Source organism: Bufo gargarizans, chromosome 6 (assembly GCF_014858855.1).
Source record: "Bufo gargarizans isolate SCDJY-AF-19 chromosome 6, ASM1485885v1, whole genome shotgun sequence".
In the NCBI taxonomy this organism is placed as follows: Eukaryota; Metazoa; Chordata; class Amphibia; order Anura; family Bufonidae; genus Bufo; species Bufo gargarizans.
Genome location: NC_058085.1, coordinates 314,664,383 through 314,736,471, shown reverse-complemented (window position 1 = coordinate 314,736,471; position 72,089 = coordinate 314,664,383). Strand labels below are relative to the sequence as shown.

General features: G+C 46.9%; 2 long non-coding RNA genes across 2 annotated transcripts; one reads left to right on the top strand and one right to left on the bottom strand.

The window, feature by feature from the left end:
- Positions 1-23,367: 23,367 nt before the first annotated feature.
- LOC122941754 lies at positions 23,368-55,121 on the bottom strand. The gene is made up of 2 exons (XR_006390516.1): positions 54,940-55,121; positions 23,368-23,617 (listed from the first exon to the last, which is right to left on the bottom strand). It is a non-coding gene; the product is annotated as an uncharacterized LOC122941754 (long non-coding RNA).
- A 70-nt stretch (positions 55,122-55,191) lies between these two features.
- On the top strand, positions 55,192-71,876 carry LOC122941755. Its single transcript, XR_006390517.1, has 4 exons — positions 55,192-55,226; positions 69,904-70,094; positions 70,371-70,533; positions 71,690-71,876. It is a non-coding gene; the product is annotated as an uncharacterized LOC122941755 (long non-coding RNA).
- Positions 71,877-72,089: the final 213 nt, after the last annotated feature.

Here is a 72,089-nt window from a genome sequence, read left to right as displayed (position 1 = left end):
GGTATGTAGAAGAGAATAAAGGGCTAGCGGACTGCCTTAATGAATACTTCAGTTCAGTTTTTACAAAAGAAAAAGGAGAAGGACCTCCACTAGAAAGGATGACTAATAAATCGTTTGATGCATGTGTCTTTACAGAGGAAGATGTTCTAAGTTTGCTGTCTAAAGTGAAGACAAATAAGTCACAGGGGCCTGATGAGATACACCCAAAATTATTAAAAGAGCTTAGTGGTGAGCTGGCAAAACCGTTAACAGATTTATTTAACCAATCATTAGTAACAGGAGTCGTCCCGGAAGATTGGAAATTGGCAAATGTCGTGCCCATTCACAAGAAAGGTAGTAGGGAGGAATCGAGCAACTATAGGCCAGTGGGTCTGACATCAATAGTAGGCAAATTAATGGAAACCCTATTAAAGGATAGGATTGTGGAACATCTAAAATCCCATGGATTGCAAGATGAAAAACAACATGGGTTTACTTCAGGGAGATCATGTCAAACAAATCTTATAGATTTTTTTGACTGGGTGACTAAAATAATAGACGGTGGAGGTGCAGTAGACATCGCATATCTAGATTTTAGTAAGGCTTTTGACACTGTCCCACATAGAAGACTTATCAATAAACTGCAGTCATTGAGCATGGACTCCCATATTGTTGAGTGGATTAGGCAGTGGCTGAGTGACAGACAACAGAGGGTTGTAGTCAATGGAGAACATTCAAAACAAGGTCATGTTACCAGTGGGGTTCCACAGGGATCTGTACTGGGACCAATTTTGTTTAATATCTTCATAAGTGATATTGCAAAAGGCCTCGATGGTAAGGTTTGTCTTTTTGCTGATGACACAAAGATATGTAACAGGGTTGATGTTCCTGGAGGGAAACGCCAAATGGAAAAGGATTTAGGAAAACTAGAAGAATGGTCAGAACTCTGGCAACTGAAATTTAATGTGGATAAGTGCAAGATAATGCACCTGGGGCGTAAAAACCCAAGGGCAGAATATAGAATATTTGACACAGTCCTGACCTCAGTATCTGAGGAAAGGGATTTAGGAGTAATTATTTCAGAAGACTTAAAGGTGGGAAGACAATGTAATAGAGCAGCACGAAATGCCAGCAGAATGCTTGGATGTATAGGGAGAGGTATAAGCAGTAGAAAGAGTGAAGTGCTTATACCGCAAGAGGACACCGTTTTTAATTAGAGGGGCAAAGGTTTAAAAGTAATATAAGGAAGTATTACTTTACTGAGAGAGTAGTGGATGCATGGAATAGCCTTCCTGCAGAAGTGGTAGCTGCAAATACAGTGGAGGAGTTTAAGCATGCATGGGATAGGCATAAGGCTATCCTTCATATAAGATAGGGCCAGGGACTATTCATAGGATTCAGACATATTGGGCAGACTAGATGGGCCAAATGGTTCTTATCTGCCGACACATTCTATGTTTCTATGTAGAAGCAGGGGAGTTATCTATATCTGTTAGTGCCCCTTCCCTAAAGACTACATTGGCAAGACTATGGTAAGGGAATTGAGGAGGAGGATTTGCGAGCATGTTAGTGACGTCTGCAAAAAGAATGTTATCCCAGTGGCGAGTCTTGTAATTGAAGTACATGGGGGTAACCCCAAGGTTCTAAAATTCAATGTTCTCGAATTAACGTATTTACGCTTTATAAGTTGCACTCCCCCCCAAAAGTGGGACAAAAAAAACATGCGTCTTATAAAACGAGTACTAGTGAGCGCTTCTATTATGGAAGCACTCACTAGTATGTATTAGTAGCAGGGAGCTAAGTGCCGCAAGCGCAGGTAATACTTAGCATCCCTGGTCTGCAGGTTCAGGAAAAAAAATAAAAAACACAGGGAGGGAGGGTGGGAAAACCTTTGCCAGCCGAGCGCACGCCAAGAGGAAGTGGAGGAGGAGTTAACCCTATATATATCCTCCCCTTGAGGCGCGCTCGGCCCAGCGAGACCTCCCCTATAATTAACCCTTCCCTGCACCCACCTGGCCTTCAGTCAATGGCCCCCACGCTTACACAGCATGGGAGCCACACGGATAGGTATGAGGACAGAGAGTCTCCACCTTTAGGGGACATCTCTGGGCTAAGGGACACTTTAGGGTTATCACAGTCAATGGCCCCCACACTTACACATCATGGGAGCCACACGACTGAAGAGACATTCAACATCCCACTTACACAAGGGGTTCTCTATCTGTCAAATAAATCAACAGAACCTTATATTTGTTGTAAAAAGAGGCCACAGCTTTATTACAAAGACAGGAGGACCTTGTCTACCCATAAATCCCAAGCTGCTGCACTTTTTTCGTCAGCTCATATGCCTGGCCACCGTGACTACGGTGAGCATGTCTTTGTGAAATCTTCAGGTGACTTCCACTTCTCCATCTTCTTCTTAGACAAGGTCCTCCCTCTGCCGGAGTCGGGTGTAAGCCTACACCGAGCTCCGACCCCTCCCCCCAACAAAATGAAGAGGGCTCTGTCAATGGCATCCTGCAACCCCGAAAAAAATATGTCCAGACCTATGTCGTTAAGGTGCACTCCATCCCATAGCATTAAGTTGCGGTTGTCTCCCTCCAACTGACGGTGGCGAACCACTGTCCCACCTTTCGACCTAACGAGTCTAGACTCCGGCATATTCAGCAAGCGGCGTGTCCTCTCAATGCAACTGTTGTTCCTCGCTCCGCTCCACAATACACGGGGAACTACCTTGGACCAAACCACAACCAAATCATTAAAGAAGGCCGGGAAGTCTGACCGCATAACAGAAATCAACTCCAAAATCCGAACTGCACATAAATCGTTGCCACCGGCGTGGATAACCAGCACCGTGGGAACACAGGATTCCAAACTAATAGTCACCACTTACAGTAGCACCTGCAGCCTTAAGACCTCGAACACCTTTCCAGGACACGTCCTCTTACAAGAAACCCAATTGCAAGCCTCCCGGGTAGTATGATGCCTTTTGCGTGGCCCAGTTAATGTAAGAGTGACCAAGCAACCACACCGCCGGCCTCCTAAAACCTAAAGGAAAAAACAAACAACTGTTTGCCGGTTAATAAATCAGGCCTTATATATCTGCGAAAACAATCAGATTTCCATCTCCCAAGTCTCTTAACTTGCGCCTCCGTCATACCCGCCTCATCCGCGACCGTAGCTGCCCCAATGCGAAACGAAGGTGTACCAAATTCTGACGGAGACAAACCTGACTTAGCAATACAGTGTTTGAAGATAGTTAATTGATATTTGGCAAGAGGAGAACCGTCGGCATGAACTAAGAAACTATTGCCTTTGGAGGGAAGTCGGAAAACGAACTAACCGCACGCACTGGGCAAAATACGCCATCAATACCAGAGATAGACTGCCAAACACCTTGCCCATAAATATCCGTTTTCGAACGTCAAATGCGTACCTTTACTGCATCCTGAAAAAAGCACACGTCCTCCTCAAGTAGCGAAGACTCGGTGGTACGTGGCGGGGCAACTAATTCTCTGAGATGCATTGCGCAGAAGAAACATAGCACAAAAGCGCATGAAAACAGCTGCGATTTGAATTTGAAAGAACAAACAAAAGGAAAGACGTTGCAAAGTCTCCATAGTAAAGCAAATGACACGGGACGCCGTTTGTCAACTGGACGAGATTCCTTCCTCCACCCTTTTATAATCAACGAAATGGCAAAATAATTAGTGACGTCATGGATATCCAACAGACGAAATGCGAAGGAGATGACCGTTTTTGAACCACGCCCAATGAACACCCCTTATCACGAAGATGACACAAATATAAATATGTGACCCTAGGGCAATAGTCAGATGTAAGCAACGCGTCCGCCTCAGCCAATTCCAACCATTCAAACCATGCCTTACCATGACTGGACCAGGTGGAAGGAGCCACTGCATTCTGAATCAGCGGCCTTAACCTGTCTGCGGAAGGTCCCATAGAAAAGGAGGGCATTGGAAGCCCACTGGGTCCGCAGTTGGATGCAACGTCCTGAAACGATGAAACTGCAAACCAGAGAGAGGGCCAGCCATCACATTACACTTACCCGACACATGACACGCCTTTAAAAACCACATTATGCAATAAATAAGTTAGAACAAGCTGACGCAACAGCGCCAGTACAGGCAGAGAATGAGAGGTTAAACTATTAATCGCTATAACTGCCCCTTCATTGTCCGACCAAAACTGAATACGCTTGTTCCTAATCTGAGGACCCCATACTTCCATCGCCACCACAATAGGGAACAGTTCCAAAAAGGTAAGATTTTTTGTCAAACTGCGATCCGACCATTCTGAAGGCCAAGGCGCTGCCGACCAGTGATCTTCAAATATCGCAGCGTAGCCTAAAGAACCCACCGCGTCAGTAGAAAGGTGAAGTGCATAGCTGTCGATTTCCGGTTCTGGAAAACACAAAGCACCGTCGTAGTAATTCACGCAACTAAACTCGAATGTCATCCTTCAAAGGTTTTGGGAATCTGATAAAATGGTGGGGCTGCCAGACGCCCATCATCGCCAGCGCCAAGCGCCATAAAAAAAACGCCCCATCGGAAAAATCTGGCATGCAAAGGCTATTTGACCTAGTAGAAACTGCAATTCCCTAAGCGTAATCTTTTGTTCATCCAGACAGCAACAAAATCATTTGTTCATCCAGACAGCAACACGCAAGCGCATCTGCTTAGCCGAATAAATAGAGTCAACATAAGTAAACAATTCCCACGCTTTGTCTGGGTGACGCTGACTATATATCTCAGCCAATATAGAAAAAGCCTGTAACCAGTTGCCAAACGTCTTGGTGTCTTGGGCTTCCTATCATCAGATTTCACTACACGTTTTTTCTTATCGACAGTCAATTGATCAACTGCCAACAAGGACCAAATATCCACGTACTCACAGTTAGCTATTTCTTCCTTAACCTCCTGAGTGACTTGACCACCTAACGGGGCCACTCCAAAAAAATAACCATCTCGAAACAAAAGGCCGGCAGTGCAGCGGCAGCCGAAACGGGAATCGGAGGGGAAGGTAGCACAGGAGCGTCAGGATCCATAACCACAGGCGCAGATCTAGCCACCTGAGAAGGGCTGTGAGAACGCCTCCCACGACTTTGTCTCCATCTGCGACGATCCCTCCTGGAAGAACGACCACGATATTCCACACTGGAACGCGAGGAAACCGACCGATCTCTGTGACTCCTGAAGCCACGGGACCTGTGGTGTCGGCGACCAAGACGTGACTGCCCACTGTGGTCCGACCTCCGGCTGTGAGACCTATGGATTGTGCTCGCTCCGTCTGCGAGATACGCTACTGACCGAGTCCAATGAGGATGCGGAGCACCCCCGACGACTTCGGCCACTCACTACGCTAAATCCACGCACCAACATGCAGCCATCTATAGGTATTGACGATATCCTATCTTGTGGTGTGCCAGGGACAGTATAAAATTCAAAGAATTCCTCACTGCTGTCATTAACAGTCAACAAGAGTAATTGCAGACCCAGACTCAGAACGAGCGGGAGCAGCAACAGGAGCTGGTAAGTCACCCTGTGGGACTGTTGCTGAGGGGGCCGGGGGGGTTAGAAAAGGCAGGTGTAGGGGGCACTGGCTGGCATCCAAACCATCTGGCCAGCCTGCCTGGTGGGTTATCAGGCTGCACGGCCCCAGGAGGAAAAATAGGCTGTGCAACCTGCAAGACAGCCGGGGGTACCACAGCCAAGCGGTCTGCTGGGGGACATGTAATCGGGGCTGTACATTGCCGGGCGGCAGGCCTGCAGCACGTAGGTGTACTGGCACATCCATGCCTGCAACGCCTCACTGGGGAAGGGGATAGGGGGGCACGAGGATTACACACGCGGGGGGAAGGCCACGCGGCAGGAGGGGCAGCAGCCGCCTGAGGGGACACAGAGCTCCCCTGCACACTGGCTGAGAGCAGGGGGCTAACCATGCGGAACCTTCGGTGGCAACCTTCTCCTGTAGGAGAGCCAGGAGGTCCACATCATTTAAATCTGCCATTAATGCGGTTTCACCTGGTGCAGAAAACCTTCGCCGGCCGAGCGCACACCAAGAGGAAGTGGAGGAGGAGTTAACCCTATATATATCCCCCCCCCTTGAGGCGCACTCGGCCCGGCGAGACCTCCCTTATAATTAACCCTTCCCTGCACCCCCCTGGCCTTCAGTCAATGGCCCCCAGGCTTACACAGCATGGGAGTCACATGGATAGGTACGAGGACAGAGAGTCTCCACCTTTAGGTGACATCTCTGGGCTAAGGCAATAACAAAAAATAATAATGGAATCGCACTCACCAGATCTTGAGGTCATCCGGTATGCAGCAGCCTACCTGGAGTCCAAGATTCATCAGGGCTCCTACATGATAAGTCAAAGAAAAGAAGATGGAGGCAGCATGACCAGTATAAAATGTCCCTTTAATGGGAACCGCCAAGTGAACAAGCGTGCAACAGTTGTGACGTTTCGGCTGCTTCACAGCCTTTATCAAACACAATGTGAAATCTAAAAGTACCTGTTTAAATACATTAAAACACACCCACTCACACAGGAGTGGCCAATAACATAGTGAATAAGGTGCTGATGTCATCAAGGATGCGTCCTCTGGTGCTCCTAATAAGTGTCTCAATCTACATCAATCATAGGTATCAGATCCCTTACCACACATATCTTCAGGGCACACGTGTGCCTCGGTGTTCCCAGGCTACCGGTGCGCATGTCAGGAAAGAAAGGGCTACGTCACTACCTCACTCACCCGAGATCAGCTGATCGCGAGCGGCTCCGCCCAGACAATCTCGCGTCATCATACCTCTCCTGTCATGTGCACCGTTGCCAAGGACGCCTATGAGCCGGTCCACCCCCGAGTGATGCATGCGATCGTCTCACATCACCACGTCCACAGCGTTAGCGGTCAGATCCTGGATCGAGCTGTGCGGTAGTCAAGACTCACCGACCCACTCTTCACATCCTCTGGCACAATTGGGGGACGTCCGCTGAGGAGCAGGCGGAGGCTCCCAACTTCCATGACTCCAGCCGAAGCCCGGCCTAGGTGACGTCATAGCCCCGCCTCTCTAACGTTCGACCAACCCTATGTTGCCAGAGACGCAACCAAGATCTAGCCCCGCCCCCCGCAGTGACGTGCGGTGGGAGACACCCACACTCATATCAGGGGTGCAAGCAGGACCAAGCCCTGTAATCTATACTGTGCCGTGATCCAATGTGGGTTGGGAACAAGTGAGAATGTGCATTAATCAAAAATCTAAGTACAATTAAAAAACACTATACAGAGAACCAGTTCAAAGGTCACTCAGAATCATTACACATTTGTCACTCAGAAATCTACATTCATTCCAAATGGTTGAAGGGCTCTCATCTCAAAGATCCACTTAAGCTCCTTTTTGCGTAGAATCTGATCCTTGTCCCCCCCACATCTCAGAGGGCCGACAGAATCAATGATTCTAAACCGGAGTTGGTTGACCGAGTGTCCATGTTCCAGAAAGTGTTTTGCCACCGGCTTATCAGTCTGGGCCCTACGAATATTGCTCTTATGGGAGTTGATACGTTCCCTGGCTTCCATTGTGGTTTCCCCAATGTAAATGAGGCCACACGGGCACGTGATCATATATATCACGTCCCGTGATCTGCATGTAAAGAAGTTTTCCGCTTTGGGGGCACCTACTACCAACAATTGCGTGGAGTGGCCATGGGTTCGAATGTGGCGCCCACATACGCCAATATGTTTATGGCTGAGGTGGAGGACAGACTCATCTATCAAGCGGCCTTGTTCGGGAAAGCCCGGTGCTGGTGGCGCTACATCGACGACATTTTTGTGGTGTGGGGAGGCTCTCATGGTGAACTACAACACTTTTTTGAATTCCTTAATGGCATGGTGCCCGGGTTGGGGTTCACCATGACAATGTCGACAGTCTCTCTTCAATTTTTGGATGTGATGGTACATATCAGGGAGGGGGGCATTGAAACTCATATCTTCCACAAACCAACAGACAGGAATAATCTGTTAGAATTCAGGAGTAATCACCCACGACGGATGGTGGAGTCGTTACCCTGGAGTCAGATGCTGAGGGTGAGACGGGTGGTATTGGGGGAGGAGCGATTTGGGATAAGGGTGGAGGAGATGGGGAGGAAGTTCCTCGAGAGGGGATATCCACGACGATTGGTGGAGAGGATCTCACAAAAAGTGGGGGAGGTTGACCGGGAGTCCACGTTCCAGGGAAAGAAGAAGGAGAGGGACCTTAAACGGATTCCATTTGTCTCAACATATGGAACCAACAGTGGCGACATAGCGCGTATTATACGCAAAGAGTGGCATATTTTGCAAAAAGGGTTACCCATGGTAGAGGAATTTGTGGGTTTCCTCATGATGGCATATAAGAGAGGGGCCAACCTGCGTGATACATTGGTGAGAACCGAGGTTGGTGAGCCACATGGGGATGGGCAGAGGTATCTGGCACCAAGGAAGTTGGGATGTTTTCCCTGCCTTGGTTGTTGCAACTGCGGCAACATGTTGAAGGGAGATACCTTTGCCCATCCCTATAGTGGCAAGCCCTATAAGATTAAAAACTTCTTTACATGCAGATCACGGGACGTGATATATATGATCACGTGCCCGTGTGGCCTCATTTACATTGGGGAAACCACAATGGAAGCCAGGGAACGTATCAACTCCCATAAGAGCAATATTCGTAGGGCCCAGACTGATAAGCCGGTGGCGAAACACTTTCTGGAACGTGGACACTCGGTCAACCAACTCCGGTTTAGAATCATTGATTCTGTCGGCCCTCTGAGACGTGGGGGGGACAAGGATCGGATTCTACGCAAAAAGGAGCTTAAGTGGATCTTTGAGATGAGAGCCCTTCAACCATTTGGAATGAAAGTAGATTTCTGAGTGACAAATGTGTAATGATTCTGAGTGACCTTTGAACTGGTTCTCTGTATAGTGTTTTTTAATTGTACTTTGATTTTTGATTAATGCACATTCTCACTTGTTCCCAACCCACATTGGATCATGGCACAGTATAGATTACAGGGCTTGGTCCTGCTTGCACCCCTGATATGAGTGTGGGTGTCTCCCACCGCACGTCACTGCAGGGGACGGGGCTAGATCTTGGTTGCGTCTCTGGCAACATAGGGTTGGTCGAACGTTAGAGAGGCGGGGCTATGACGTCACCTAGGCCGGGTTTCGGCTGGAGTCATAGAGGTTGGGAGCCTCTGCCTGCTCCTCAGCGGACGTCCCCCGATTGTGCCAGAGGATGTGAAGAGTGGGTCGGTGAGTCTTGACTACCGCACAGCTCGATCCAGGATCTGACCGCTAACGCTGTGGACGTGGTGATGTGAGGCAATCGCATGCATCACTCGGGGGTGGGCGGACCGGCTCATAGGCGTCCTTGGCAACGGTGCACATGACAGGAGAGGTATGATGACGCGAGATTGTCTGGGCGGAGCCGCTCGCGATCAGCTGATCTCGGGTGAGTCAGGTAGTGACGTAGCCCTTTCTTTCCTGACATGCGCACCGGCAGCCTGGGAACGCCGAGGCACACGTGTGCCCTGAAGGTATGTGTGGTAAGGGATCTGATACCTATGATTGATGTAGATTGAGACACTTATTAGGAGCACCAGAGGACGCATCCTTGATGACATCAGCACCTTATTCACTATGTTATTGGCCACTCCTGTGTGAGTGGGTGTGTTTTAATGTATTTAAACAGGTACTTTTAGATTTCACATTGTGTTTGATAAAGGCTGTGAAGCAGCCAAAACGTCACAACTGTTGCACGCTTGTTCACTTGGCGGTTCCCATTAAAGGGACTTTTTATACCGGTCATGCTGCCTCCATCTTCTTTTCTTGGACATCTCTGGGCTAAGGGACACTTTAGGGTTATCACAGGGAAAGTATTTTTCACTCCAGTGTTCCCTTGATGATGTATCTCTGAGTTACTATCCTATTGTATAGTACAGGGAGTGCAGAATTATTAGGCAAATGAGTATTTTGACCACATCATCCTCTTTATGCATGTTGTCTTACTCCAAGCTGTATAGGCTCGAAAGCCTACTACCAATTAAGCATATTAGGTGATGTGCATCTCTGTAATGAGAAGGGGTGTGGTCTAATGACATCAACACCCTATATCAGGTGTGCATAATTATTAGGCAACTTCCTTTCCTTTGGCAAAATGGGTCAAAAGAAGGACTTGACAGGCTCAGAAAAGTCAAAAATAGTGAGATATCTTGCAGAGGGATGCAGCACTCTTAAAATTGCAAAGTTTCTGAAGCGTGATCATCGAACAATCAAGCGTTTCATTCAAAATAGTCAACAGGGTCGCAAGAAGCGTGTGGAAAAACCAAGGCGCAAAATAACTGCCCATGAACTGAGAAAAGTCAAGCGTGCAGCTGCCAAGATGCCACTTGCCACCAGTTTGGCCATATTTCAGAGCTGCAACATCACTGGAGTGCCCAAAAGCACAAGGTGTGCAATACTCAGAGACATGGCCAAGGTAAGAAAGGCTGAAAGACGACCACCACTGAACAAGACACACAAGCTGAAACGTCAAGACTGGGCCAAGAAATATCTCAAGACTGATTTTTCAAAGGTTTTATGGACTGATGAAATGAGAGTGAGTCTTGATGGGCCAGATGGATGGGCCCGTGGCTGGATTGGTAAAGGGCAGAGAGCTCCAGTCCGACTCAGACGCCAGCAAGGTGGAGGTGGAGTACTGGTTTGGGCTGGTATCATCAAAGATGAGCTTGTGGGGCCTTTTCGGGTTGAGGATGGAGTCAAGCTCAACTCCCAGTCCTACTGCCAGTTTCTGGAAGACACCTTCATCAAGCAGTGGTACAGGAAGAAGTCTGCATCCTTCAAGAAAAACATGATTTTCATGCAGGACAATGTTCCATCACACGCGTCCAAGTACTCCACAGCGTGGCTGGCAAGAAAGGGTATAAAAGAAGAAAATCTAATGACATGGCCTCCTTGTTCACCTGATCTGAACCCCATTGAGAACCTGTGGTCCATCATCAAATGTGAGATTTACAAGGAGGGAAAACAGTACACCTCTCTGAACAGTGTCTGGGAGGCTGTGGTTGCTGCTGCACGCAATGTTGATGGTGAACAGATCAAAACACTGACAGAATCCATGGATGGCAGGCTTTTGAGTGTCCTTGCAAAGAAAGGTGGCTATATTGGTCACTGATTTGTTTTTGTTTTGTTTTTGAATGTCAGAAATGTATATTTGTGAATGTTGAGATGTTATATTGGTTTCACTGGTAAAAATAAATAATTGAAATGGGTATATATTTGTTTTTTGTTAAGTTGCCTAATAATTATGCACAGTAATAGTCACCTGCACACACAGATATCCCCCTAAAATAGCTAAAACTAAAAACAAACTAAAAACTACTTACAAAAATATTCAGCTTTGATATTAATGAGTTTTTTGGGTTCATTGAGAACATGGTTGTTGTTCAATAATAAAATTAATCCTCAAAAATACAACTTGCCTAATAATTCTGCACTCCCTGTATATAGTATCTTGGTGTATAGTAAAGCAGGTTTCAAACTGACCATAATTAGAATAATATAGTTTAAATGACTCACATGTACTGGAGTGGATATCGGTAGTTGGTGGATGTACCAATATGCCTTAGACTTTTCCTGCCATTCATCAGCGCAAGGAGCACTATGAACTGCACAGGCAGCACATTGAATATAGGCAGGCTATTATAGTTAAGTAATAAAGTGCATGGAAGATATACTATATTGGACTGTAGTAGGGCTGCAGTAAACTATTATTTTAGTAATCGAGTATTCTATTGGTTATTTTTTAAGATTACTCGAGTAATCTAATAAGAAAAAATTCATTAATAGACTCTTTTCCTTTATAAAAACTTATAAGACTCCCTGCCATTAGTCCACAACACCCTTCGTTCCCCACTGTGCAATCAGCTCAAGTGCATCAGTTCCAACCAGTGCCAACAGCAGCGTTCCCTGCATTGCCATCAGCTCCACTATCCCCCAGTACCATCAGCTTTCCCCCGTGCCATCAAGTCTGTTCCCCAGTGCCTTAAGATCTCCCCCACTCCAGTGCCATTTACTCCTTCCCACCCCAGTCCCATTAGCTCTTCCCCACCGCAGTGCCATCAGCTCTCTCCCACCAAGTGCCATCAGCTCCACTCCCCCAGTGCCATCATCTCTCCTCAACCAGTGCCATCAGCTCTCCCCCAGCCCAGTGCCATCAGCACTCCCCCAGCCCAGTGCCATCAGCTCAACTCCCCAAGTGCCATCAGCTTTCCCTCAAACCAGTGCCATCAGCTCCACTCCCCAGTGCCATCAGCTCTCCCCCACCCCATAGCCATCATCTCTACTCCCCAGTGCCATCATCTCTCCCCCCTTGTGTCATAATCTCTCCCCCCATTGTGCCATCAGCTCTCCCCGATTGTGCCATCAGATCTCCCCCCATTGTGCCATCAGCTCTACCCCCATTGTGCCATCAGCTCTCCCCTCATTGTGCCATCAGCTCTCCCCTCATTGTGCCATCCGCTCTCCCCTCATTGTGCCATCAGCTCTCCCCTCATTGTGCCATCAGCTCTCCCCCCATTGTGCCATCAGCTCTCCCCCCATTGTGCCATCAGCTCCACTCCCCCAGTGCCATCAGCTCTCCCCACCCAGTACCATTAGCTCTCCCCCAGCCCAGTGCCATCAGCTCCACTCCCCCAGCCCAGTGTCATCAGCTCTCTTTCACCCCAGTGTCATCAGCTCCACTCCCCAGTGCCATAAGCTCTCCCCCACCCCAGTGACATCAGCTCTCCCCAACCAGTGCCATCAGCTCTCCCCCACCCCATAGCCATCAGCTCGACTACCCCAGTGCCATCATCTCTTCCCCCTTTGTGCCATCCTCTCTCCCCCGATTGTGTCATCAGCTCTCCCCCCTTGTGCCATCAGCTCCCCTTTGTGCCATCAGCTTTACTCCCCCAGTGCCATCATCTCTCCCCCTTGTGCCATCATCTCTCCCCCCTTGTGCCATCAGCTCTCCCCCATTGTGCCATCAGATCTCATCTCCCCCTTTGTGCCATCAGCTTTACTCCCCCAGTGCCATCATCTCTCTTTCCTTGTGCCATCATCTCTCCCCCCACTGTGCCATCATCTCTACCCCCACTGTGCCATCAGCTTTCCCCCTATTGTGCCATCAGCTCTCCCCCCATGTGCCATCAGCTCTTTCCCCTTGTGCCATAGAGTCTGCTGCCCTGCTCCTCCTGACACTCAGATTGCACAGCCTCGTTGGTTGCTATGATGCTGTGCACTCCGGGCGCCCAAACTTAGTGGCGCCCCCACCCTCTTGGTTTCACCAACTTACCTTTCCAGCAGGGGCGCCGCTGACATCACACAGCACGTCAGGTCACGGCGTGCGCACGTCAGGAGGTCAGTTCAGCACGGGACCATGGACGTGCTTTGAAGTGTCCGGAGGCCCCCTACTGAAAAGGTGAGTATTCCAAGTACAGTTGGAGACCACAGAGCGGTAGTAATAGCAAGCGCTTCACTCCCACTCTGTGGTCACATGACGCAAACGAATCTCCGATGCAAAAAATTGCAATAGATAAGTGGGTTTTGGGTTGCAGTTTGGGCATTCGGTCTTTAAAAGGTTCGCCATCACTGCCCTAAGCTGACAACTTGGAATAAATCTAGCAGATCAATTGGAACAATGAATGGGGAGATTTCTGGATCCATGTAAGGTAGAGGACTGGTTCTAGCTTTGTTAGAGGTTGTCATGTACTCAATGGCGTACTAAGGGGGAGACGGTCCGCCCCGGGTGCCGGTTCACAGGATGGTGCCAGAAGCAATGAGCGCTTCCATCAATACAGATGGAAGTGCTCATTGCTGGAGCGCTGGGAGCTGCCGTATTGTCACTCACCGCTCAGCTCCCAGCGCTCCTCCCCTCCTTCAGGCTGGTTGCGCACAGAAGTCTGTATAAGCTCAACGCACGCAGTGCTGCAGAGCGATCTGTGCCTGCAGGGGAGAGAGGTATGGAGCTTCAGGAGCGGGACAAGGTGAGTAGTTACTGTGTTTTTATTTTTATTTTTTTATTTTTTTACAGAGGGGGAACAGAGGACTTTATTACTATGGGGGGGACACAGAGGACTTTATTAGTATGAAGGGGTACAGAGGACTTTATTACTATAAAGGGGGCACAATGGGCATTTCTACTATGGAGGGAGGCACAGAGCCAGAGGGCATTATTACAATAAAAGGGGGCACAGAGGGCATTAATACTATGAAGGGGGCACAGTGGGCATTATTACTGTGAAGGGGCACAATGGGGATTTATACTATGGAGGGGGCACAGAGGACATTACTAGCACAGTGTGCATTTCTACTATTAAGGGGGCACAATGGGCATTATTACTGTGAAGGGGGCACAATGGACATTATTACTATGAAGGGGGTACAGTGGGCATTATTACTGTGAAGGAGGCTGTCACGGAAGGTGTACAGGAAACAAGACAACACAAAATGCATATATGACTCACTGGATCCAAAACTAAGGAACAAAAGGGAGACCCCTGCATCAGACCTGGCACTTTCCCTGACTGCTCAGCCTATGCGAAAATCTCAATGGTGGATGATCGCATAGCCTCGTACCTCGACTATATACCACCTGAACACCCTACAATAGTGAGGGGACACGACCACCGGCTCCCTACACTAGAGACGGAGGGAGTCAGGGTCACCTGGGATCCAGCAAACAGAAAATCACAAATAAATGTACAGCACTTATCTTGTAGAAGACTGGAAAATAGGATCAGCATGCACACACACTCCAGGAAGTTGTATAAGCCGCACACTAATGCATTATGGGGAGGAATTTAAAGGGATGCAATCAGTCCAACTACATGACAGCTGAGAGAGGCTAACGAGATGAAGAACTGAAAACCAAAACAAATAATAGCTCAAGGAGGAGGTTCTGAAAGGCATCTGTCAGAGCTTCTCAGATGTCTGGTTGTGACAGTACCCCTCCCTCTACGAGTGGACTCCTGACACTCAGAGCCCACCTTCTCAGGATGGGACCTATGGAAAGCCCTGATGAGACGAGTGGCCTTAATGTCCGTCACTGGGACCCACATCCTCTCCTCAGGACCATAACCCTCCCAATGAACGAGGTACTGGAGAGAACTGCGGACAACACGAGAATCCACAATCCTGGAGACCTGAAATTCAAGATTCCCATCAACCATAATCGGAGGAGGAGGAGGAGGCAAAGGCAAGGGTACAATGGGTTGAACATAAGGTTTTAATAAGGACTTATGAAAAACATTATGGATCTTCCAAGTCTGAGGAAGATCAAGACGGTAGGCAACAGGATTGATGACAGACAGGATTTTGTAAGGCCCAATAAACTTAGGACCCAACTTCCAGGAAGAAACCTTCAATTTGATATTCTTGGTAGACAACCACACCAGATCACCAACATTCAGGTCCGGACCAGGCACACGTCTCTTATCTGCCACACGCTTATATCTCTCACTCATGCTCTTTAGATTATCCTGAATCTTTTGCCAAATAGATGACAAAGACGAGGAGAATCTATCCTCATCAGGTAAACCAGAAGACCCCTCTCCCGAGAAAGTCCCAAACTGCGGATAAAACCCATATGCACCAAAAAATGGTGACTTATCAGAGGACTCCTGACGACGGTTATTTAAAGCAAACTCAGCAAGAGACAAAAAAGAACACCAATCCTCCTGATTCTCTGCCACAAAACAGCGCAGATATGTCTCCAGATTCTGATTGACGCGCTCTGTCTGGCCATTCGACTGCGGGTGGAAAGCAGAAGAGAAAGACAACCGAACCCCCAAGCGAGAACAGAAAGCCTTCCAGAATCTGGAAACAAACTGCGTGCCCCTATCAGAGACTATGTCTGAAGGAATATCATGCAATTTGACAATGTGATCAATAAATGCCTGCGCCAGCGTCTTAGCATTGGGCAAACCAGGAAAAGGGATGAAATGCACCATTTTGCTAAAACGGTCCACCACCACCAGAATCACAGTCTTCCCCGAGGAACGAGGCAGGTCCGTTATGAAGTCCATGGACAGATGTGTCCAAGGACGGGAAGGAATTGGTAAGGGAAGGAGAGGACCTGATGGCCGTGAATGAGGGACTTTGGCACGAGCGCAAGTCTCGCAGGCTGCCACAAAACCCTCAACCGACTTACGAAGCGCAGGTCACCAGAATCTCCGAGCGATGAGATCCACTGTGGCTCTTGCCCCCGGGTGCCCAGCAAGGACCGTATCGTGGTGTTCCTTAAAAATCTTGCGTCTTAAAGCGAGAGGCACAAACAACCTCCCAGGAGGACAAAGATCAGGAGCCTCTGACTGGGCTGCCTGCACCCCTGCCTCCAATTCAGGAAAAAGAGCAGAGACCACCACACCTTCAGCCAAAATGGGACCCGGGTCTTCAAAATTCCCACCTCCCGGAAAACAACGTGACAGGGCATCTGCCTTCACATTCTTAACCCCAGGGCGGAACGTGACAACAAAATTAAACCTTGAAAAGAACAAAGACCATCTGGCCTGTCTCAGGTTCACACGCTTGGCTGACTCCAAGTAGGCCAGATTTTTATGGTCAGTAAACACGGTAATAGGGTGTCTGGCTCCCTCTAGCCAATGGCGCCATTCCTCAAAAGCCAACTTGATGGCCAACAACTCCCTATCTCCCACATCGTAATTTCTCTCTGCGGAGGAGAGTTTCTTCAAGAAAAAGGCACACGGTCGCCATTTGGCAGGAGAGGAACCCTGAGACAAGACCGCACCCACCCCCACCTCAGAAGCATCAACCTCAACTATGAAGGGTAGAGAAATATCAGGTTGTACCAAGATGGGAGCGGAAGCAAAACTCTCCTTGATATTAGAAAAGGCCTTACGCGCCTCTACCGACCAGGAAGAAAAATCTACCCCCTTTCTGGTCATATCAGTGAGTGGTTTAACAACAGAGGAATAATTCAAAATAAACTTCCTGTAATAATTGGCAAAGCCCAAAAAACGCATCAGCGCCTTCTGATTCTCAGGAAGCTCCCACTCAAGCACAGCGCGGACCTTTTCGGGGTCCATGCGAAAACCAGAAGCGGAGAGAAGAAACACCAGAAATTGAATCTCTGGAACCGCAAACAGACATTTTTCCAGTTTCGCATATAATTTATTCTCCCGCAGGATGAGCAAGACCTGACGTAAATGTTCCTTATGAGTTTTGAAATCAGGAGAAAAAATCAAAATGTCATCCAAATACACTAATACAAATTTTCCCATTAAATGATAAAAAATGCTGTTCACGAAATGCTGAAAAACGGCTGGGGCATTCATCAAACCAAATAGCATAACCAAATTCTCAAAATGACCCTCAGGGGTATTGAAGGCCGTCTTTCATTCGTCTCCTTCTCTGACCCCGACCAGGTTGTATGCCCCTCTTAGATCTAATTTGGAAAAGACTTTAGCCCCAACAATCTGGTTAAACAGGTCCAGGATCAGAGGAAGCAGATAAGGGTTACGAATAGTGATACTGTTCAGCTCCCTGAAATCCAGACAAGGTCTTAAAGAACCATCTTTTTTCTTAACAAAAAAAAAACCAGCGGCAACAGGTGACTTCGAGGGTCGTATGTGTCCTTTTCTCAGACTCTCAGAGATATAAGCACGCATAGCGAGCCTTTCAGGTTGGGAAAGATTGTATAAACGAGATTTAGGCAGCTTGGCGCCTGGGATGAGGGCAATCGTACTCCCTGTGCGGGGGCAAATCCTGAACTCCACTCTCAGAGAAGACATCCGAAAATTCTGAGAGAAAAGGTGGTACAGTCTTAGTAGAAACCTCAGAAACAGATGTCGTGAGGCAATTCTCTCTGCAAAAGTCACTCCAACCATTTATTTGCCTCGCTTGCCAATCAATGGTGGGGTTATGTTTAGTGAGCCAGGGTAGCCCCAACACAAGAGGAGTAGGTAATCCGCTAAGGACAAAACATGACACATCCTCAACATGAGCATCACTCACAATTAAACGAATATTGTGAACTATGCCCTTTAATGATTTCTGAGAAAGTGGAGCGGAATCAATAGCAAAAACAGGAATATCCTTTCCCAAAGTGCATACCTGGAAACCATTATCGCAAAATGATTATCAATAAGATTGACAGCTGCTCCACTATCTACAAAAATCTCACAAAAAAGGTTTTTGCTCTCTAGCGCCACCCTGGCAGGCAGGACAAAACGGGAACTACAAGCAAACGGAAAACCTTCAATTTCCGCCTCAACCCTGCCAATAGTAACAGATGGAACATTTTTAAAAGATTTTTCCCTTTTTGTTTTTTTATTACTCCCAGAAAACTGCCTGAATCTCCTAGAGGGACAAACATTTGCCAAATGACTCCACAACAAAAACAAACCTTCCCATGCGGACTGAATCTTCTTATTGTCAGAGGCTATTAACCCCAGCTGCATGGGCTCCTTCTCAGAAGGGGCTGACAGCGACTGAGACCCCTGCGCACAGAATGAGACTGCTGCACTGTCCTGGGACTGAGTATGACAGGAAGGAGAGATCTCTCCTCTCTCTCTAAGACGCCTGTCAATACGAACGGCCTGAGACATAGCAGAGTCCAAGGAGATAGGCCTCTCATGAAAGGCAAATGCATCTTTCAATCCCTCTGAAAGACCATGGCAAAATTGACTTCGGAGTGCAGCATCATTCCAACCAGTATCAGCTGCCCATCTCCGAAATTCTGAGCAGTATATCTCTGCGGATTGTTTACCCTGGCATAACAGACGTAGTCTAGACTCAGCCAAAGCAACACGATCCGGATCATCATATATCTGACCCAGGGCTAAAAAGAATTCATCCACTGAACGGAGGGGCCATGCCCCTACCGGCAGCGAAAAGGCCCAAGACTGAGCGTTACCCCTGAGCAGCGATATAATGATCCCCCCCTCTGTTTCTCATCACCAGAGGAATGGGGAAGAAGGCGAAAATTGAGTTTGCAAGCCTCTCTGAAATGCACAAAATTCTCACTACCCCCGGAGAACTTATCCGGGAGCGAGATCTTAGGCTCAGAACAAACTCCATGAACGCAAGCTGAACCGGTCACTTTAAACTGAGAAAGAGTCTTACGGAGATCAGCTACCTCCAATGAAAGACCCTGAAAGCGTTCAGTCAAAAGTGAAACCGGATCCATGCTTGAGACGGTTTAGGCGGCTTATAATGTCACGGAAGGTGTACAGGAAACAAGACAACACAAAATGCATATATGACTCACTGGATCCAAAACTAAGGAACAAAAGGGAGACCCCTGCATCAGACCTGGCACTCTCCCTGACTGCTCAGCCTATGCAAAAATCCCAATGGTGGATGATCGCATAGCCTCGTACCTCGACTATATACCACCTGAACACCCTACAATAGTGAGGGGACACGACCACCGGCTCCCTACACTAGACACGGAGGGAGTCAGGGTCACCTGGGATCCAGCAAACAGAAAATCACAAATAAATGTACAGCACTTATCTTGTAGAAGACTGGAAAATAGGATCAGCATGCACACACACTCCAGGAAGTTGTATAAGCCGCACACTAATGCATTATGGGGAGGAATTTAAAGGGATGCAATCAGTCCAACTACATGACAGCTGAGAGAGGCTAACGAGATGAAGAACTGAAAACCAAAACAAATAATAGCTCAAGGAGGAGGTTCTGAAAGGCATCTGTCAGAGCTTCTCAGATGTCTGGTTGTGACAGAGGCACAATGGGAATTATTACTGTGAAGGGGCACAAAGAGGGCATTACAACTGTGAAAGGGGCACAGAGAGGGCACATTGTGGGCATACCTACTGTAAGGGGCACACATCTGTACAAAACTACTGTGAAGGTTGTACAATGAGGGCAATACTACTGTGAGGGGGTACAATTTTTTTGGGGGGGAGGGCCAAAGAGAGGACCTTCCCCAGGTGCCAAACACGCTAGGCACGCCACTGCATGTAGTATATGATGTCTGATTTTCATACAAGGCGTAACCCCTTTAAAGCAAGACATCTATACATTTATATACATGTAAACATTCTTTAGTTCTAAGAAATCATCTAAGTCTCTTGGAAATCATGTAAGCACATTATATTACCTAATCATTATAATACTCAGCATTATATTTCCAGTATATACGTCGTTTTGTGTCTTACAAGCCTTTATCAGCAGTCTTCAATAAAATGCTTACACCTTAACTGTTCATTGCATTTCCTCAGGGCCACTCTCTCATTCCAGTACCTTTCATTGTTTTTCCACTAGACCCCCTCATGTCTTTCCCCTTCACTGATTTTCTTCTGAATGGTTTCGGTCTCGCATGCTATTCCCTTAACTTCAGCCTTACAGCTCTTTAACTATCATTGCTTTTCCAATGCTTCAATCTTACACTCCATGTCCTATAATTGTTTTCCATTGCTCCTCTGCTACGCTCAATCCTTTTTGCCTCTTTTGCTCTAGCACTCAATTGTTTACTCCTTTTCTGCAAGGATAAAATTAAGAAAATCTGTAAAGTATTATTAATAACTAGATATTTCAGGGCTGATATTGATAAATGACACCCAGCAAAGAATATCTAAATGTACCTCTTTTGCAAGACGTATCAGAATTTCACCTCCATCTTGTAGACCATAGGACAATAAGCAAAGTTAAAGAGGATCTGTCACCAGATTTCACTATACAAACAGCATACAATGTTAAATATATTTCTTAGACCTGATGAGGCTGAAGTACTTACTTTGTAAATCCATGTCTTAATGACTGTATTATCCTTTTTTTTAAAGATTCCTGCCTAATATTAAAAATTAGTTCTGCTACAGTTTATTTCAATGTTAGACAGGAAAACTTTCAAAGAGGATTATATAGGCATTCAGCCATAGATTTACAAATTACTGTAAGTACTCCTGCCTCATCAGGTTTAAAAAATGTATTTAAAGGGGTATTCCGGATTTGCAATTTTCAGCATCAGTTCAAAGTAAGCAGCTTGTTTTTACCAACTAACAGTGATTGTTCATCTGTTTTCCTGCACTTCATTGTAGTTACATGAAATTTTCTGCTGTGTTGGTTCCCTATCCTGATGACCTCACAGGCGCAACAAGGCTTGTATGGCTCTGCCCTATAGACACAACAACTTCACCGACCTTGCCCCTGAGGGTGGTGTGCTGCTCATTCTTCTGGACTCTTCCCTGGGATGTCAGCAATGATGCTGTGTCATAGGGTGGGCTTTTTCCAAGAGAGCTTCAAGCAGGCTTTGAACTGTGATGTTCGAGCTGGGAGGAGAAGAAGAGGCATAGATCTGATGCTACAGACTCTCCTCGTAAGTCTTGAACTGGATTTTAAACAAAGGGCGCAGGTCGCATCACAATTACACAGGAGGAGTCAAAATGGACTCAGAACTTTATTATATGACTTAGTAGCAGAAGGACCCAGCTTCGCCCGGGTATATTTTGTTTAATGTTTGAGTGTGTCGTTAAAAGATATCGACAGTATCCACTATAACAGTGACCTCTACAGTACCCCGCCCCTTTAGCAGTGAATTCCACAGCAGCTGCCCCTTTATTAGTGACCTCCACAGTACCCCGTCTCGTTAGCAGTGATTTCCACAATAAACCGCCCCCTTAACAGTGGACTCTACAGAGCTCTGTTCCCTTAAACAGTGACCTCCACAGCAACCCGCCCCCTTATCAGTGACCTCCACAGCAGCCCGTTCCTTTAATAGTGACCTCCACAGCAGCCGCCCTTCTATTAGTAATCTCCACAGTACCCCATCTCCTTAACAGTGATTTCCACAACACACTGTCCCCTTAACAGTGGCCTCTACAGCAATTTGCCCTTTAACACTGACCTCCATAGCGGACTGTCCCCTTAACTGTGACCTCCACAGCAGCCTGCCCCTAGGGTGGCCAGAGGTCCGGTTTTAGGCTGGACAGTATGGCTTTCAGACTCCCTGTCCTCCGTTCAGAGCAGGGCCTGGACGGACTCAGGGATGTCCTCTTGAACACCTCACTCTCAGACAACAGCACTGTGCGAGAGCTGCAGGGAGAAATTCACCGTCCATCCGAACCCTGCAGCTGACACAAGTTGATTTTTACCTTTATTTTTTCAATCCCTGTTGGCTGCGGAGTGGGAGGGGGTTTGAACTAAATGGATCGGGGGCCTGGCTTAGTGGGACATGGGGGTAGGGTTTTAAAATCTGTATTTTATGTGTACCTGCCCCATGAACTGTGACCTCCACAACACTCCGCTCCCTTAACAGTGTCATCCACAGCTCCCTGCCGCTTTAAAGCTGACCTGCAGCAGGGAAGAGAAATGGCTGGGTTGTTATGGAAACCTGGTATAAAACTGTGTGTATGTGGAGACTAACTAGCTTCTATTAGCTGATAAGGGACATGTGACCGTGTGTATGGCAGTTAGGATATGAAGAGTAAGACCTGCATGATTCTATTGGCTAATGTAGGTCATATAATGTGCCATATTTGCATTTTGGGGGAATATCTCAGGAACGGTGAGAGCTGAGACCCGATCTAAAACCTTCCCAGACACCTGGTGGAGCTGTGTGCCAAATTTTGTCATTTTAAATGCGACGGTGCGGATTCCTTTAGTGGACATACATACACACATACACACACTCAGCTTTATATAATAGATGTATTGCATTTAGGTGGGATGCTGGTGTTACTTTTTCTTTTGTGGAACTGGAAAAACCCTTTAAGGGTCCATTCACACGTCCGCAAAAGGGTACGCATCCGTTCTGACCCATTCATTTTGGGACCAGAATGTGCTGTCCACATCCGCATTTGCGGATCCGCACTTCCATTCCGCAAAAAATAGAACATGTCCTATTCTTGTCCGCAATTGCGGACAAGAAAAGGCATTTTCTATGAGAGTGCTGGCGATGTGCGGTCTGCAAAATGCGGAACGAACAATGCCGATGTCTGTGTCTTGCGGATCCGCAGTTTGCGGATCTGCAAAACACGTACGGACGTGTGAATGGACCCTAACACTGTATTCAGTTTGTATTTTGAAAGCTGGTGACTGTTTATTTTTGAGGAAATTACCAAGAGAATCTTCCCAAACTGGAGAAAGCATGTCTTTAGATGGGTGAGTGTTTATTTCACTGGACTGTCGAGAGAGTACAGTACATTTAAGTACTTTAGAAACTGGTTAATGGTTGATTGATGCCCCGAAGCTGCATAACCAACATTTTGGTTACTGGAATGAAACTGTTACATTAAATAGATCATTTACAACACATAAAGTAAGTCACCCATAGATTTTTATAGAAGGAAGACGAGGATTTAGCATCCAGTAAGAGGAATAAAACTTCAGGCTTTATTAGATGTCTATATACAAAACGTCACAAAAACAGAAACATTTTGTTTACATTTTTAGGCAAATGTGGCCCTAAGGCTCCATTCACACGTCAGTATATTTTCTTTCCAGATTTACGTTCCTTTTTTTTTGCGGATCCGTGTTCCATTTTATTTGCGGATCCGTGTTCCTTTTTTTTTCAAAAGTGCATCCGCATCTTTTCCGTGCTTCCGTGTTTCCGCAAAAATCTGAAAAAGAAGGCGGAAAAGGTCACATGGGGCAGGATTCTTTTTCTATTTTCTGCAGATCCGCAATTCATGATCCACAATTGCGGATGACATGCGGATGACATTTGACATCTTTCCGCATGTCATCCGTTTTTTTGCGGACCCATTCACTTCAATGGGGCGACGGTCCTCAATTTGCGGACAAAAGTAGGACATGCAGTACTTATTTGACGGATCCGCATTGCGGAACGGTACGGAATTGCAGATGCGGACAGCATACTGAATGCTGTCCGCATCTTTTGCGGCCCCATTGAAATGAATGGGTCCGCATATATTCCGCATCTTTTCCGCATTTTTGCGGAAAAAATGCGGACGTGTGAATGGAGCCTTAATCATAGCAAATCTGCAAAGACTACAACCAAACCGTTAACATTTAAAATAGCAATCACCCAGTAGAAATTGACAGTGCATATCACATAGTGACAAAAATATAGATGGGGGTATAATATACACTCACCTAAAGAATTATTAGGAACACCATACTAATACGGTGTTGGACCCCCTTTTGCCTTCAGAACTGCCTTAATTCTACGTGGCATTGATTCAACAAGGTGCTGATAGCATTCTTTAGAAATGTTGGCCCATATTGATAGGATAGCATCTTGTAGTTGATGGAGATTTAAGGGATGCACATCCAGGGCACAAAGTTCCCGTTCCACCACATCCCAAAGATGCTCTATTGGGTTAAGATATGGTGACTGTGGGGGCCATTTTAGTACAGTGAACTCATTGTCATGTTCAAGAAACCAATTTGAAATGATTCGAGCTTTGTGACATGGTGCATTATCCTGCTGGAAGTAGCCATCAGAGGATGGGTACATGGTGGTCATGAAGGGATGGACATGGTCAGAAACAATGCTCAGGTAGCCCGTGGCATTTAAACGATGGCCAATTGGCACTAAGTGGCCTAAAGTGTGCCCAGAAAACATCCCCCACACCATTACACCACCACCACCAGTCTGCACAGTGGTAACAAGGCATGATGGATACTTGTTCTCATTCTGTTTACGCCAAATTCGGACTCTACCATTTGAATGTCTCAACAGAAATCGAGACTCATCAGACCAGGCAACATTTTTCCAGTCTTCAACAGTCCAATTTTGGTGAGCTCGTGCAAATTGTAGCCTCTTTTTCCTATTTGTAGTGGAGATGAGTGGTACCCGGTGGGGTCTTCTGCTTTTGTAGCCTACCTTTCTTTCCCATTCTGACATTCTGACAACCCTACATGCATTGAAGCAACTGCCATGTGATTGGTTGACTAGATAATCGCATTAATGATAAATAGAACAGGTGTTCCTAATAATTCTTTAGGTGAGTGTATATAGCACATGTTTTAGGTAATCATATGATTAATGCAGATGTGTAGTACCGTATTTTTCGCCCTATAAGACGCACCGGCGCATAAGATGTACCTAGGTTTTTGAGGAGGAAAATAATAAGAAAAAAAATTTGACCCAAAAGGGGTGCTTTTGGTGGGCTTTGAACTGATAGTAGCCTGTGAATGACACTATTATGGGGGTCTGTGGATGGAACTGTTATGGGGGTCTGTGGCTGACACTGTTATGGGGTCTGTGGCTGACTCTGCTATGGGGGCGTCTGTGGATGGCACTGTTACAGGAGTATCTGTGTATGGCATGACACTGCTATGGGGGGGATCTGTGTATAACAGATAAATAGCATCTTATGCTATTTGACATCCACAGATCCCCCCCCCCCCATAACAGTGTCAGCCACTGTGAATGACCCCCAATACAGGGGGTGGGGACTGGCATCTACACTAGTTTTAAAATGGCAGCGGAGGCCCAGTGCAGTCATTGTATTCCATTGCACCGGGCCCCACTCACTGTACTAATGGTATCTACTGTAACTGCAGGCAGGCAATGGTAACTATAGATATGTTCAATCCAGCACTGAGCAGCCTGTACTTACGATCATAGCAGGCTGGAGGCAGGAGGCTGGGCGGGCGGGCACTGGCAGCGTAACTTCCTTCGTCATGTGCCTGCGCTGCCTGCTTCATTCATAAAGCTATTGTCCATCTTGGGACAATTGATCTGGCTTGCAATGAGGTTTCAAAGGTGAAGGAAACTTTTCACATGCTTGGAAATTATATACGGGAGGTTACATCAACTGTTTCATTCTCTGCAGTTTTGCCTGTGCATAACCTTCAGCATGACAGGAAGATGCGCATTAAGGATTAAATGTATGGCTTGGTGAATGGTGTCTGAACCAAGGCTTTGGCTTTGTGTCTTATGTTAGCTCTCGTTGGAATGGAAAAGAACTGTGCAAGAAAGATGGTTTGCATCTTTTTCTCAAGGGAACTAATGTCCTCAGTGAACAGTTCCAAGCATTTGCTAAGGAGCATTTAAACTAGGAAAGGCGGGCAAAAGAGTGATAATCCAGCCGTCCGACTACCCCCCGGAACAATGCCAGAAGATGCCAGTAGCACAAAGGTTAAGAAATGACAAGCTCAGATTCTTGTCTACACATGCTCGCAGTTTAGGGAATAAGATCAATGAACTTGAGGCTATAATGGCATCTAAGAATATAGATTTAGTGGCTGTTACTGAGACGTGGTTCAATGGGACTAATAACTGGGATATAACAATACCAGGGTTCTCTCTATACAGGAAAGACAGAGAAGTCAAGAAGGGGGAGGGGTGGCCCTGTATGTGAAAGATAGCATGAAATCTAATTTGATACAAGTTAGCGAGACCAATTTAGAGTCAGTTTGGGTTACCTTGCAGCTTGATAATCATAAGGTAACTTGTGTAGGTGTGATATATAGACCACCTAGCCAAGTCAAATAATTAGATGATCTACTAGTTGAGGAAATAGCTAAAATGACATTGAAGGGGGGAAGTTATCATTATGGGAGACTTTAATCTTACTGATGTAAACTGGAAAACCGAAATAGCTAGTTCTGCCAGGAGTACAGATATTCTAAATTCCCTACTGGGATTATCTCTACAGCAAGTATTTGAGGAGCCAACCCAGAAGGAGGCCATTTTAGATTTAGTATTCACAAATGGGAATTTGGTATCTGATATTACTGTAGGGGAAAGCTTGGGGTCTAGTGATCACCAGTCAGTGTGGTTTACTATAAGTACAGTGACTGAGTCACACCACACAAAAACAAAAGTTTTAGATTTTAGAAAAACTGACTTTTCTAAAATTAGATTAGTGGTATACGAGTCCCTATCAGATTGGAACAGTTTCAATGGAGTCTAGGAGAAATGGGACTACTTAAAAGTGGCACTATTGAAGGCAACAGAAAATTGCATTAGGCTTGTCAGTAAAAGCAAAAAAAAGGAAGAGACCACTGTGGTACTCAGCATAAGTGGCCAAAATCATTAAAAACTAAAAGATAGCATTTAGTAATTATAAAAATAAAAAAAAACGAGGATGACAGGCAAATTTATAGGATTAGGCAGAGAGAGGCCACACAAGTTATAAGAACTTCTAAAGCACAGGCAGATGAGAAATTACCTCAGTCAGTGAAAAAAGGGGATAAGACATTCTTCAGATACATAACTGAAAAAGGAAACTAAAACAAGGAATTACCAAATTAAAAACAAAAGAAGGAAGGTATATGGAAGAAGATAAAGAACTAGCAGACTGCCTAAATGAATACTTCTGTTCAGTTTTTACAAAGGAAAATGAAGGAAAAGGACCTCAGTTAGGAAAGAAGACTAATGACTCTTTTGATGCATGTGTCTTTACAGAGGAAGCGGTTCTAAGTCAGCTGTCTAAAATTAATACAAATAAGTCAAAGGGCCTGATGGGATACACCCAAAGCTATTAAAAGAGCGCAGCGGTGAACTAGCAAAACCATTAACAGATTTATTTAACCAATCACTGGCAACAGGAGTCATCCCAGAAATGTGGAAATTGGAAAATGTTGTGCCCATTCACAAGAAAGTTAGTAGGGAGGAATCGGGCAACTATAGGCCAGTAAGCCTGACATCAATAGTGGGGAAATTAATGGAAACCATACTTGAGAGGGTTGTGGAACATCTAAAATCCCATGGATTGAAAGATGAAAAACAGCATGGGTTTACTTCAGAGAGATCATGTCAAACTAATCTTATTGATTTTTTTGATTGGGTGACTAAAATAATAGATGGCGGAGGTGCAGTAAACATTGCTTATCTAGACTTTAGTAAGGCTATTGATACTGTTCCACATAGAAGGCTTATCAATAAATTGCAGTCTTTGTGCGTGGACTCCCATATTGTTAAATGGATTAGGCAGTGGCTGAGGGACAGACAACAGAGGGTTGTAGTCAATGGAGTATATTCAGACCATGGTCTTGTTACCAGTGGGGTACCTCAGGGATCTGTTCTGGGACCCATATTGTTTAATATCTTTATCAGCAAAATTGCAGAAGGCCTCGATGGTAAGGTGTGTCTTTTTGCTGATGACACAAAGATTTGTAACAGGGTTGATGTTCCTGGAGGGATACACCAAATGGAAAAGGATTTAGGAAAACTAGAGGAATGGTCAAAAATCTGTCAACTAATATTTAATGTTGATAAGTGCAAGATAATAAACCTGGGGCGTAAAAACCCAAGAGCAGAATATAAAATCAGTGATAAAGTCCTAACCTCAGTATCTGGGGAAAAGGATTTAGGGGTCATTATTTCAGAAGAATTAAAGGTAGGCAGACAATGTCATAGAGCCGCAGGTAATGCTAGCAGAATGCTTGGGTGTATAGGGAGAGGCATTACCAGTAGAAAGAGGGAGGTGCTCATGCCGCTCTACAGAGCACTAGTGAAAACGCATTTGGCGTATTGTGCTCAGTACTGGAGACCATATCTCCAGAAGGATATTGATACTTTGGAGAGAGTTCAGAGAAGAGCTACTAAACTAGTACATGGATTGCAGGATAAAACTTACCAGGAAAGATTAAAGGACCTTAACATGTATAGCTTGGAAGAAAGACGAGACAGAGGGGATATGATAGAAACTTTTAAATACATAAAGGGAATGAACAAGGTAAAAGAGGAGAGAATATTTAAAAGAAGAAAAACTGCTACAAGAGGACATCGTTTTAAATTAGAGGGGCAAAGGTTTAAAAGTAATATCAGGAAGTATTACTTTACTGAGAGAGTAGTGGATGCATGGAATAGCCTTCCTGCAGAAGTGGTAGCTGAAAATACAGTGAAGGAGTTTAAGCATGCATCGGATAGGCATATGGCCATCCTTCATATAAGATAGGGCCAAGGGCTATTCATAGTATTCAGTATATTGGGCAGACTAGATGGGCCAAATGGTTCTTATCTGCCAACACATTCTATGTTTCTATGGAGCAGGCACGTGACATAGGAAGTTACGCTGCCAGTGCCCGCCCACCCAGCCTCCTGCTTCCAGCCTGCTACGATCGTAAGTACAGGCTGCTCAGTGCTGGATTGAACATATCTATAGTTAACCATTGCCTGCCTGAAGTTACAGTAGATACCATAAGTACAGTGAGCGGGGCCCAGTGCCATTATAAAACTAAAGGCCGGCCCCCAGCCCCTCCTCACTCCTCGCTGATACACACGCCGTCCATGCTGTGCAGCTGTCGGTCGGTGGTGTATCAGTGTAAAAATGTCAGCCTTCGCCCCATAAGACGCACTGCCATTTTCCCAACACTTTGGGGGGGGGGGGGGTGCGTCTTATAGGGTGAAAAATATGGTACATATGGACGAAAGCGAATAGATGCTATAATGTTACGAACCAGCGGGTGTGAACCCATTGTGCCACGTGTCCTACCTCCTCTATGGGCATTGTCTAAGTGAACCCCTGGATCTTTACATACCCCGGATCCAAGGAAGCGCTGTGGGCTGGGCCAGTCCATTACTGCATTCAATTTTTCAGGATCCATCTGCAACCCGGCATCCGAGATTATGTATCCGAGGAACAGTACGGTAGATTTTTCAAAGATGCATTTCTCTAGTTTGGCATAAAGTCGATTCTCTCTCAACCGCTGTGAAACCAAACGTATATGCTTCCGGTGAGTGGTCAAATATGGAGAATAGATCAGTATATTGTCCAGGTACACAGAGACATAGAGCAGGTCCCGGAAAATATTGTTTACCAATTCCTGGAATACTGAGAGAGCATTGCACAGACCAAAGGGCATGACAAGATACTCGTAGTGTCCATCACGAGTGTTGAAAGCAGTCTTCCACTCATCGCCATTTTGAATGCGGATAAGGTTGTTTGCGCCACACAGGTCGAATTTTGTAAAGACTGTGACCTGTGACTGTGACCTTATTCAGAACTCGATAGTCGATACAGGACCGTAAGGATCTATCTTTCTTCTGCACAAAGAAGAACCCGACACCGGCTGGTGAAGTAGATTTCCGGATAAACCCCCTCTCGAGATTCTCCTTGATGTAATCAGACATCGCTTGGGTCTCAGGAAGTGAGAGTAGGTAAAATCGACCACGAGAAAGAGTGGCATCAGGCAGAAGGTCAATCGGACAATCATAAGGACGATGAGGAGGCAGGGTCTCGGCCTCTTTCTTACTAAAGACATCTGCAAAACTGGCATACTGCTGCAGAAGTCCAAGCAGGTCTACAGGTACAGTAGGCGAGGAAGCAGGTCAGACCTCTGATAAGCAGGTGGACTGGCAGGATAATCCCCAACGCAGGATCTGACCAGAGTGCCAGTCCAGAACTGGAGTGTGCTGATGTAGCCAGGGAAGACCAAGAATAACCGGATTCACAGACGCTGGCAGTACATCTCTGAATGCAGAACCCCTATTTGCAATTTAAGGGGCATAGTAACAGAAAGCGCAGGTTCGGGAAGTGGCAGTCCATTTATGGAAGCCACTGACAGAGGCCTTTCTAGACGGATGGTAGGAAGCCAGTACTGATGGACCAGAGCTTTCTGAATGAAGTTACCAGCGGACCCAAAGTCCAAGAATGCAGGCACAGACAGTGTGAGTGTGAGAGAGAGTCACTGGAACTGAAAGTTTCGGAGAGGACTTCTCCTTGTCTAGGACCACCTCTCCAACTGACCCTAGACATTGGCGTTTCCCGGCTTCTGAGGACAATTACGCACAAAGTGGGCCTTGCCTCTACAATACAGACACATATTCTCTGCTTTGTGGCGTAAACATTGCTGAACAGACAATCAAAGGCGCTCTATTTTCATGGGCTCTTCAGATGGAGTAGACACTAGAGGAAGAACCGGCCTCTGGAAGGATGGAGCCAAACGAGGTGGTCTTCGGGTGCATGTGACCTCTTTGGAACGTTCCCTGAAATGCATATCTATCCTTGTGGCCAAGGTGATCAGGTCAGTCAGAGTAGACGGACGGTCACGACCAACTAATTCATCCTTAATGCGGTCAGAAAGACCCTTCCAGAACACCGCCAGTTGAGCCTCATTGTTCCATGCAAGTTCAGCAGCCAGGGTATAAAACTGGATGGCGTACCAACCCACAGACAAGGAACCCTGTCCTAGACGCAGTAGAGCTGATGTAGCGGAGGACGTGCAGCCGGGCTCTTCAAAGACCAGCCAGAAGGTAGCCAGGAAAGACTGCAGATTGGTGGTCTCTGGACCTCCATGTTCCCAAATAGGATTTGCCCAAGTAAAGGCCTTATCGGACAGCAGGGACACAATGAAGGCAAACTTGGACCGCTCAGTGGGAAACTTCTGCCCATGCAACTTAAAGTGGATTGGGCACTGGTTCAGGAATCCACAACAGGTTTTTGCATCTCCACCATAGAGGGATGGCAAAGGGAGTTGCACACCAGCAGCACACAAATCCGGATTCGCCGGTGTGGGTATTGAAGGGGTAGCAGTGGCTGGCAACCCTGCAGTAGCTGGAGAAGAGATGGCATCCAGACAAGCAGCAACATTTTGCATGAACTGCATCATGACATCCTGACGTTCGCTCTGATGCCTCACTTCATGTAACAATTCCTGAACGACAGGCTTATGGTGACCAGCGGAGTCCATGGCCTCAGTGTACTGTCACGAACCAGCAGGTGTGAACCCACTGTGCCACGTGTCCTACCTTCTCTAAGGGTGTTGTCTAAGTGAACCCCTGGATCTTCACAGTACCCCTCATGGTGGGGATAGACTTTCCCAAGGGGAACACCAGGTTGCTACCTCTTGAGGAAGATAGGCACATGAGGCAGCTGGTTCAGGTGGACCAGGAGTTACCTGAGAAAGGTACCAGAGGTGCAGGACCAAAGGATGAGGCATAGGCGTAGTCAGACAGGCAAAAGGTCAGGGCAGGTGGCACAGGTACAAGTCAGACAATCCGGATCGGCAACAGGAGAGTCAAGGCAAGCAGGTAAGGCTATAACAGGTAGCAGAGTCCAGAAATAAAGATACGAATAAGGAACACAAGAACACAAGATGAAAACAGGAACCTTAGCAGGACACAAAGACATGAATACTGAGGCATCTGGGAAGGGGGCTGAGCCACTTATATATGCGCAGGAGGGCTAGGATAGGCCAGCGAGGTCACATGACCTAACCCATAAACCCCAGGAAGTGATGCTTGCCGGCCCTTAAAGAAGTGCTGCAGGAAACAAGCAGCAAGCATGCTGTTGCCAGGGCTGAGAGCAAACTGTGGAGTGGATCCCAGAACAACATCACCGCTGAACATGGTGCCCGGGACCGTGGTGGTAAGCAGGGGAACAGCAGCAAAAAATGGCTTATCATATACATCTGTGTCTCTTAGATAATCCCATGACATATACAGTAGAAGGACTGAACTGCACAACAAATGGACAGTGGCAAGAACAGCATGTATGATGCACCATACTTTTCGCTCCTCAAGACGATCTGCAGCATAAGATGCAAGTAGGATATAGAGGATTGAAAAAATAATTCTGACCTCAGATCAGACCCCCAAATCATACTTTCAATTCTCATCAGACCTCAGATAAGACCTTAAAACCAGACCCTTACTCCTCATCAGACCTCAGATCAGGACCCCATTAGACCCTCTACTAGGTATAGTTAGGAAAGTAGGGAGCCTGGAGCCAGTGCGCAGCTGCCAGCCCCTTATTATACTTTAGCAGTAGCGTGAGAGCAAGAAGTTTAGGACACAATGACAAAAATGGGCTACACAACTAATGGTTTTAATGCATAGTTTAATGGTCAGCAAAAGCTGTTACAGCTGTAATAAAAGTTACGTTTTATGGGGTTATAAGACATATGTCAAGATAAGGCAATAATAGTCTGAGGACTATGTGTACAGTACATATAAATGTGAGCGCCTTTACATATGTCAGGGTCAATTTTTGGTCTTCAATGATGTAGAAGGGTGCACCTTTCTTCCCTTCGAGGCACACTTTTGTTCTGGGGTTTTCCTGCCTGATGACCATTAAGCTGTTTTGAGGCGCAAGACAGGGTCTCTGGTTCGTGAGGCCAATACTTTGCTGTGTAGTAGTGCAGGAAGCAATGATGAAGCAGTTGTGCAGCAGAACAGTTATTTACTGAAGAATTAAAATGCAAAAAGATCAGATCACACTTCTTAGCTTGCAAAGGACTGGCATTTGGTACAAAAAAAGCACTTTCCACAGATGTTTCAGGTAGTTATTAGGCCAAAGTGTCTCTTTAAAGTGGTCTTCCTTACTCTGCACGTCACTAGCTGGCTCTGACACAAGCATTCAAATGTGGAGTGTATAATTTAGACAATACAACGAAACCAGAGGACGGTCCCCTCATGGAAAGCAGAAGACCCCACCGGGTACCACTCATCTCCACTACAAATAGGAAAAAGAGGCTACAATTTGCACGAGCTCACCAAAATTGGACTGTTGAAGACTGGAAAAATGGTTTCTTGAACATGACAATGAGTTCATTGTACTAAAATGGCCCCCACAGTCACCAGATCTCAACCCAATAGAGCATCTTTGGGATGTGGTGGAACGGGAGCTTCGTGCCCTGGATGTGCATCCCTCAAATCTCCATCAACTGCAAGATGCTATCCTATCAATATGGGCCAACATTTCTAAAGAATGCTATCAGCACCTTGTTGAATCAATGCCACGTAGCATTAAGGCAGTTCTGAAGGCAAAAGGGGGTCCAATACCGTATTAGTATGGTGTTCCTAATAATTCTTTAGGTGAGTGTATATAGGGGTGCTGCACCTAGCCTTTCTGCTGCCTGAGGCAAAAACTGAAACGCTGCCACCCCATGCCAATTTCTTAACTTAACCCCTTTGCTACAATGAAACCGCTCATTGCCCATGGCCCTTTTGCTGTCCCCCTCTTGCCCCCACCAGTCCCATCTAGTGGTGGCCATGTGTATGGCCTATTAATAACCTTTGCAATTACAGGCAAGATACGCATTAAAGCAAATACATTTTGATCCCTTTACACTATACTTTGCAGTGTATCGCAACTCTGAAAATGATATATGCACCTGACAAACACTATTCCCAGCAGCTAGAACATAGTAAAACCTGGCTATATAAAGGCTCAGCAATCAGCAACTCCACTCTAATTAACCAGGCCAAGCTAGGCAATAATCAAACCCAGATGCAAGGCAAACTTCCTAAACAAAGTAAGTGCCTAAGTGAATATTAAGGAACATGGAGATGCCTGTTGCTCATAACACATTAAAGGGGTTGTCCATTTTGGGGTGGTGGGTTGGCAAACCCCCCCCCCCCTTTGAGCAGACCTGTGAAGGGAGGCCTACTTACCTGCTTCCAAGCGATGGCTCCCCACTCCTTCTTCGCTGCTCTGCTGCATCCTACTCTGCTGCACCCCCAGGATGTCAACTTCTGTGTTGGCGCCACTGCAGCCAATCAGTGACTTCAGCCATCACCTATTACATGTGCGTAATGTGATAATGTGACATGACTCAAGGTGAGCAGGTCATCACTGCAGCCATTTGATTGGCTGCAACGGCGTCAAAAAAGAAGCAGACATCCTGGAAACGGAGCCGAGGCCAGGGAGAGAAAGGGTGAGGAGAAAGTGCAAGGAAGCAGGCAAGCAGGCTTCCCTTTGCAGGTGTGCCCAAGAGTGGAGGGGGTGTTGCCAATTGCCCAACCCCCTATGGTGCATAACGCTTTTTATGCCATGAATATATAATAGAAACATAGATCAACCGGAGTTGACCACTTCAGATTTGAGTATAAGAAACAAATTTAAACTTGAAATATATAGCAAGATCGCAGTAGTTTTAGTGCTGCTTTGTTATATTAGACTAACTTGTGTGAAGTTATAAAACAATTTTTTTTAATTGTATAAGGAATATCCTTGCAAAAATAAAATTTTGACATTGAATTTTATTTCTCTTCTAGCTTTATTTGTCTATCGCTTAAAGGACTAGAAGGACTAGTCAACCTTCAAACCTTTTTCAAATTAAATGTCTTGAAATTTTGGTTGACAGGATGTTTTAGTATTCTAGCGAAGCCTACAAAAGTCAATAATGGTAAGGAATTTACAGGTATAAAGCTTCTGCAGGAAAAAAAAAAAAAGAGCAAGCCTTTCTGTGCTACTTTGTTTTTCGCAATGGACAGGATACATCTCATTTTGTATCAAAGATGAGAAGCAATGTTTATAGGTGGTTGGATGAATTGCAACATTTTTTTCATATGGTATTTGACAAAAAAACGGTATAAAATTAGAGACATAATTTGGTATCGAAAAAGCCATATGCAGATGCCCTTCTAGAGTCTTTCAATGGTGAGGGTTCCTAATTAGCTTTCTGAGTCATAAAGTATGGCAAGGCAGTGGTGGCCAGGCTTATTTATGGCAATACAAGTTCATTGAAAGTGTTTGTATTGATATCAGAGAGAACTGTACTTGTATGGCTCAACAATCATATATTGGATGGTAGAATTGAATGTAATTTCTATGACCAGTTTAACCCTTTCATGACCAAGGGTCATTGATGCCCCAGTGTCCAGGTCAAAATTTACAAATCTGACATGCGTCACTTTATGTGGTAATAGCTTTGGAACACTTTTACTTATCCACACCATTCTGAGATTGTTTTCTCTTGACACATGGTACTTCATGATAGTCATATATTTGAGTCAATATATTTCACCTTTATTTATGAAAAAATGTCATAAATTTACAAAAAAAATAGAAAAATTCTCAATTTTCCAAATTTCTATTTCTCTGCTTCTAAAACAGAAAGTCATTCCTAATAAAATATTTATTACTTAACATTCCCCATATGTCTACTTTATGTTGGCATTATTTTGGAAATGTCATTTTATTTTTTTAGGACGTTAGAAGGCTTAGAAGTTTAGAAGCAATTCTTAAAATTTTTAAGAAAATTTCCAAAACCCACTTTTTAAGGACCAGTTCAGGTTTGAAGTCACTTTGTGGGGCTTACATAGTGGAAACCCCCATAAATGACCCCATTGTAGAAACTACACCCCTCAAGTTACTCAAAACTGATTTTACAAACTTTGTTAACCCTTTAGGTGTTCCACAAGGATTAAAGGAAAATGGAGATGAAATTTCAAAATTTCACTTTTTGGGCAGATTTTCCATTTTATAATTGTTTTTTCTTTAACACATTGAGGGTTAACAGCCAAACAAAACTCAATATTTATTACCCTGATTCCGCGGTTTACATAAACACCCTACATGTGGTTGTAAACTGCTGTACGGGCACACGGCAGGGCGCAGAAGGAAAGGAATGCCATACGGTTTTTGGAAGGCAGATTGTGCTGGATTGGTTTTCTGAACGCTATATGTCTTTTGTTTTTCTGCCGATCGTCTTGTGCAGGGGCTCGTTTTTTGCAGAAAGTGTTGAGGTTTTCATTGGTACCATTTTTGGGTACATAGGATTTTTTTATCATTCATTATTACACTTTATGGGGCAAGGTGACCCAAAAATTGGCTGTTTTGGAACAGTTTTTATTTATTTATTTTTACAGCGTTCATCTGAGGAGTTAGGTCATGTGATAGTTTATAGAGAAGATCGTTACGGACGTGGCAATATGTATACTTTTTCTTATTTATTTAAGTTTTACACAATAATAGCATTTCTGAAACCAAAAAAATGATGTTTCAGTGTCTCTATAGACTGAGAGCCATAGCTTTTTTTTAATTTTTTGGGCGATTGTCTTAAATAGGGTATCATTTTTTACGGGATGAGGTGACGGTTTGATTGGTACTATTTTGGGGGTCATACGCCTTTTTGATCGCTTGCTGTTGCACTTTTTGTGATGTAAGGTGACAAAAATTGCTTTTTTTTACACAGTTTTTATTTTTTATGGTGTTTATCGGATGGGGTCTATCATGTGATATCTTTATAGAGACGGTCGTTACGGACGTGGTGATACCTAATATGTGTAGTTTTTTCATTTTTAATTTTTTATAGGAAAAGGCAATTTATTTTTTTAGTTTTACATTTTTATTTATTTATTTTTACTTTTATTTAATTTTTTCAATTTTTTTTTATCAAGTCCCTCTTGGATCTTGAAGATCCAGTGGGGCTGTACTATACTTTGCAATGCTCTTGCATTGCAAAGTGTAATACAATCAGATGCCCTATAGGTGGCAACAGCGGACGCTTTTGCAAAGCGTCCGGTTGTCATGGCAACCATCGGGGCTGCCATCGCAGTGCAGCAGCCCCGATGGTGGAGAGAGGGAGCCCCCTCCCTCTATTAACCCCATGGATGCCGCTGCCGCGGCATCTATGGGGTTACAGAACTTGCAGCAGAGTGTCAGCATAGAGCTGACACTCTGATGATGGCGGCGGCTCAGGAATGGAGCCGCCGCCATCAAACACAGCAGGGGGGCAGACCGAGCGGGGGGCAGCGCTGGAAGGGGGGGAGGGAGGGTGTCACGGCCAGCAAGAGGAATGGAGGGGGCGGACTCAAGGAGGGGCACTGTGAACACAAGATGGGGCACAGATGGGGGGGCTGCACAGATCGGGGGGGGCACGAAGGACACTGTGATTTCAGGCTCTGATCTGCAGAGAGCAGATCAGAGGATGAAACCGGCATTTTTTGGACCCTTGCCGGCATTACTGCACTGTATGCTGTCCGTGACAGCATACAGGGCAGGGGCAGAAGCTTTGCAGCGCTTGGATTAAAGAGCTCTCAGAACGTTTATATACGTGGTAGCTGCACGGGGTATGTGCAGCTATCACGTATATATACAGATTGCGGTCGGGAAGGGGTTAATACTGAACCTGTTTGTAATTTTCAGAAGTGTTTGGAAGAGTCTGCAGAAAATTTTTGGCTTTTTGGAAGGATATGTAGCTTGCCCTTCCTGAGAAGGGCACTTATGTCGATATCATAGTCACCGTGAACACTTTCATTCATTTGGATTTTGAGATTCCATATGTTCTATAGTTGATGTTGGTATTTTTAATAATATATATTATATTTAGTCATTAATATAATAAGCTCTTCCCTTTATTTAGTTGGTTTGCATTCCATGTAGCTGTAGAATAGGCGGCCCTTCCTATCATCTGCGTTCCACAGGGTCGAGGACCTACGCATGCGCTGTCCGGCCCCATTCTGACATGCTCCGGAGCCGTCATCGCTCATATGGTCATGTGCAGTGGCTTGGTGAGGACGCGCTGAAGGATGGCGTCGGCCATTATGGGGGAATCACGCTCGATATGTAAAGCTCAGGTGAGGGTATTTTTCAAATTATTTTACGCACTTCCCTCTCATATATATACCCTGGATTTTAATTATATCTTACCTCCTGACGAAGCCTTCAGGGTGAAACCCGCGTTGAGGTTTTTTCGCATGGGGCTTTACTCCTCTGGTCTTATAACCATGTCTCAGGGTACGTGCGCTCCACCATGAGTTGCTTGATGTATTTTTAATGACTATGATATCTGCATTTACCTTTTAGGTCACATTGAGGTTATTCCTCTAGTATCTTTCTGTGTTCCTTAACATAATTTTTCTGAATTATGCATCTTTGTGGTTTATGTATGGTCTGTAGTTGTACATCTGCGGGGTATATTTTGTAGTCTCACTACAATTGGTCAGCTCTGCTTATTATTTAGGCCACACTTTGACTATTTAAGTGGTGGCCTTGTGTTGTTCTTATTATATATACCCAATAAGACCATATATAACACATGTACATCCTTAGGTGCCATTTGTCTGATATTGCTATTGCATGTTACTAAACATACTGTTGACATTGTTTTTTGACGGAGGGCATCTCCCCGCTTTCTCTGTGTCTTTTTCCATCTTGCCCCTTTTTCCTAGACTCTAATTCGAATATTATATACAGTGACTTGCAAAAGTATTCACCCCGCTTGACTTTTTTTGTATTTTGGTGCCTCACAACCTGGAATTGACATGGATTGTTTGAGGATTTGCATCATTTAAAGGGGTTGTCCGAGTTATGAAAAAAAATATATAGCACTGAAAATCTGATGGGCAGCAATATATAACTAAGCTAAGCAAGTTTTATGCAACAAAAACATATATATTTCCTCTTTACTGGCCATTTGTTTACATGCAATAAAAACACTCTCTGCCCCTCCCCCTGCACTGCTAAGGGAGTGGATACAAGAGCTGCCCTGAGTGACATGTCTGCCTGCTGGGAGACTCTGCAGCATGTTGTATGTGTAGAACTACAAGTCCCAGCTGTATAATGACACTGCTAATACACACAGGATCTTCCCCCTACCTTCTTGTGCAATGCTCTCTCTAGTCCTTCAGCTCCTGTGCCCAGAATTGTCTCCTCACTGCCTGCTGCAGCTTGCCAGTCTGTGCAGCTGAAGGGGTTAAGAATCCTAGGATAGAGCAGACAGCCCGCAGTGAAGGGGTGTGTGGCCAGAACAGTGACGTCTCGTTTATAGGCTTGTAAACAACCTTTATCAGAGCAGGGAGAGAAGCTGACATCCCAGGATCATGTGACCCTCAGTCAAATCTGAGAAACCAGCCACAGAAGATAAAGTGAGTTAATTGGAAAGCTGTTATATTTGCCCAGTTAGGAACATAGAAAGAACAAAAAAATAACTCGACAACCCCTTTAATTTACAGAACATGCCCACAACTTTATTTTTTTTCATTGCGAAGCTGTTTGCTATTTGTTGTTTACAAATAGGACAAAATAACAGAAAAAGTCAATATGTATAACTATTCACTCCCTAAAGTCAATACTTTGTAGAGCCACCTTTTGCGGCAATCACAGCTCCAAGTCGCTTTGATTAAGTCTGTATGAGCTTGCCACATCTTACCACTGGGATTTTTGCCCATTCCTCCTTGCAAAACTGCTCCCGCTCCTTCAGGTTGGATGGTTTGCGCTTGTGAACAGCAATCTTTAAGTCTGACCACAGATTTTCTATTGGATTGAGATCTGGGCTTTGACTAGGCCATTCCAACACATTTACATGTTTCCCCTTAAACCACTCAAGTGTTGCTTTAGCAGTGTGTTTAGGGTCATTGTCCTGCTGGAAGGTGAACCTTCGTCCTAGCCTTAAATCACACACAGAGTGGGACAGGTTTTGCTCAAGAATATCCCTGTCTTTAGCACCATCCATCTTTCTCTCAACTCCGACCAGTTTCCCAGTCTCAGCTGCTGAAAAACATCCCCACAGCAGGATGCTGCCACCACCATGTTTCACTGTGGGGATGGTGTTCTTTGGGTGATGTGATTTGTTGGGTTTTCTTTAGACATAGGGTTTTCTTTGATGGCCGAAAAGTTAAATTTTAGTCTTATCAGAACAGATCACCTTCCTCCATACATTTTGGGAGTCTCCAACATGCCTTTTCGCAAACTCACAACGTGCCTTTTTGTTTTTTGCTGAAAGTAATGGCTTTCCTCTGGCCACTCTGCCATAAAGCCCAACTCTATGGAGCGTACGGCTTATTGTCATCCTATGTACAGATACAGTTCCAGTCTCTGCTGTGGAACTCTGCAGCTCCTCCAGGGTTACCTTAGGTCTCTGTGCTGCCTCTATGATTAATGCCCTCCTTGCCCAGTCCATGAGTTTTGGTGGGTGGCCGTCTTTTGGCAGGTTTGCTGTTGTGCCATGTTCTTTCCATTTGGTTATGATAGATTTGATGGTGCTCCTGGGGATCATCAAAGATTTGGATATTTTGTTATAACCTAACCCTGACTTATACTTCTCAACAACATTGTTCCTTACTTGTTTGGAGAGTTCCTTGGCCTTCATGGCAGTGTTTGGTAAGTGATGCCTCTTGCTTAGGTTCTGGAGCCTCTGGGGCCTTTCAAAAAAGGTGCGTATATGTAATGATAGATCCTGTGACACTTAGATTGCACACAGTTGGACATCATTTCACTAATTATGTGACTTCTGAAGGTAATTGGCTGCACCATAGCTTTTTATGGGCTTCCTAACAAAGGGGGTGAATACATACGCACATGCCAATTTTCTGTTTGCTATTTCTAAACAACAGCTTTATTTATATATTTTTCTCATTTCACTTCGCCAACTTAGACTATTGTGTTCTCATCCATCACATGAAATTCAAATTAACAAAACATTGAACTTAAAGGGGTTGGCCACCATAAGTATAAAAAACAATAAAGTGCCCCAGACAATAACTAAAGCCAAGAGGAATTTGTATCATGACAGATATACTGTATATATATATCATTTTTCTACTGCATTCGGCATAGCATGCTCCCATTAATGAGAGGCTGTGTGGGTGGAGCAGCTGCAAAGTGAAAGTAAAAATCCCAGCATGCATCACAGCAAAGCGTCTCCAGGGGAGCAGTCACATGACATCTCTGCCTACTTGTGAGGCCATAGTGACAACAGCACATTAGGTGTCATTTCATCACTGCTTTAGCAAACCTCCCAACTTTAGAATAGAAGGAAGAGGGACACTACGTGCCTAAGGCTACTTTAACACTTGTGTTTTTTGCGGATCCGTACCGGATCTGCAAAAACGGTCCTGTTACCATAATATAACCACACAATGTAAGTCAATGGGGATGGATCCGTTTGCACTGGCTCAATAGAAAACGGATCCGTCCCCCATTCACTTTCAATGGTGTTCAAGATGGATCCGTTATGGTTATAGAAGACCGTTTGGCTCAGTTTCATCAGGTGGACAGCGTTTTGGTGTCCGCCTCCAAAGCGGAATGGTGACTGATCGGAGGCAAATTGATGCATTCTGAGTGGATCCTTTTCCATTCAGAATGCATTAGGGGAAAACTGATCCATTTTCGACATACCACCCCCGTACCTGGACCGCCACTGAAATCAGGGACTGTCCTGCCGGATACTGGAAGGAGGTATGGCTTTAGGCCTCATGCACATGACCATAGCCTGCCTGTGCCTGTATTGTGGACAGCGAACAGGGGGTCTGCAATATACAGTCACCAGCCGTGTGCGCACCATATCAAGTGATGGGTCTGAAATCCGAAAGATACAGTGTGGTCTGGAATGGAAGCACAGATCGGAAACCTATGGAGTGCATCCATGGGTTTTCTGTCTATGCCTCCGCACTGCGAAAAAGTACTGTCGGATGCAGATTGCAGACCCCATTTAAATGAATGGGTTCATGTCTGCAGACAGTGGACACACTGTCAGCGCCCATGCATTTCAATGTATACACACATGTGTGTAAATATATGTATATAAATATGTATATATTCATATGTGTGTGTATATATATATATATATATATATTTGTGGTAGGAGCTTAACCGAGGAACAGAATAGGCATGCCTATGTGCTGCCCTAACCTGACTGGCTGGAGTGTGCCCGGTGCCAGTGACGAGGTAAGGCCTAGAGAAGTGGGCAAAAAGAGAACTGACCCGGTGTAGGGTACAAGTATTTATTGGAACATGGTGATGCCTATAAAGCCAGTGAACGGAAGGCTCTGGAGATCTCAGCTCGCGGGTTGGGAATATACCTTGCGTAGCAGGATGACCGCCATTGACCCATCCTGCGGATGACGTGCGCCGAAACCTGATGACTGGACGCTGCGGACGCGGCCCCTATGCGAAAAGAGTGTCCGGATATCGTGCTGGGGTTATACCCCAGTCCTGCCGCCAGGGTGCGGATATTGGAGACAAACTGGGTCGAAGATAGGGGCCTACCATTAACTGGGAGCAATGGTTCGTCTGCTGCGGAAGACTGGAGGGAGGCCAAAAGCTCCTGTAGCACCTTGACGGGACACCAACAGTTGGCCGTAGGGAAAAACTCCACCTCGGTGGGAGGACCTGCCTGGTTGGTCTTGGTAGATGGGATGGACAGTATGAAGTGGTCCGCGTGCCAGGTGAGATGTCGCCTGAGCAGGGTCGCTCGACTGACCGCGCCGCAGGTGAACTCCCCGGGCCTAAGGAACCCATAGAACCCTAGGTACATGGCACCTGGACCACCGTGCTAGCTTTCTGAATGCCCCTGAGGGTGGCTTTGATGGCCTGATTGGAAAATATGGATTTGGCAGAGGGGTCGCCGAGCATCCGGTGGTGCTGAATGCCGGCCAAATACTGCCTGATGGTGTTGACTGACAGGTGCCGGTGCGTGTGGCAATAGGCTATGAAAGCCATGATGAACGTGACCTCGTCCACCTCCCCCCGTGGATGGGTGTCACTGAACTCCCTGAAAACTCTGAACCCAGCGTCATAGTTCCTGGCGGTGTTGGCGGCTAGCGAGAGCGCTGGACCAATGACCGTGCAGATGCTATCAGGGCTCTAGTCCAACAGGAGGGAGTTGAACGGCGGAGCTGGAACACCGACGGGGTCTGCCTCTGGGAGCTCCTGAAAGAAGACATCATAATTAAAACGAGACAGGGCGTCCGCTGCTACGTTCTGTGCCCCTTGGATGTGGACCAGGACGATATGGAAATTGAAAGACAAGGACAGCCACACAAGTCTACGCAAAAGGGACATGATCCTGCGGGACTTTGCCCTCCCTTCGGATATGATCTCTACCAAGACCTGGCTGTCAGTCCGGAAGATAACCGACCTATTTGCCCAGAGAGAACCCCACACCTGGGCTGCCGCCACAATTGGGTACAATTCTAACAGCGGGGAGGATTTCATGGCCTCAGTCTCGGATATGAGCTCCACCGGCCAAACGCCGACCAACCACTGTGGATGGAAGATGACAGCGAACCCGCAGGAGGCCGCGGCATCGGTGAAGACCGTGGGGGACGCTGAATCCGGGGATGGTACAAACAAAGAGATACCATTCCACCTGGCCAGGAAAGCCTGCCACATCTGGAGATCCGCCATGGCGTATCCGTCTAGTTGGATGGTGGAGTCCTGATCCGGGGCTGTCGGGAGGAAACTGAGGAGCCGGGAAGTGAAGGCCCTGCCCTGGGGCATGATCTTGAAAGCACAGTTGAGGAATCCAAGCAGGGACTGGAGCTCCCGCTTGGACAGGACCCTGGAAGAGGCCGCGGAGGAGACGGCGGACTGGATCTTGGCCAGCTTGGCTGCGGGGAGGCTGGCCTCCATGCGGACCGAATCCAGGGTGATGCCCAAGAAGGTGACTCTGGTGCCCGGACCCTCTGTTTTAGCCAACGCCACAGGGACCTCGAGACTGGCGAATAGCTGAAGCAGGCTTGCCAACCCTGAGGGGGAACCCTGGGGCCTCTCCACGATCAGAAAGTCATCCAAATAATGGATGACCATGTCCAGACCCCCGTGGTGGACCAGGATCCAGTGCAGCGCACAGGCGAACCTGTCAAACAGCCACGGGCTGCTCTTGGACCCAAAGGTGAGCCGGTTGGCAAAATAGTAGCCGTCCTCCCAACGCAACCCGTAATACTGCCACAACTGGGGAAGGATGGGGAGTAGTTTAAAGGCGTCCGCAATGTCGGCCTTGGCCAGCCAAGCCCCTTCCCCGGCTAGCAGGACGTACTGTATGGCCTCATCAATGGACGCATATGACATTGAGAACTCCTCTGACGGGATCAGGGAGTTGAGGCTGGGGACAGTTGGCATGTGTGGAGCCGACAAGTTATAAATTAAGCGCTTTTTATTAGAGGCCTGCTTGGAGACCAAACCAGTCGGGTTTATCCTCCAAGTGCTGAAGGGAATGGCCTTGAACGGGCCCAGCAAAATACCCTTCCGGACCTCGTCCTGCAAGAGGGTGGCCACCGCCGCCGGATCTTGACAAGCTGACTGCAGGTTCCTTCCCTCCCAGGAAACTTGGGGGAGGGCAATGAGGCCTGTATGGAAACCCCTTTCGAAACCGGTGAGCAGGAACTGGACGGCTTGGTGATCGGGGTGGTTTTGTAATAGGACACCCAGGAGCTCAACGTTAACATCGGTCAGTCATAGGTTCTTTCGCTGTCTCTTGGGGCAGATGGGGCGGGGATCGGCCCTGAAACAGAGGGAGCAGATGTGCAATGCGCGACAGCTATTGAAACTGCAACCCCCCGCGTTGAAATTATTGCACACCTGACTCTGCCCCAGGTATGTGATGGGCCTACCCAGTTTATCGGTGGAGCCCTGGAACCGCTGGGTGCCAGAGAGGCCTGGCAAGGAACCCTCCCGGGCCGGGGAGGTTGGGACACCAGTCGGCGGTGTGCTGAATTGACTGGCACGCTGCGCAAGTTGGAGCCTGTAACCCCGCAAAATGGCGACAAAACAGCTCCATATCTAGATTGGCCCAGTCCGTGCGGAACTGAAATTGGGCGAGGGCTGCGGCTGCCTTGGCCGAGAAAGACCGGTGGTAATCGTAGAAGTTGGTCACGCCGTACTTGTAACCCAAGTCGGTGACCTGGTACAAGTACGAGTCCATCTCTTCCCGCCTCTGTGGCTGGACGCCACATATGGTATCCCTATAGAGGCTAAAAGCCAGGACGAATTCCGGAATCGATAGTTTTCGGTTCAGTCGGGCGTCCTTGGCCCTGAGAACTACCGAGACCTCCCCGCAACTGATCACTTTGTTCTCTGACACGTCCTGGGACGCAATGAGAATGGACGCCAGGTTGACGTCCCTCCCTGCCAGAATGTCCCTTTTCAGGTTCTCGGGGATGAAGTGCGAGGGGGCAATCTGGGGGCTGGCATGGACCGTACCTGGAGCTGCGTCCTGAGACGTCGAAGGCAAGGCAGGAGGGGCTGGGGAAGGTGGTGCTGCTGGAGGCCGGGACTCCAATTCCCCCATCCTGGTCTGTATGTCTGCCACTGAACCTGCCACGCTGCCAATGGTAGCCTGCAACTGCAGAATGGACAGCTGTATAGATGACAGAGAGGGCTGGTCGTTGGGGCCCTCTGGTTCTGTCATCAGGAGGCGGTACAGCTCCGCCTTCCTCACGGAAGCGGGATGACGGATTCCCCTCCTGTTGAGCTCTGCAATGAGCTTCGGGATGGTCCAGCTTCGCAGAGAGGGGTTGCTGGCGCGCCCTGACACGGAAGTCCCGGGTAAAGATAGGCTATCGTCTGTTTCTGGAGCCTGAGACATCTTTACGCTGCCTGAGGAGGTATGACAACGACAGATGAATGAAAATTCCCCCCCCCCCTACGGAAAACAAGACGACACCCGTCAGAGGATGGGTTGGTACGGAAATGTGTTTTAATTGATACTTACCCGAATGACTCACGCTACTATTCTCAGAGGTGAGCAGAAACCTATGAACGGAAGCTTGTGAGAAGACATGCTTGACGCCGGGACAAGGTGCAACAGCAAACTCTGGCTGAACCTACCTGCACAAGGAGGAGCCTGGTGACACGATAGAAGCTTGCTTGAAGCTCTGGAGGCCTGAGGCTCTGTTTACGTGGAGAAATAAGTTGTGTTGGAATGAGACCCGGCGATGAGTATGAATGACCGGCCCCTATGGCGCGAAGGGAACCGCGAGACTCAGACTACCCACCTCGGGGGAGACAACCTGTTGAACTTTTTATTTTATTTTTTGAAACAGGGAGCACCTGATACCCGAGTGAACCAGAAAAACCACACCTGAGCGAATCAGGGTACACCAGACCTGAGCGATTCAGGGAACACACCAGACCTGAGCGATTCAGGGAACACACCAGACCTGAGCGATTTAGGGAACACACCAGACCTGAGCGATTCAGGGAACACACCAGACCTGAGCGATTCAGGGAACACACCAGACCTGAGCGATTCAGGGAACACACCAGACCTGAGCGATTCAGGGAACACACCAGACCTGAGCGATTCAGGGAACACACCAGACCTGAGCGATTCAGGGAACACACCAGACCTGAGCGATTCAGGGAACACACCAGACCTGAGCGATTCAGGGAACACACCAGACCTGAGCGATTCAGGAACACACCAGACCTGAGCGATTCAGGGAACACACCAGACCTGAGCGATTCAGGGAACACACCAGACCTGAGCGATTCAGGGAACACACCAGACCTGAGCGATTCAGGGAACACACCAGGCCTGAGCGATTCAGGGAACACACCAGGCCTGAGCGATTCAGGGAACACACCAGGCCTGAGCGATTCAGGGAACACACCAGGCCTGAGCGATTCAGGGAACACACCAGGCCTGAGCGATTCAGGGAACACACCAGGCCTGAGCGATTCAGGGAACACACCAGGCCTGAGCGATTCAGGGAACACACCAGGCCTGAGCGATTCAGGGAACACACCAGGCCTGAGCGATTCAGGGAACACACCAGGCCTGAGCGATTCAGGGAACACACCAGGCCTCAGCGATTCAGGGAACACACCAGGCCTGAGCGATTCAGGGAACACACCAGGCCTGAGCGATTCAGGGAACACACCAGGCCTGAGCGATTCAGAGAACACACCAGGCCTGAGCGATTCAGGGAACACACCAGACCTGGAACGTTACCCCTAAGTGACTAAGGGGAGGCAGCCGCCGGAGTAATTCAGGGAACCTGAGCCCTGAGCCACCTAGGGAAGACATGGCACAAGCGACTCTTGGGGACATGACACCTGCGATTTGGAGAAAACATAACCTGAGCGATTCAGGGAAGACATGGCCTGACACCTGCGATTTGGAAAAAACATAACCTGAGCGATTCAGGGAAGACATGACACCTGCGATTCTTGGGAACATGACACCTGCGATTTGGAGAAAACAATAACCTGAGCGATTCAGGGAAGACATGGCATGACACCTGCGATTTGGAAAAAACATAACCTGAGCGATTCAGGGAAGACATGACACATGCGACATTTGGGGACATGACACCTGCGATTCTTGGGAACATGACACCTGCGATTTGGAGAAAACAATAACCTGAGCGATTCAGGGAAGACATGGCATGACACCTGCGATTTGGAGAAAACATAACCTGAGCGATTCAGGGAAGACATGACGCATGCGATTTGGAACCGTGAAACCTGAGAATCCGAGAACATGACACCTGAGCGAAACAGGGAACAAAACCTGCGCGATTCAGGGAAGCCAGAGCACCAGCGTGCTTCAAGAATACCACAAAAAACACAAGCGCCTGTGCGGTTCACGGGACGTATGGCCCCTGACTGATTCCAGGAATTAGCGTACTGAAGGAACCATGGAATAAACACAAAACGTACCCTGCGCGATTTGCGACCCCAGTGCCCTGGGGACACTGGGCACCGGTGAGGCCGCCGCAGGCCGGCAGAACCCACCCCCTGATCTGTGGGGAACAGAGGAGCGGCGCCCGCAGCGGGCCGGCTAGCAGAGGATTGAGACACGCCGCGCCGCCTGCTAGCCACCCCAAGCTCCCCGGGAACAGCTTGCCCCCCCCCATGCTGACCCTGAGTGACCGGGACAGCAGGGGTGCACGTTGGAGGACCCGGCATGGCTAGCAGGAGCGGCGCAAGCCCAGGAAGACAGGAGGTGACCGGGATCCCGCCGCCTGACCGGACAGATGGAGTCCCTCTCTGCAGGGAACCTGTCCCTCACCTGAGGACCGCGGCTCCAACTAGGCCCCAGTGCTGCCGAACACCCCCCCCCCCCCGTGTCAGTGAAGCCCGGCACCCGACGGAGGGGGGGGACACAGGAGACGCCGACCGGACCTGCTATGACCGTGGGGAGACGCGGTGGTGCATGCCCTGATGATAGGGCTCAGCTGCCCAGCCGGGACCACTTATCGGAGGCGCAGCGGTCTGGATTCCTCGAGGACGCGAAAACCGGAAGTGACGTCACGGAAGTTGCCGAAACCGGAAGTGGCGTCACGGACAGGCGGAACTGCAACGAACGGGCGCCCTCCTGCTTGTAGCCGGGGGTTTAAATGCAGGAGGGCGCTCCGCCCACAATTACAGGCTGCAAGCAGCCTTAAATATATATATGTCACAAAGCTCGAATCATTTCAAATTGGTTTCTTGAACATGACAATGAGTTCACTGTACAAAAATGGCCCCCACAGTCACCAGATCTCAACCCAATAGAGCATCTTTGGGATGTGGTGGAACGGGAGCTTCGTGCCCTGGATGTGCATCCCTCAAATCTCCATCAACTGCAAGATGCTATCCTATCAATATGGGCCAACATTTCTAAATAATGCTATCAGTACCTTGTTGAATCAATGTCACGTAGAATTAAGGCAGTTCTGAAGGCAAAAGGGGGTCCAACACTGTATTAGTATGGTGTTCCTAATAATTCTTTAGGTGAGTGTTTATATATATATAATCCAAAAAGCAGGCAGCACTCCAAGGTAAAGGTGTATGTGTATAAATACATATAAATAGAAAGAAAGTGTGGGCAGCACCACTATCTGTAGGGTGTATGCGGAGTGCCAGCGGCTGGGTAGGCGATCCACCTCCAAATGAATAAAAATAAGAAATTCCGCAGCACATCCAGGTTGTAAGGAAGTAAAAAAAGGCTTTATTCACCAAGCATGCGACGTTTCAATCCTCTCAATGGGATTTTCCTCAAGCAGTGACATAGTGGGCAGTGCAATGTGCATATTTAAACGCTTTCACATCATTAAACAATCAATAATTCAAATACATCCATTTAAAGAAAATACATTTAAAAATAATGATACAGACAGTATTATCAATATACTGATACATTCACATTATATCCCCGATTTAAATCCAATGATACAGTGTTGATCATTCCCATAACCGATTCGGCATATCATATATAACATAAAATATTTTATTATAACAATTATCAATCCAGGTGCATGTCTTCCATGAAAATTAAATGTGCAGGTGTACCTTCAGAAGGGTGATGAGTCCGCTCACAGAAGTGTGCGATGGGGCCGATGCACATGGGTCCCGGCGTCCCGGGTATGCCACTGCGCATGTCGCAGGACCTTCCTAAGAGTTCCGATCACATGACCATCACAATGTGCTGATAGCTAGAGTGCGCATGTCCAAGGACCTTCAGACATGTGACCGCAGTCCGCACTCACCCCTCCGGTCACGTGATTAGATATATCACATGATAGGGGCTAGATGATGTTACTTAGGTGTATCACGTGATCGGAACTCGATGGTAAGGCAATTCAGGAGTTTAATAATGTTCAGGACACACAATAAATGTAATTGTGTCTCAAAAAATCTACATCTCAGAGATATAGCTATGTCTAAATCATTATTTAAGTCCTAGAAGGTATTAAATGATCAAACAATATAAAATAAAAATAGCAAAATGTACAGACATAGAAATAAGCATGTGGCTGACCCACTACACGTACTGTCACTGGTCCTAGTGGAGTCTCACTGTATATCACATGATAACCATCCACATATGTCGATATCGATGGGTCAGCGATCAATCAGAGGGGTAAGGGTGATTGTATATCGATGGGAGTACCATCACTATACAAAGAGAAATAATATGTGTTATGCGTAAATACCGCCGTTTCTCTTTTAAAATACTGAAATCAGTATATTTCATTACAAGATAGTCCCCTAGTCTAATCGAGGAGTTCAGTACAAGTGGCCCATGTTGTCACCATAGAGCCCCAAGCTGAGATGTCCCGCCTGTCAGATGGATACCATCCCTGGAGATCCAACATGTCAGGTTCGGGATCATCCTCTAGATTACGGGGGCAAGCCTGTACAATTCCATTTATAATGTCACCAGTCCCCGATGAGATCGATGGCTCCAAAGATTAGTTCATATGTTAGATCAGAACATGCGGATAGGACAATCAAGACATCCCAAGTGTCCAATAGCTTTATCGTGTGTGGTCGTATTCATGCATAACGTAAGGTATTTAATGAGTATAATTATTCGTGTGTCCATGAAAAATCTTGTTATACTTAGATTAACAAGATGATAAAAACTCGTGAGAAAATTATGCGATCCATCATAATTCGGTAGATAGACCTCCCATCGCTCACTCCTAAGGGAGGTCTATCTACCGAATTATGATGGATCGCATAATTTTCTCACGAGTTTTTATCATCTTGTTAATCTAAGTATAACAAGATTTTTCATGGACACACGAATAATTATACTCATTAAATACCTTACGTTATGCATGAATACGACCACACACGATAAAGCTATTGGACACTTGGGATGTCTTGATTGTCCTATCCGCATGTTCTGATCTAACATATGAACTAATCTTTGGAGCCATCGATCTCATCGGGGACTGGTGACATTATAAATGGAATTGTACAGGCTTGCCCCCGTAATCTAGAGGATGATCCCGAACCTGACATGTTGGATCTCCAGGGATGGTATCCATCTGACAGGCGGGACATCTCAGCTTGGGGCTCTATGGTGACAACATGGGCCACTTGTACTGAACTCCTCGATTAGACTAGGGGACTATCTTGTAATGAAATATACTGATTTCAGTATTTTAAAAGAGAAACGGCGGTATTTACGCATAACACATATTATTTCTCTTTGTATAGTGATGGTACTCCCATCGATATACAATCACCCTTACCCCTCTGATTGATCGCTGACCCATCGATATCGACATATGTGGATGGTTATCATGTGATATACAGTGAGACTCCACTAGGACCAGTGACAGTACGTGTAGTGGGTCAGCCACATGCTTATTTCTATGTCTGTACATTTTGCTATTTTTATTTTATATTGTTTGATCATTTAATACCTTCTAGGACTTAAATAATGATTTAGACATAGCTATATCTCTGAGATGTAGATTTTTTGAGACACAATTACATTTATTGTGTGTCCTGAACATTATTAAACTTCTGAATTGCCTTACCATCGAGTTCCGATCACGTGATACACCTAAGTAACATCATCTAGCCCCTATCATGTGATATATCTAATCACGTGACCGGAGGGGTGAGTGCGGACTGCGGTCACATGTCTGAAGGTCCTTGGACATGCGCACTCTAGCTATCAGCACATTGTGATGGTCATGTGATCGGAACTCTTAGGAAGGTCCTGCGACATGCGCAGTGGCATACCCGGGACGCCGGGACCCATGTGCATCGGCCCCATCGCACACTTCTGTGAGCGGACTCATCACCCTTCTGAAGGTACACCTGCACATTTAATTTTCATGGAAGACATGCACCTGGATTGATAATTGTTATAATTAAAATATTTTATGTTACAGTCATGTGAAAAAATTAGGACACCCTTTGAAAGCATGTAGTTTTTTTTTACATTTTTAATAAAAGGTTATTTCATCTCCGTTTCAACAATACAGAGAGATTAAAGTAATCCAACTAAACAAAGAAAACTGAAGAAAAGTCTTTTCAAGATCTTCTGTAAATGTCATTCTACAAAAATGCCTATTCTAACTGAGGAAAAAGATAGGACACCCTCACATGTATTCCCTCTTAAATTGGCTCAGATCTCACACAGGTATATCACACCAGGTGCACATAATTAGTAGATCGTTACTCTGCATGTTGAATGAGGCTTGCCCTATTTAAACCTCAGACATTTAGTTTGGTGTGCTCCTGACTGTTGAAGTGAGAGTGAGCACCATGGTGAGAGCAAAAGAGCTGTCAGAGGACTTCAGAAAAAAGATTGTATCAGCCTATGAGTCTGGGAAGGGATTTAAAAAGATCTCAAAAGATTTTGAAATCAGCCATTCCACTGTCCGGAAGATAGTCTACAAGTGGAGGGCTTTCAAAACAACTGCCAACATGCCCAGGACTGGTCGCCCCAGCAAGTTCACCCCAAGAGCAGACCGCAAGATGCTAAAAGAGGTCTCCAAAAACCCTAAAGTGTCATCTCGAGAACTACAGCAGGCTCTGGCTACTGTTGATGTAGAAGTACATGCCTCTACAATCAGAAAGAGACTGTACAAGTTTAACTTGCATGGGAGGTGTGCAAGGAGGAAACCTTTGCTTTCCAAGAGAAACATCGAGGCCAGACTGACATTTGCCAGAGATAAAGTTGACAAAGACCAGGACTTCTGGAATAATGTTCTTTGGACAGATGAGTCCAAAATTGAATTATTTGGACACAACAGCAGAGGACATGTTTGGCGTAAACCAAACACAGCATTCCAAGAAAAGAACCTCATACCAACTGTGAAGCATGGAGGTGGAAGTGTCATGGTTTGGGGCTGCTTTGCTGCAGCAGGACCTGGTCAGCTCACCATCATAGAATCCACGATGAATTCTACTGTGTATCAGAAGGTGCTTGAAGAACATGTGAGACCATCAGTTAGAAAATTAAAGCTGAAGCGGAACTGGACCATGCAACATGACAATGACCCAAAACATACTAGTAAATCAACCAAAGATTGGCTGAAAAAGAAGAAATGGAGAGTCCTGGAATGGCCAAGTCAAAGTCCAGATTTGAATCCCATTGAGATGCTGTGGGGTGACTTGAAAAGGGCTGTACGTGCAAGAAACCCCTCAAACATCTCACAGCTGAAAAAGTTCTGCATTGAGGAGTGGGGTAAAATTTCCTCAGACCGATGTCGAAGACTGGTAGATGGCTACAAGAACCGTCTCACTGCAGTTATTTCAGCCAAAGGAGGTAACACTCGCTATTAGGGGCAAGGGTGTCCTATCTTTTTCCTCAGTTAGAATAGGCATTTTTGTAGAATGACATTTACAGAAGATCTTGAAAAGACTTTTCTTCAGTTTTCTTTGTTTAGTCGGATTACTTTAATCTCTCTGTATTGTTGAAACGGAGATGAAATAACCTTTTATTAAAAATGTTACAAAAAACCACATGCTTTCAAAGGGTGTCCTAATTTTTTCACATGACTGTATATATGATATGCCGAATCGGTTATGGGAATGATCAACACTGTATCATTGGATTTAAATCGGGGATATAATGTGAATGTATCAGTATATTGATAATACTGTCTGTATCATTATTTTTAAATGTATTTTCTTTAAATGGATGTATTTGAATTATTGATTGTTTAATGATGTGAAAGCGTTTAAATATGCACATTGCACTGCCCACTATGTCACTGCTTGAGGAAAATCCCATTGAGAGGATTGAAACGTCGCATGCTTGGTGAATAAAGCCTTTTTTTACTTCCTTACAACCTGGATGTGCTGCGGAATTTCTTATTTTTTTATAAATACATATACATATATATATATATATATATATATATATACACACACACAAAATCATAGTTCCTGGCTAGATGTGTTGCTTTCCCTGTTGGTTGTAGGGGCATGGCCTAATGGAACCGGTGGGTGTGGCTTAGCGGTCTGTTGTGTGGTGATAGTGCAGGGGGGGATGGGGATTGACTAAGTAGCTTCTGCAGTAGGGACTCGGAAGGTTTTTATCACAGCCAGCTTCTGACAGGAATCAGCTGTGTGTAGAGAGGGAACAAGCAGCTGATTCCTGTCACAGTTGGAGCGGGCAGCAGGGAGCCGACCACTGACAGGAGCAGACTGCACATGCGCATGGACGAGCGTCCTCTCAAGCTCCGCCATGTCGCGTGCAGCCATGGACGAACTCAGCTGCAAGGTAGAGCAGGACTAAGGGGGAGAGGCTTATAACTGAAAGAGAAGCAGGCAGGTGTGTTTAATGAAGTATATTAGGAACTTCATTTTTTTCCCTGCCTGCCACACTGTAGTGGAGAATATTTAAAGAGTGGCCAACCCCTTTAAGGCTGTAATGTAACAAAACACGAAAAAAGTCAAGGCGGGTGAATACTTTTGAAAGGCACTGTATATTACTATAGAAGATTCAGGGGGTGGAGGGCACTCAAATGACTGGGTATATAGATAATCAGTATGAATCAATGCAGGTTTAGTATATAAAGATTATTTATTAATTAAGTATAAAATATACACCACTGGGTCTTTCAACTGAGTAATGTCGTTGCCACAAGTTAATGTGGTGTTGAGATATGGGTAGTCAATTAGACTATATATGTATACCACTATGTGGTGCAGGTTGCCCACTTATACAGGTGATCAGTCTGTATAGAGGTCTTACTAAAATACATAAATGTGCACAGTATATTAAAACCTAGATAAAATAACATAAACTGTTGTTAGCATTGATATTAGTGGCCTCCTCTTGTATCCTGGGTATAATATTAGCAGCCGGAAAGATTATGGAACAGACTTACCCCATTAGTTGTGGGTCTCAAGAAGCGGCTGTAAGAGTTCTGAGTTGGCGGTACCTTGGTAGGTACGGGCGATGATCCGGTCCTGGGTAGCATTGGTGCGCACATAACTTGATGGCTCAATGCTCCCTCAGTGTCTCTTTCCGCTGCGGCGTCCTGGGCTCCTGGCGTCTCTTGCCCCGCCCCATGTGGTATGGGAGATGGCGTCCCACGTGACCGGAAGAGTATCTGTGTAGCTGCGGTCACGTGGGACGCCATTGAGCCATCAAGTTACGTGCGCACCTACCAAGGTACCGCCAACTCAGAACTCTTACAGCCGCTACCTGAGACCCACAACTAACTGAGTAAGACTGTTCCATAATCTATACGGCTGCTATTATTATACTCAGGATACAAGAGGAGGACACTAATACCCATGCTAACAACAGTTTATGTTTTTTTTTCTTATCTAGGTTTTAATATATTTTTTATATACTGTGCACATTTATGTATTTTAGTAAGACCTCTATACCGACTAATTACCTGTATAAGTGGGCAACCTGCACCACATAGTGGTATACATATATAGTCTAATTGACTACCCATATCTCAACACCACATTAACTTGTGGCAACGACATTTCTCAGTTGAAAGACCCAGTGGTGTATATTTTTTACTTAATTAATAAATAATCTTTATATACTAAACTTGCATTGATTCATACTGATTATGTATATACCCAGTCATTTGAGTGCCCTCCACCCCCTGAATCTTCTATAGTGTATCCAATATTTTGGCAATAGGTGCTGCCATTTGGAGAGAGCACCTATCCGTGAATTGCTGACAGTGGAGCCTCTGTAATTTTCTATTTACCATTTACTGTATATTACTAATAAAGCTATTATATTTTTGTAGAAGTTTGTCCCTGCGGTAGTTTTTTGGTTTTGATATATGTATGCCCTGCCCTTCCTGTTTCATAGTGTTCAGGAGGTAGCTGATCCACTGCTAGGAGTGGCGACCTCTCTACTGAAGTCCCATCCCTCTGTGTTTACAGAGAGAAATAGAGACAGGGTGCTGAGGATCTATGTAGAGATGGGGCATTCCTCACCATCGCGCCTGATCCCGTAGGCCGTCCGGCCTCACGTGATTCATGTTCCCCACGTTCTCACAACATTTCCAGCAGCTTCGCCTACCTCCGGCCACGACACCCGCCAGCCAGGCTCGGCGTTCCACCCGCATGCCCCGTTCCCAGCCCCGTTGCCACTGCCGCTCCACTGTTACCAAGGGGAGGGTGGTCCGGCACCAGCCTCCGCGTCCTGCCTACTATCCGCCCTCCATCACCCAGCGCCTCCCGCCTTTACCGCTCGGTCACCGTTGAAAACATCCCAAGTCCTTCCCCAGTCCAGCTCCCCTCTCCATCCTCCATTCTTACCTCGCCCGATTCGCTCCAGGGGCTGCCCGGCTCGTGGTTGGCCCCTCCACCACCTTTCGGCGTCCTCATAATCCCGGCGGCTGGGGGCGGGTCCGGCTCCTCCTCGTGAACTCCCCCTTTCCTCCGGCACCTGCCTCAAACCAGGCGGAGCCTCTCTGCGCATGCTCCCCAGCAGGTATGCAGGAGGAAGTAACAGAGCAATCATTTCCACAGCAATAAAAAAAAAAGTTTAAAAAAATAAGTAAATAAATAAACCCGTCACATGTTGTAAAAAAATAATAATAAATAAATAAACCCGCCACATGAAAAAAATAAAATAAAATAAAAATTTCAAAAAGGCTCAATTCAACCGATCACTGTATTAACGACGCAATGTGCCCCGTTTTCCGTTGCAGAACTACCTTACGGCTCCTTCTGACAGAGCCGTTGTACGCCAATCGTTTTATTACGAAATTTACCTGACCCTTTTTGGTTGGTTGGTATAGTTTGCATTACTCTCACCAGTCTCCTGTGCACTCTGGGTATGGTAGTCTGGACACGTCTGCTCGTCCACGCCTGTTCCAATACCACAACATTCATTTGTCAGTCACGTCTCTCTACATTTGTGTCATCCAGCCACGGTTGTCCACGTTGCCACGCCAATTTTACATTCCACGATTCACGTCCGTTGTTACGTCTCCTGTGCCTCTCGCGTCCCAGCCTGTTTTCTTTTTCAGGCCAAGTCTGTCTTTTACGTCTCACGCCTGTTTTCGTTATTCAGGCCACGCCTGTCATTTACGTCTCACGCCTGTTTTTTTGATATTCTGGTCACGCCTGTCATTTACATCTCACGCCTGTTTTTGATATTCAGGCCACGTCTGTCATTTACGTCTCACGCCTGTTTTCGTTATTCAGGCCAGAGCCTGTCATTCACGTCCCAGCGTGTTTTCATTATTCAGGCCTCGTCTGTCATTTATGTCTCCCGCATCTGTCTACGCTCCACACCAGTTCACGTCACAAAAAAAAACCTTTACATTATCATGCCTGTCCACATCATTCAGCCCTCATCTGTCTTCCATGTCTCATGTTCGTCAGTCATGTATCACGCCTGTTTTCGTCATTTAACCCACAGCTGTCAGTTACGTCTTTCGCCTGTTTTCATTATTCAGGCCTCGTCTATCATTCACGATTCACGCCTGTTTTCGTTATTCAGGCCACGTCTGTCATTTACAGTCTCACGCCTGTTTTTGTTATTCAGGCCACGTCTGTCATTTACGTCTCACGCCTATTTTCGTTATTCAGGCCACGTCTGTCACCCACATCTCATGCCTGTTTCCATTATTCAGGCCACGTCTGTCATGTACGTCTCACGCCTGTTTTCGTTATTCAGGCCACGTCTGTCACCCACATCTCATGCCTGTTTCCATTATTCAGGCCACGTCTGTCATGTACGTCTCACGCCTGTTTTCGTTATTCAGGCCATGTCTTGTCTTCTCACGTCCCCCTCCTGTTCACGTGTCAAACCACATCTCTTCTTCTCGTTCCATCTATGTATTCCATCCTCATCCTCCATCAGGCCACTCCGTCTCACACACACGCCCTGGTTTCATCATTTTTGTCATACCCCTGTAACTCTTGGTCTCACACCTGCCACGTCAGGCAGGTCATTTTGGTTCCTCATCCATGTTCATCTGTCTTCATGGCAGTCTACCCAGGCATCAGGTTAATTCATTCGCAATCTTGCTCACTGGCCTTAGGCCCCTCCGCTAAAACTTTTACTTTTATCTCACTCAAAGACCCGATTTCGTCTACGCCGCCACGAACCTTCAGGACCCAAGGCCTCGTTAGACCAGGTGGGATCTTCAGGTACTGATCCTCTCTTTATCTAAATACATCCGGTTACGAAGCCTCGTCACGTCTTTTTCAGGTCACTCGAAAACGTCCATCTGGGGGGCTACGTCTCGGCTAACCCCAAAAGAACACAAAATGTTGCTCTCTCGTTCAGCTTTCCAACATGTCACATCGTTCTGAAATCGATGACTCCGCTTCCCTGCCAGATTCCCTGGCATCCAGCCACGCCAGCGTGGGGTCACTTCGGAGCTGGAGATCCCCAAAAATCTAGCTGAGTTAACCAAAAGAGGGATTCTTTACCCAGCTTCGGCCAGGAAGGCGAAGCTTTATCGATCCTGGTGTCCGATTCCTCTCACTCCGAAGAACAGGTGTCAATGTCAACAATCCAGTTGTCATTGACTCAGCTGCACGCCACCATCAACACCCTAGCCACTTCCGTTTCAGACATTCAGACCAGGCTGTCGCCAGCGGAGTCCAGAGATCCGCCTCCCAGACTCCCCGTCCCTCCTCTCCCGGTCGCTTCCACGTCCCAATCCACATCCTCAGGTAGGGTTCCCGCCTTATCCGAGGTAGACCCGTCCCATTTCGTGACTGACACCCTCAACGAGACATCTTGGAGGGCAAGGATGTCAATTTGGCCGCCATCCTTCTTGCCTCCCGCGACACTGTTGAGAATAGGACCATCGTCTGAGAAAATGTGTCGATAGTTCTCAGGTCCAGGGACGCCCGATTGAACAGGAAACCTTCTATCCAGAGTTCGTCCTGGCCTTCAGCCTGTTCAGGGACATAATCTGCTCCGCCTTCCCCGAAAGGCGCTAGGAGCTAGATTTGTACCTATACAGGGTCACGGATCTGGGGCCCAAGTACGGAGGGTACGCATCTATGACTACCATTGCTCCTTCTCGGCCAAAGCTGCGGCGGCCAAAGCCCAGTTCAACGGGTCACCAATTAGGTATCCCTGGACAGGGAGACGTTTTTTCCGACATTTCGCCGGCCTCTAAGTCCCCGCTTGCTCATCATGCCAGTGCATTCTGCATGCCTCAGATTGGTGTCCAAATCCCAGCCTTCCATCGTCCCAGCCTAGGTCTGTGGCAGGCACCTCGGGGTCCCAGCCTAGACATACCTCGGGCATGGACAAGCTGGGTCGCCCCATAGTTTTCCTAGAAAATAGTCAGGTATGCAACAATTACAACTTTGCAACCTGCAATTACAATCAGTGCAGAGCGCTCCACGTCTGCTCCACTTGTTTCAGGGCCCAACCCCTATCGGTTTGCCCAAACAGATCGGCCAGAACCAAGTCACTAGGCGTGGTCAACGTGGACCTGCTAGCCGCACTTCTCCGTGACCATCACAACCCCCACCAGGTTTACTTCCTCATCAAGGGTTTCAAGAAAGGGTTTTACACTGGTCTCCTAGTCCTTCCTCAGTCATCTTAGAAAGGCCTCAACCTCATGTCCGCCATTTCTTGGTGCAAGCGGACCCTTTCTCTAGCATTCCTATTGATCACGGGAGGGTCAACCCTATCGGCATCGTCACCCAAAAATGTACCCCAAAAAAAATAAAAAATCTATAAAAAAATAATAAAAAAAACATTAATTCATGACCTCTCAGCTTCTCATGGTTCTCACATTCCCAGTCTCACCTCCCTAGTTCCGTCTGAGGAGTTTTCAATGAAATACTCCTCTCTCAGTGAAGCCATCGCTCTCATGCTCCTTTGCTCAGCGAGTACCTCAGATCCTGCCCCCTCCTAGAAATCTACCCAATTGTAGCAGGCAGTGGGCAAACTCCCCGGTGACATTCATCACGGACAATCAGTCGGTAGTGGACATCATTGCCAAAGGCAGGTCCAAATCCCGTCACATCATGCCTTTCGTCCGCAAATCAGTTTGGTTCTCCCTACAGCACAATTTTCAATTTAAATGCAGACACATCCAGGGTGTCCAGAACTCTGCGGCTGATGCGCTGTCACGCTTCCATTTCCACCGTTCTTCCAGGTCATGCCAGAGGCGGATCCAGCAGGATTGTCCCCTCCAGAGTTCAACACCCTACGCGGGGACTAGCGCTAACCATTTCATACGCCAAATCTCTCATATAAAAAATTAATAAAATAAAATAAAAATCACTATCAGCCTACACAACTAGAAGCTATACAACCGGTTGGAACAGCTTCCAAAAATTTCTCGTCTACATCCTAGGAGCAGCACGGATAGGACCACCTATTTGATGGCTTTTCTAGCTTATCGTCACCATCCCCTCAAGCTTGGCCACAACTCCATCAGATTGTACATGGCAGGGGTGCAACACTACTTCACTCTCAAACATCCAGGTAGTAAGGCCATATTTGCGTCCCCCACCATCAGGGCAGTCCCTAGGGGGATTCAAAAAAGCAGCCTGCCATGCACTCCCACCAGGCAACCAGTCTCAGGGGATCTGTTAGGAAGCTTCCAATTCCCTAGACAGAAACCCTTTCGGGCTCCATCCCAGCACCATCATAAAAGCGGCCATGTATTTAGGTTTCTATGGGTTTTTGCGGCCAGGGGAATTCACAGGTTTCTCCCCAAAATCCAAGGGTCTGACCAAGAGCCAGTCAGCTTGGAATCACGACCATTTCATCTTGCTACTACCTTCCACCAAAACGTTGCAATCGGGGCCCCCAGTCCAAGTCAAGTATTTCAGGTCCTTCAACAAATGGTGCCCAGTCCAGGTTTTCAACCAAGTAATAAGCTCCTCGGGTCATTCCTCCCCAGACAGCCTGCTGCTGCCCTTCAAATCCAAGCCCCTCACGACCGCGCAAATCATTTCCCACATTCGCCTTCTAGTCGCCGGCCTAGGTTTCGATCCCAAAACCATTTCAGGTCACTCGTTTCGGATCGGGGGGCTTCCGCAGCCTCCAAGCGCAATGTTCCCAGTCATATCATCCGTAAGATGGGACGTTGGGAGTAATCTTGCTTCACCAGGTACATTCCCAATCCGCATCAGGAAATATCAGACGTTTTTCGCAAACTGGCATTGTAAACCATGTACCCTTAAATGAAATGCTAAATCTACCTTTTGCCTTGCTTTTTGGCCCCTTATAGGCTACCCATGTTCCACGGCTATGGGCACAATCCAGGTCTACTTAGTTTAATGGTATGTCTAGGTTCCTGGGCTCACCACGCTAGCACCAGTATCCGTAGCCACGACCATAATTGTCAAGGCTGTTGCAGCCTGTGATTGTGGGAGAGGCGTAGGCTTTATAAGCTCCCCTCCCACGGTCATCCGACGCTGGCATTATTCTGTGCCCCACCCTCCCTCCCCTTTTCATGGGCTTCCTCAGGGTATGCCCCCTTATAGGCTACCCACGTTCCACGGCTATGGGCACAATCCAGGCCTACTTAGTTTAATGGTATGTCTAGGTTCCTGGGCTCACCACGCTAGCACCAGTATCCGTAGCCACGACCATAATATATATATGTAGTTAAGGCTGCATGCAGCCTGTATTTGTGGGCGGGGCCAGGGCACCCTTCTTAAACCCCCGCGCCTGGTCTCTCCTCGCCACGCTCGTCATCGCGAAACTTCCGGCAGCTTATGTCACTTCCGGTAAGCGCGCCTCTCAGGTAAGCTATGGCGCACGCCACCCGGCGCGCCCCTCGTCTCTCCACCCGTCCGCCCTCATGTGCGATCCTCCTTACCCCCTTCTGGTCCCCCGAGCGTCCGCGCTCCCTCGACCGCCGGCCGGTCCTCTCCTCCTGTTCTGCGCGTCCACCCACCTCACGAGTGCCACCCAGCATGTTGACAGGTCTCTCATGTCCTTGGCGCAGGCGTCCACGGCTCTGCTCCCTGGGGCCCGTTACGCTCCTGCTAGCCGCGCACCACGACGCAGTCCTGCTCTCTGTCAATCCTGGCCATCGCGGGTGGTTCCGGCCCTTGCTGCTTCCACCCCCCACACCCTCCGACTGGTCCCCAGCGCCCATACCTGGCTGCAGGGCTCCACATTTCTCCGAACCCAGCAGCCCCTGGTCTCACTCAAGTCAAATCCTTACATTTGTGTCCTTTTCTCAGGTTCCCGTAGCGTTCGTGGTCTCCGCCGTACCGTGTTTTTGACCTCCTGTTGTCAGGTTTAGGTATTGGGCTGGGTTCTTACGTTCTTTTTAAAAGGAAAAAAAAAAAAAAGGCTGAAGGTCCCTGCCAGCCAACCGAGAGAATTTTTAGGCTTGAGGGTTTTTCAGGTAGGTATTTCAGTGCTGCACCCCGCAGTTCCACTCGCCAGCATTCTGTACTACCTCACCTAGGGCGTTCAGGTGATGTTTCTGTCTATCTTAGCCTGAAGCATTCAGGTGTCTTCTCTGTCCATCTTAGCCTGAAGCGTTCAGGGTCTTCTCTGTCCATCTCAGCCTGAAGCGTTCAGGGTCTTCTCTGTCCATCTTAGCCTGAAGCGTTCAGGTTTCCTCTCTGTCCGTCTTAGCCTGAAGCGTTCAGGTGTCTTCTCTGTCCATCTTAGCCTGAAGCGTTCAGGGTCTTCTCTGTCCATCTTAGCCTGAAGCGTTCAGGCGTCTTCCCTGTCCACCTATACCTGAAGAGTTCAGGGTCTCCCCTGTCCATCTCAGCCTGAAGCGTTCAGGGGTCTTCCCTGCCCACCTTAGCCTGAAGCGTTCAGGCGTCTTCCCTGTCTACCTTTGCCTGAAACATTCAGGTCTCGTCCCTGTCCTTCTTAGCCTGAAGCGTTCAGGTAACTCTACTCACATCCCCAACCTGAAGCGTTCAGGTCACTCCTCGCTACTCGGCCGGGAACGTCCAGGCCTCCTTCTCGCCGCAGCCCATGACTCCTCCTTCTGGCACTCTAGATACCCTTCCGTTCCTTTGTTTCCTACTCATCCACGTCACCCTGTTTCCCTTGTCAACCAGCACAGCGGTGCGTCCATCCTCTCGTCCATCCACATCACTATTGGTTTTTAGATCCTGCCCCGCAACTCACTCATGTCGCTCCTAACTTTTCCAGTCCTCAGGGCCAGTCGGGTCACTTCCGTCAATCCTCAAGCGGTAAGTCAAGGGTATTGAATTCGCTCTCACAGGTACGTTCTCAATTACGATTACTCACAGGCTTAGTAAATACGGAACATGGTCCTCATGACCTCTCCAGCTGCCATATTTTGTCTTTAATTCCAGGTCTTGCGTAAGATCTCTTCAAGTCCTCGGTGCCATGTCACAAGTATCGGACGTCGACGACGCATTGTCCCTCCCGGGTACTTCAGTCTATGGCCAAGGCGGCCCAGAATCCCTCAGGTGATGGACCGTACCAAGGCTCGTCGCGGAATTAAACAGAAGGGGCATCAGGCACCCAGCGTCAAAGCAAGAAAGGCCGAACATCAGGAAAGACATCTTGGCAGGAAAGGATGTGAATCTCGCTTCCATTCTGATAGCATCCCATGATGCCGCCGACAACAAGACATTCGACTGCGGGGAAATCTCGGTGGTCCTTCGGGCCAAGGATGCCCGTCTCAACCGCAAGCTCTCTGTCCCAGAGTTCGTTTTGGCCTTTAGCCTGTATAGAGACGTAATCTGCTCTGCCTACCCATCTCGCCGGGGGGAGCTGGATACGTATCTATACAGAGTCACTGATCTTGGGCACAAGTATGGCGGTACGGCCTTCTCTGATTACCAACGCTCCTTCTCAGCCAAGGCCGCCGCCGCGCTGACTCAGTTTCAGTTCTCCGTTAACTGGGCCACTCTGGATATGGAGTTATTCTGCCGGCATTTCGCCGGTCTCCGGGCTCCCTCCTGTTCGACTTGTCAGTCGATCTTCCATTCGACAGAGTGGAGTCCACAAGCGGCCACGGCTCAACCAGACAGGGTCACCCCAAGCCCCTCCGGGCTCTCCCGCTTCCCCTCCTCCACTGACAAGTTAGGCAGACCCATCGTCTATCTTGGCAACAGCCAAGTCTGCAATAACTTTAACTTTGGGACTTGTCTCTTCAGTGGCTGCAGGGCCCTGCATATCTGCACCATCTGCTTCAGGGCTCACCCCAGGTCCACGTGTCCAAAGAGGTTTTCCAAGCAACCATGACTAGCTGATTGTAACATTGATCTCCTGGCCCTCTTGTTACGGGAACATCCGGTTCCGGGATTTGTGGACTCCTTGATTTCCGGCCTCTGCTTCGGCTTTGACACTGGGATGGTGGCACTCCCCCACTCTAACTGGGGGTGCGACAATCTTCAGTTAGCCAGGTCGGATCCTGCCACTGTTCAGGAGCTCCTGAACTCAGAGGTTGAGAAGGGGTTCCTCCTGGGCCCTTTCAACCTGATTCCATTCTCTCGTTGGCGGATCAGCTCCATAGGAGTTTTGTCAAAAAAGGATTCCAATAAAAAACGCTTGATCTATGACCTCTCAGCCCCTCATGATTCCGTCATCCCCAGCATCAATTCTTTAATTCCTTCTGAAGAGTTTGCCATGAGATATGCGTCCATTGACGAGGCCATTGCTCTCATCCTTAGGGCTGGGAAAGGCACCTGGTTGTCCAAAACTGACATAGCAGACGCGTTCAAGCTACTTCCAATCGCCCCACATCTATGGCAATTCTATGGCATACAATGGGAGAGCAGGTTCTATTTTGCCAACCGGTTGACGTTCGGCTCTAAAAGCAGCCCTTGGTTGTTCGACCAACTGGCTCAGGCTCTACACTGGATTCTGATCCAACACGGCAGCACCCCAGCGGTCATCCACTACCTGGACGACTTTCTCCTCATAGAACCACCACTATGCCACCCGTCAGGGCTTCACTCCCTCCTGGAGCTCTTTTCCTCCCTACGCATTCCAATATCGCAGGGCAAGGCCTCTGGTCCGGCCACCTCCATCACCTTCCTGGGCATTGTCCTGGATTCCGACAGAATGGAAGCCAGGCTTCCGGAAGTCAAGTTGTCCCAAATCCGAGAAGTCGTTTCAGGGGCTATCGCCTCTTCCCAGGTGACCAAAGTCGAGTTACAGTCCATTCTGGGTAGGTTAAACTTCGCTTTAAGGGTGATGCCCCAGGGTAGGGCCTTCATTTCACGTCTGCTCTCGCTCCTCCCTGCAGCCCCAGAACCCAACAGCATTGTCCACCTAGACAGGGCAGCCATGGTGGATCTACGCATGTGGGACAACTTTCTTTCTGCATGGAACGGGGTTAGCCTGTTCGTCCCATCCTGGACCCAATCCTCTGCTAGGGTGTTTTCCGATGCCGCGGCTTCCCGGGGGTTTGCTGCTATCTTCGGTTCCCACTGGTTAGCTGGTCCATGGCCGCCTCAGGTCAGTTCTGACCCTCAGGCCCTCAGTTCTTCTTCATTTCTGGAATTTTATCCCATCGTGGCAGCTGCCATGGTCTGGGGTCACTTCTGGGCCAATTCCAGTGTCATGTTCATTTCAGACAGTCAAGACTTGGTGGATATCATCACCAAGGGCCGAGCCAAGTCTGCCAAAATCATGTCCCTTCTGCGCAAACTGATCTGGCTGTCCATGATTAACAACTTCCATTTTTCATGTTCCTATATTCCAGGTGTTAGTAACACGGCGGCCGATGCACTATCCCGATTCAACTTTCACACGTTTTTTCTGGTATGTCCAGAAGCGGACCAGACACGGGGCACGGATTCCAGGATTCAGCAACCTAATGTTGGATTAAGGTCACTGCTGGCAACCGCCAAGGACCTCATGCACCGATCCCTCTCCATCAACACGGCCCGCAATTACCGCACCGGTTGGAATCTGTTTTTAAAATTTACCATGGATCATCCCCAACGGGATACAGCCTTCATATCCTATATCATGGCTTTCATGGCCCATCGCCATGTCAAACTCAAGCTGGCACCCAACACCATCCGCTTGTACCTCGCCGGGGCGCAACATTTCTTAGTTCTGCAGAATCCAGAACATCGCTCGGCATTCACGTCTCAAGCCGTCAAGGCCACTCTCAGGGGCATTGAGAAGAGCAGTAAGGACCCGGCGAACTTTTTAGGCAGCTGTCAGCAACCCTAGATGGAAACCCTTTTGGCCCTTCCTTTAGTCTGGTTATCAAGGCCGCAATGTATTTGAGCTTCTACGGCTTCCTACGCCCAGGAGAGTTCTCCGTTTCTTCCCAAAGGGCGACCTTCCTGAAGAGGAAACAACTATCCTGGAGCCAGGATCACCTTGTGTTAAGCCTCCCTTCCACCAAGACGTCCCAAACCGGTCCTCCTATACAGATTCGCTTCTTTGAGTCCAAAAACGCCTGGTGTCCGGTTCTTGTGCTCCGACGTCTCTTAAACTCCACACCATCTCCAGACCCTGAATCTCCTTTGCTTCCATTCCAAGGGAAACCCCTATCCTCGCTGCAGTTCATTTCCCACATCAGATCTCTGGTCGCAGGGTTGGGGGTGGACCCCAAAACAATAACTGGACATTCCTTCCACATCGGAGCGGCTTCGGCAGCTTCCAAACACGGGACACCTCCGCACGTCATACTTCACATGGGTAGATGGAGATCTGCCTGTTTTTCCCGATACATTCCGGATCCGCAATCTGAAACCCGTCAAGTGTTCCGTTCCTTGGCTTTGTAATGTATATTAAACGACATTTCTTTCCCTACTCAGTGTCTTTTTGGCCCTCTTTTAGGCCGGCCCACGTCCCGTGGCTTCAGACACACACCAGCCACTGTTAGGGCCCCTTCCCGTCACTTCACGGACCGTGGCCGCGGTCACAAGTAGTTAAGGCTGCATGCAGCCTGTATTTGTGGGCGGGGCCAGGGCACCCTTCTTAAACCCCCGAGCCTGGTCTCTCCTTGCCACGCTCGTCATCGCGAAACTCCCCCCCCCCTTTTCCCACCCTTTTTCTTTACTCTTCCTAGGGTTGGCACTCTTTTAGGCCGGCCCACGTCCCGTGGCTTCAGGCACACACCAGCCACTGTTAGGGCCCCTTCCCGTCACTTTACGGACCGTGGCCGCGGTCACAAGTATATATATATATATATATATATATATACAGTAGAAGTATCTTTATGTATGTGCTTTACAATTTGTATATGTGTGAAATTACAGAATATGTGTACTATGCAAGTGTGCCCATATTCACAGCTGTGAACCCCACTTTACCAAATCCTTTATATAACCATGATAAGAACTGCTCAACATATATCTCGCCCATTGACCACCCATTGTTAAAAAAACATTTGGCAAGCACCATACTTATTTTTTCAGCAGAGAATGGTTTCCTCTAAACTAAAAAAAATTATGCTGATGAATTCTGGCTCTGAATATGACAAAAATGCCATTTCACTCAAGGTCTCTCAAGGACTCTTCTAACAGCTGATCTGCAGGGGTCCCGGGTGTTGAACCCCCACGGATCTGATACTGATGGCCTATCCAGAGGATAAGTCATAAATACCTTTTCCTGGATAACCCCTTTAACTTTATGCATTATTATTTTTACCTGTCATTTATATAATAATCATGTTTTTATAGTTCTAAAGAGCAGATCTGCTGCATTTGCTCTTCTTTTGTTTGCGCTGGCTTCTCACTAGGTGAAAGACTTTAGTAAATGTGCAGCAGACTCAGCCCAGCCCAGGCCCACAGTATGTACTCCTCCTCTTTAGGCTAGGTCTACACTACGACATTTGTCGTGCGTCATTTTTTATAATGGCAGTCTATGGTGTCGCATAGCGACATGCTGCGACTGCGACAGTCGCAACAAATGAGATTTTGTTGGATTTTCTGTCGTATGGCGCATGTCGCATGCGACATTTCTGCCATAGGTTTCAATGGGAATTGCGTGCGACTGCGACTTCAGTGCGACATACATGCGACCAGCCGTTGTTTGGGTGTCTGATTTTTGGCACCAGACTCAAGTTTATAAAAAGGCCACATGGGATATTCATTCTTCAGATGTCATTTTGGATTTGGAGAGGAAGCTTATGTCACATTTGTGCTTGGCAGAGGAAATTAACCCTTCAAGTGTGCCAGGTATGTTTTGTGAAGCTTTTTTTATATACAGAGTGTAAGAAACACGCTTTGTGTGTAGATATATAGTGTATTTAATTAGTTATGTAATGAACAAGTGATGTATGTAATGTCAGACATATTTTTAACCATTTACAGTTCCAGGTATAGCATGTGTATTTTTCTTTCACCTATCGACTGTTTTACAAGTGAAAGACACACTGTGGAATCCATATTTGGCAGCCTATAAAGTTCCCATTGTGTTTCTTTCAATGTATTTTTTTATTTTTCCTTTATATCTCGAACCAGCTTATGTATATGATAATATTTCTTATACAGTTCATAAATCTGGCCCTTCATACGTTTGGATTAACAAAATTTTTGGCCTCTGTCATGTTTTTTTTTTTTTCTTTTTTTTTTTACTATAGTAGTCTCTGTCTGTTTGTTTCCTAATGAGGGTGGCCAGACCTACTGTCTCCTCCTGCTACTTGTCCCATACTTGCCCCAATAATGTAATGTGAGCTGGTGTTTGCAATGTGATTCAATTTCTTCAGCTTAATTAACACTTACTTAACGGTGTCGTAAATGGTTTAAAACAATATATTTCTAATGTTTGTGATAAATAGGTTTATGTATAATAAGGTTTGCAGACAATGACTTTGATTGTGTGACTGTAATTGATGCCCATTGTATTTGTAGTTATCTGGGAGTTGGCTGTCTGTGTAGTTGAGTAGTGTATGCAGGGGTGCTGAATGTGTGTATGTAGTTGAGTAGTGTATGCAGTGGTGCTGAATGTGTGTATGTAGTTGAGTAGTGTATGTAGTGTTGCTGAATGTGTGTATGTAGTTGAGTAGTGTATGTAGTGGTGCTGAATGTGTGTATGTAGTTGAGTAGTGTATTCAGTGGTGCTGAATGTGTGTATGTAGTTGAGTAGTGTATGCAGGGGTGCTGAATGTGTGTATGTAGTTGAGTAGTGTATGCAGTGGTGCTGAATGTGTGTATGTAGTTGAGTAGTGTATGCAGTGGTGCTGAATGTGTGTATGTAGTTGAGTAGTGTATGTAGTGTTGCTGAATGTGTGTATGTAGTTGAGTAGTGTATGCAGTGGTGCTGAATGTGTGTATGTAGTTGAGTAGTGTATGCAGTGGTGCTGAATGTGTGTATGTAGTTGAGTAGTGTATGCAGTGTTGCTGAATGTGTGTATGTAGTTGAGTAGTGTATTCAGTGGTGCTGAATGTGTGTATGTAGTTGAGTAGTGTATGCAGTGGTGCTGAATGTGTGTATGTAGTTGAGTAGTGTATGCAGTGTTGCTGAATGTGTGTATGTAGTTGACTAGTGTATGTAGTGTTGCTGAATGTGTGTATGTAGTTGAGTAGTGTATTCAGTGGTGCTGAATGTGTGTATGTAGTTGAGTAGTGTATGCAGTGGTGCTGAATGTGTGTATGTAGTTGAGTAGTGTATGTAGTGTTGCTGAATGTGTGTATGTAGTTGAGTAGTGTATGTAGTGGTGCTGAATGTGTGTATGTAGTTGAGTAGTGTATGCAGTGTTGCTGAATGTGTGTATGTAGTTCAGTAGTGTATGCAGTGGTGCTGAATGTGTGTATGTAGTTGAGTAGTGTATGCAGTGTTGCTGAATGTGTGTATGTAGTTGAGTAGTGTATGCAGTGGTGCTGAATGTGTGTATGTAGTTGAGTAGTGTATGCATTGTGTTAGTTTTGTCTGTAAAAGTCTCTGAAAGTATTAATTTAATTTTTGTTAGTGCATTAGCTCATATAAATATAACATCTATATTGTCATTCTTTTCCAGAATGGCTGCATCCCGACCCGAAATAGATGAGAAAACGGTCATTGCTGCTGTCCAGGAAAGACCATGTATATGGGACAGCAGAGATGTGAGCTATGCAGATCGTAATAAAAGAAATAAAGCTTGGGATGAAGTGGTTACTGCAGTCTATCCGGAATGGCCATCCCTGTCATCCACCCAACAAAGTGTTAAAAGTAAGATTGACTGTAAGAATGGATTGTCTAATTACAGTGTTTGCAGAGATGTATATTGTTTGTAATTCAAGGGTCTACTTAAATAGTAATCTACCCTGGACCACATAAAGTACACATGACAGCATGCAGTATAGTAGTGTATGTCCCAAAGGAGAAGTTATGTGACACTTTATACTGTGGTCCATAGAGGCCCAATCAATGACATCCTGGTGCTATATATAGTTATGTCAAGACAAACTACATGTTCTTCATATTGTCATCTTTCTCAAACTATAGGGAAGGCAGTGCAAACCTTATGGTGATCTTTAAAGGACTGCTACACTCGGGAGTTGCGGCAAATTAGAGATGATGGAAGAAGTGGGAGTTCACCTTGTAAGAGGAAGCAATATATATTTTTCTAGCAACTTGATTTTTTGAGACCAGTACTGGAACCAAGAAGGTAATTAGTGTTGACATTATTGAACATAGTATTTATTTGGATGTCCTATTTGTGCTGGGATTCCTGCTGACAGCATGAGCACATGGCGTCATTGGTTGCTATGACGCCGTGCGCTTTATGCAGCCGCTGCTGTACAGTAATACACTTGACAGGGTACTGGTTATTTCCACTCGACCCCCTTTTTACCTCAGGCTGCCCTCCACCCACCATCCCACCTCTACCCCCCTTCCAACCTTCTTCCCTTCAAATAAAAACACTGACACCTGGATGGAATAAATTGGTCACAGCAGCCTTTTATTAAACAAACATACATATAAAATTAACCCCACATTAACCTAACCCAGGGGGAGGTCCTTGAAGCCCGGAAACCTTGGAAACCATGCCGGGGTGGCCGACCTTACCTCCAGCCGTTGCACCTTAGCTCGGAAGCACCACGGTTGACACACCCCAACAATCCAGCCACAGCCGCCAAGCAACCATGGTAGTCCAGCCGCCACCGTGGGGCCCTCCCATCCTCGTCCTCTGATAAACCCACCGACTCCAAGGACCTCCCACTGCCACTGAAGCCTAGGCTTGACCTCTTAAGCCTTGGCGTCCCCCTACAGTACACCTCAAAATGGCCCCCTTCTCCTGCCTCGCATCCCCTTTTAACCCCTTTGTCTCACCCTCCACTAAATCCAATCCACCAATCCCTAACTATCACCAGGGAGGGGTCTCCTTAAACCACCCCCCGTCATGCTCGCCTCCCCTTAAGCTGCGCCCTCAGTCCGGCTCCTACTATACTACTGTATTACTGTACAGCAGCGGCTGCATGAAGCACACGGCGTCATAGCAACCAATGACACTGTGCACTCATGCTGTCAGCAGGAATCCCGGCCGGGTTTCCAGGGTTCGCTCTCGGCCGCGGAACACAGCCGTGTACATGAGGCCTAACCACATGTGATGGAATATGAACCGTTGATTTATATCAGGGATTGTGAGCAATAACTGGGAGTCGAGGCTGCCCAGACATATAATCATGGGCCATGTAAAGATATGCAAGTGTTTTATGTTTGGAGTTGCGCCTGTTTTTGCCTCACAATCAATGATGGACATCACAGCACAAACCCTGACATGTGATGTAGTCTTTTTGGTTTCTGATTACTGTCATTTTCAGTTCCAGCGGAAATCTACAGAGAACAAGTGGTCCAGAACCTGACCAGGACAGTTCAGATGCCCCACCAGAGTCAACAGTCATTTCTAGCTACTCCCCTGGATGTGGCAGAACGGCCACGTCCTCTCCCAGCACCAGAGGGTCCACTAACACCACCACGACCATGTCCACGTCCGCGTCCCTTACTAGATGTTTTCCTCATTGTTATCGTTCACCACAACAACAAAAATATTATTTGGCCCAATGTATTGTATTCAAATTCAGCTGAATATAAATTTGAGGCCTAGTATTTAGGCGCTGGGTGACCGGTATAGATTTACTGACAGAATTAGACTTGGAAATGCAAAGTAGCGTGTGTGTGAAGTTATTCTGAATGACCCTATGTGTACCTTGAATATTATAT